Here is a 72,089-nt window from a genome sequence, read left to right on the forward strand (position 1 = left end):
TTGATGACTTTTCAAGGTTTACTAAAGTATATCTTTTGAAAACTAAGGATGAGGCCGAAAGTGCATTTTTAAAGTATAAAGCCGAGGTTGAAAATCAACTTGACCTTAAAATCAAAAGAGTTAGAACCGATAGAGGTGGTGAATATGGAAAATGGTCTTTAAAAGAATTTTGTGAAACCAATAGAATTATCCATGAGCTAAGTTCTCCTTACACCCCACAACTAAATGGTATTGCCGAAAGGAAAAACAAATCTTTAAAAGAGACTATGAATGCCATGCTTCTAAGTTCTGGATTATCCAACAACATGTGGGGGGAGGCGGTTTTATCCGCTTGTTATGTACTCAATAGAGTGCCCCATAAGAAGTTGGATAAGACACCCTATGAGCTTTGGAAGGGTTATAGTCCTAACATGAGTATTTTGAAAGTGTGGGGGTGCTTAGCCAAGGTTGCTTTTCCAGATTTTAAGAAAACCACCATTGGGTCTAAAACTTTTGATTGTGTGTTCATTGGTTATGCTCATAATAGTGCCGCATATAGATTCATGCTTTTGAGTGATCATTCTATTTGTGAATCTAGGGATGCAGTTTTCTTTGAGCATATTTTCCCGTTGAAATCCTCTTTGTCTTCTCATGTGCATGAGTCAAGTGTTGATGTGCCTTTGGATGTTTCTTTGCCTAGTCCTAGTGTTCCTCCTCCTCCCACTATAGTGGAAGAAGTCCAACCTAGGAAGAGTAAAAGGCTTAGAGTAGAGACTACCTTTGGACCAGATTTCTTGACCGTTTTTCTTGTAGAAGACTTTGATGTGGATTATTTGAGTGAAATTGTTGTTTCTTTGTTTCTCTTAGAAGAAGACCCAAAGACTTATAGTGAAGCTATGAAATCCATAGATGTTAGTTTTTGGAAAGAGGCCATTAAAAGTGAATTAGATTCAATCATGTCTAATCATACTTGGGACTTATGTGATTTGCCTAAGGGGTCTAAACCCATAAGTAATAAATGGATCTTTACTAAGAAGAAGAAACCCGATGGCTCTATTGATAAGTTTAAGGCTAGACTTGTTATTAGAGATTTCACTCAAAAAGAGGGAATTGACTTTTTTGATACCTACTCACATGTGACTAAGATTTCCACCATTAGGACTTTGGTTGCTTTAGAGGCAATTCATGATTTAGTGGTCCATCAAATGGATGTTAAAACGGCCTTTCTTAATGGTGATCTTGATGAGGAAATTTACATGACTCACCCGGAAGGCTTTGTAGTTAAGGGTCAAGAGCATAAGGTGTGTAGACTTAAAAAGTCTTTGTATGGTTTGAAACAAGCTCCTAAGCAATGGTATGAAAAGTTTGATTGTACTCTTAGGAGTGATGGCTTTGTGACTAATTCTTTGGACTCTTGTGTGTATTCTAAAGTGTTTGATTCCTCTTGTGTTATTATTTGTCTCTATGTTGATGACATGCTTATTATGGGCACTAACCTTGAGGTTGTGAATTACACTAAAGATTTTTTGTCTACTAAGTTTGAAATGAAGGACTTAGGTGAAGCCGATGTGATCCTTGGTATTCGTTTGACCAAATCCAAGGATGGGTTCTCAATGAGTCAATCTCACTATGTGGAGAAAATCTTGATGAAGTTCGATTGCTATGATGTGGAGCCATGTAAGACTCCTTATGATGCAAGTGTAAAGCTTACAAAGAATAAGGGTTCAAGCGTATCTCAAGAGCAATATGCCAAGGTAATAGGAGGTGTAATGTTTTTGATGAATTGCACACGTCCCGGCATTGCCTATGCGGTAAGTAGATTAAGTCGATATACTCACAATCCTAGTAGTGAACATTGGAAAGCACTTCATCGATTACTTGGGTACCTAAGGGGTACCATGGAGGTATGTTTGCATTTTAATCGCTTTCCTAATGTTTTGGAAGGTTATTGTGATGCTAATTGGGTGTCCGATAATGATGAAGTGGTTTCTACTAGTGGTTATGTGTTTATGTTGGGTGGAGGTGCTATTTCATGGAAGTCCTCAAAACAACCATGTTTAGCCCGCTCCACCATGGAATCTGAATTCATTGCTCTTGAGTTGGATGGTCAAGAAGCGGATTGGTTAAGGAGCCTCCTAGCCGATATCCCATTGTGGGGGGAGAGAACTTCCTCGGTATCCTTGCATTGTGATTCTCAAGCGGCAATTGGTGTGGCTAATAATAGCAACTATAATGGTAAGAAGAGGCACATACGCCTTAGACATAGTTCGGTGAGGCAACTACTCAAAAATGGAGTGATTGCATTGAACTATGTAAGGTCCGAAAGAAATTTGGCGGATCCTTTGACTAAGGGGTTGGCAAGGAACCAAGTTCTTGACTCGTCGAGGGGAATGGGGCTTAAGCCCATGAAGTGAATATGATAAGCATTACTAATATTCCATTCCTATGGCAGTTTGTGTTTGTAATGCTTAGTGTAGGTTGAATTCGTTGGAATTCTTAATGGATTTATACTTACGTGGTAGGTGCTCTAGCTAAGCATTTGAGAAATCCACCGTTGTAATTTATGTGGAGGTTGAGTTTGTTTAAACTCTTAATGAATCCTAAGAGATGTTTTGTGTTATTGAGAAGCACAAGGGATTCACCTACGTGGTTGTGAAGACTCGCCATCTTCCATGGAAACTTGGGCGGTTTCCTAGAGCTTCCATGAGAACTAAGGTAAAACGCATGGCTTAAAACGCGTTCACTTTGCGGAGTTTACTAGATCTTTGGGGTGATGTATGTGTTGTGGGGGGCTTGACTTAAATCTTAGAGTTTCAAGGTTAGTCCACTCTTTGATCAAAAGTTTAAGGGTTTCAAGGTTAGTCCACCCTTGGACTTGTAAGTCATTGTTCCACTTCACTAAACATTTGGTTTCAATTTACTTAAATGTAACACCGAATGCTATGTATTGATCTCCTCTTATGCCCAATATTTTCCTCTTCCATTTGATATCTTTTCTCATCTTTAGTGGGGGATTGTTGGAATTTAAAGATGGAAAAGCGCTCAAAACCTGCCTGACAGGTTTTGGAAAACCGGCAGGTTTTCCCAAAACCTGTCTGCCAGGTTTTCCAAAACCGGCAGGTTTCGAGCGTGAGTTGAAAAACGGACTTAAAAGGCATTTTTTGAAGTGCACCGAAAACCGGCCGGTTTTGAGAAACCGGCAGGTTTCGAGATCGGCTCTTAGTGTTGTCCGTTTTTTATCTTCTCTTTGGATTCCTCTTTTATGATAACCTTTTAAGTATGATTTATGGACAATTATCATTCTGATTATGATGATTAAGTTGGTCCATTATTTCTCTTGATTATGGGGGTTATAAACCCTTCATTATCATGGATTTAATTGGTGATTCAATACCATTGGATTCTTTTGAGTCCTTTGGTTTCTTTGGGTTGTTTTGTATTCTCCTCTAATCCTATAAATACATGCTTCATTTCTTGATTTGTTTACAGAAAATCATTCCCTTATCATCTCCCTTTCTTCCTCTCTTTTGGGCATAAGTTCTGGTAACTCCATCTCACACCCAAGAGTGCCATTGTGTGTTGAGAGTTGTGTAAACCTTAGGGAACGAATCGGTGAATACAATTGTGCACCCCGGTTGCACCGAATCTCGTTTTCAAGGCAGTGGTTTGGTTACCACGGCACAACAAGTTCCGTAAGTCTTACTTTCTTGTTCTTCATTTTAGCCTTGAAAACTCTTAATCTACAACAACTTTGACGTTGTCAACCGTCGCACCGTAAAAGGAGGCTATAAAGGCAACGCTCAGGTAATCACCTATCAAACGAAGTCTAATCTCAAGATCGCAAGATTGAGATTGTCCTCCCATAAATCGGGATGAGATGCTAAAAGTTGTACAAGGCCACTCGGAGAGCTAGAAACTGTAAAATGCATGGCCGTAGATGAATCTTAGGCTATGATTATCTGTTTATTTGATCAGTTGAACTTTGAAACCGAGAAACACCTCTGAACATAATAAGGATGACAACTCTTACCTTATGTTCAAGAGCAAGCATCGAGTGACAAAGGAATTAGGAAATGCACACTTGTCCCTAAGGAAAAGTGGGAGACTGAAGGAAATAATGCCCTTGGTCCAAGTATGCATTTAATGATAAGTCTAATAAATGCGGTTCAGTATTAATTATACAAGTTAATAATTCAGTGAGATCAAGTAAACTGAATGCCTAGCTAGAGGCAGCTTCAGTTCAAGTGGATTGCTGATATTAATCTACAGCTTACTCTTGACTGAACCCGTAGGGTCACACAAATAGTACGTAAACGGATCAAGTATTTAATGGCATTAAATACTCTATCTAATACATATTCGGAATCGACGGATCTTGGTTTCAGTGGGAGCTAAGATCGTCAAAGGCAAGTAAATGAATACTCCGGAAACGATGATATTGCCGGAAACGGAAATATAGATCGTATCGGAAATATAAATATTATCCAAGTCGTAGTTGTTGCCGGAAACGGAAACATGGTACGAATCGGAAAATATTATCGGAAATGGAAATATTACCGGAATTGGAAATATTGCCGGAAACGGAAATATTGTCAGAATTGGAAATATTAACGGAATCTGAAAAAAATTCCGGAAATGGAAATATTAAATATTTGTTCGAGACGGAAATTAATTCCGGAATCGGAAATTTTAAATATTGTATGTACCGGAAATAAATTCCGGGATCGGGAAATTAATCGGAAGCGCGTCGTACGAATTAGCATCGGACGAGCTTGCTAGACGAAGGCCCAGCACGAAGCCAGGCCCACGTCCAGCAAGGGAAACGCGCGCCACAACACGCCAGCCCAAGGCTGCGCCAGGCCCATCGCAAGGCAGGCCCAGCGCGCGCCCAAGGCTGCGGCAGCTTGTGGGCTTCGTGGCGAGTGGGATGCGTTGGTCGGGCTGTGCGCGCGCGCGCATGGCGCCCCTCATGGGCTGCTGTGCGTGCGTGTGTGTTTGTGTTCACATACGAAACCTAAAGCGTATAGGATTCGTTTAATGATTAAATTCCTAATCCTAAAAGATAAATTAATTATATAAGAGTTCTACTAGGATTCTAATTTAATTAATTCGTATCCTAGTAGGATTCGATTACTTATTCCATGGCCTATAAATATGAGATCAAGGCTCATAATTTATAATGAGTTTTCAAGTATTCAAAGGTAAGAATTTAAGCAAAATTCAGCCAAACACTTGCCTTAAATAGCCGAGTATTATTAGTACCTTAAGGGCGATTCTAGTTGGTCAATCTTAAGGCGGATCCGGATGTGCTGTGGACTTTCTACAGAGGGGCGACACTTGGAGTCCTAAAGAATTGTTCTTGTTCGGTTCGGGCGCAGCAAGGGAGGGCACGCTACAAAGTGTATGCATCTAAATTATGCTAATTATTATGTGGCAATTAATTTGGAATCCTGGCATTTATGGTTATTTCCGCATGATTTATATTCGTTTATATGTATCATAACGTAACAGGGGATAGGCTAGGGAATTCGGGGAAACGATCTAAACAATCAAGCAATCATGATGATATAACGACTTAATGCATAGGGGAATAGAATCGAATGACGTGCTCGCCACCTCTCGGATGGAGCACGCGAAGCATCTAATCTATGGAAGAGCTTTCGCCTAATCCTAAACTACATAACTTGCATATAGGAACCACTATTCACTTGCATAAAATAGGCTCACAATGTCTTGACAAACCTAGCCTATGTAATCCAATCAACTCCAATCAAATAGTATTTGCAACTACCACTCAATTAGTCATGGATATCCTATCACCAAATCAAATTTAATTACATCAATCAATCAACATTCAACCATCAATTTCCCCTAATTAAGCCCCTAGATTCTTCCATAGACCTAACCTATGTCTACTCACTACACATGCTTGAAATTAGGAAATTCGTGAATTCCAAGCAAGTAATCATGTAATTGAAAGAGTAGAAGGAAGGAATCAAGAAGTTGAGCATTCAATTGCAAAATCAATTAAAGAATTGAGAATCAATGAAACTAAAATCAAAGCAAAGAGGAATTCAAGAATCAAAGAAGAATTAAAGAACAATAGCAAAATAGCAAGAACTAAGAACTAAGGAATTGAATTAAAATTGCAAGAAATTGAAAGAGAGTTGAAGAAATTACAACTTGAAGCTTCAAAGCAATGGATTTTCTCTCTCTAGAAATGCTGAAAATGTAATTGGGAATTCTAAAAATGTAAAAGTAAAAGTGAATGTGAATGTTCTAAAATTAAAATGAAAAATCTATTTATAAGTTTCCCCAAATAGAAGCTTTAATTCAAAAATCTGCAGCCCGCGTCAGTGTTCGGTCGCACATACCCTTTGTGCGGTCGAACAGAGAAAACTAATTCGAGCAAACTCTTAATCCTGTGCGAGCAAACGAAGCGAAGACAAACTCCTTCGTCATGTGCGACCGAACAGGAAATCTTGTTCGGTCGAATGAGCTTTTCTTGGCCCATGTCTTCTTCGAATTCTAATTTGGTCGAACATCTAACCATGTGTGGGCACACAAATCTTGTGCGGTCGAACGAAATCATGTGCGGTCGTTTACCAAAATTGGGGCATTCTGTCTCCAAAATCCAATTTGTGCGACCGTTTAACAGAGCTCGATCGCACAAAGGGGCTTTTGTGCGATCGAACAAAAAGGGCTGTTCGGTCGCACAAAGATCCATCTTCCATGAGTCCACCAGTTCAGCACTGTTCGGGGGCACGAACTTCTGTTCGGTCGCACATCCCCTGTTTTGGCTCAATTCTACTTGTTTTCCATCATATTTCACCATAATCACCTATAAAGCACAAGATGGAAAGAAACTTATAAAAATTATACGAAAAACTATAAAAACTATGAAAAAGCATAATAAACTAACATGAAATCCTAACCTAAGAGCGATATAAATGTCGCTCATCACCTAACTAAATAATAACTTGAATCAAGTTAATATTATTTTTTATAATTACCTAATCTAGAACAAGTGAAAAGCTATAACACCCCGACCTCTAACTCAATAATTAGAGCATAGTTAGCAGCGGAATTAACCTAATTGGTCGGGACATTACCTGCCGTAACTTCCTCTTGGGAATTACAAGGCAAACATCAATCATAAGCCATTAAATACTCCAAAATATATATAATAATCCTTTATATTATCAAAATAAAAGTACATAACTTACTAAAAGTCTTTAATTAAAACTATTAAAACTTTAAGCATAAACTAGGTGAATATTATTAACGTGACATTCCTCACCACTACTCGTGTCCATCGTCCCCATCAGTACCTAAAACAGAAAACAAAAACGGTGAGCCGAAGACTCAATAACGAACTATTCTAACAGCGTAAATTCATTTCAATTCATTTTATTTAATAACACAGGGAGAATAGAATGGGTAAAACATTTAATAAAACAAAATATTTAATTCATTCATAAACTTTGCAATTTAACATGCTAGCTGTCGGCAAGTACGAACCGTGAAGGAATTCTCCACTGGGCCTGGGCCCATAAGAGTCTGGGCTCATCGTAACATGGGGCCTGGGCCCTGAGCCTGGGCTCATAAACCATGGGAGCCTGGGCTCGTAATCCATGGGTGGCAGGTGTCCGTGGTGCATGCATAACCGATAGATAGGAATATGGTAGTTTATATACCGCCAGACAAACCAGGTCTTTCACTTTCATTTATCATGTTGTATGTAATTTTACCAAGCCTTGGCTTGTATTTCAGTTGAAACAACATAACTCTTTTTAGATCATAAAACATCATTTAGATCCTGGGATCCATAAAACATCAATTCTTTCATAGCATTGCATAAACATCATTTTATGAGAAAACTCAATTAAATCATATTATAGGAAACAATTCAATCAAATCATATTTCATCCCACAATCCATAAAAACACATCAAAACATTTAATTCATAAATTCAATCATAACGTCATAATTTCATAAATCATATTTATAAGGGGATTGCGGGTACTAGCAATAGCCGTTACCTCACTTCCACGACTTTGCTAAGGATTTTCGTTGGTTCGTTCGTCCTGAGCTCCGAGTCCAATTTCTTTCAAAATAATAAATTACTGAATTAGTACTAGATCGATAAATAACTATAAAATCAATATTTTATAAATCATAAATTTTATAAGTAATGAAATTATAAATAACGAATTTAATTATAATTTCGACATTATGGCCCGATTTATATGTGGGTTTTGAGGACAATAAAACAAAAAAAAAACTTAAAAACCAGAATTGGTTTCGGTTTCAAGGAAAGGGAACGACAGGGGAGGGGGAACCGAAACAGGGGAAGCAACGAAGGGGAGGAAGAGCTGCGAGGAGAAGGAGCGGCAGATGGCTGGGCGGCGCAACAAGGTCGCGCCGGTGCGGGTGGGTGGTCTGGGTGGCCGGATGACGAGACAGGGGAGAAAGGGGAACGAAATGGCCGAACAAAACGGGGAGTTTGGGTGGGCTTTTCGATTGGTTTGTGGGGAGGGGAAGGGCGGTTCGCCGGAGTTATTTGGTGCGGTGGTTGATTGGCAGGGTGATGGAGGTGACTGGAGGTGGTGGTGTTTGTCGGAGGTGGTGCGACAAGAGAAAGAGAGAAAGAGGCAGGGGAAGGGAGCTACGGTGGAGGTGGTGGTGTTTGGTGGTTCTGGGTGGCCGGGAGATGCGGGATGGTTGAGTGGTGGTGAGAATGGTGGTGGTCAGTGGTGGATGCGGTGGTGGCAGACGGTGGTTGATGGTGGTTGGTTGGATTGAATCACAGAAAATCAAAGAGTGAGATTGAAATTGAAATTGTATTTGGTTTGTTGTTGAAATTCCATCTTAATTTCTGAATTTGTATATGTGAAGTGTGATGAACAAGGGAGTGTGCTTGGGGTCCAAGCATCTGCATTTGGACTGAATTGTGGGAAGGAAGGAAGTATTGACTTCCTGGACTGAATTTGGACTGAATTGTGGGAAGGAAGGAAGTATTGACTTCCTGGAAGGAAGCATTTGGACTGAATTGTGGGAAGGAAGGAAGTATTGACTTCCTGGTTTATACGTGGAGAGCAAGGAAATAAAGCAAGAAAAAATGGATTTTTCTTTTTTTTTTTTTATTATTTTCACAATATTTGGCAAAAATTCAGAAATTGTTTGTAATTTTCAGAAATTGCTAAAAATAGAAACGTTTAAAATAATTTCTTATAAAAAAAATTTATCGTTAACGAAAAATAAATAAATTTTCGTTTATAAATTTATCTTTTAAAATAACGAAATTCGATTATTCGTAATTTAATTAAAACGAAATCAAGTTAATAAATATTTTTAATTTTAATAAATCGAATTTAAAATTTCGGGGTATTACATTCTTACCCCCTTAGAAAAAGTTTCGTCCTCGAAACTGGAGCTCAGTAGAACTAGCCATTCGTAGAAATCATACAATTCATACTTATTCGTTCTATTAGTTATACAAACATGGCAGAATAACATTATAACATAATCATTCAAATAACATATTAAAATTCATACATCTTATCGTTTCTAAACGAATAACTGGGGATATTTCGCTCTCATTTGCGCTTCGACTTCCCATGTAGCTTCAGATGTCAAGTGATTGGCCCACAAGACTTTAACCATTGGAATTACTTTGCTTCTAAGTCGTTTCTCTCTTCGTTCTAGAATTTCAATTGGTTTCTCCTCGTAAGTCAAATCGTTTCGCAACATCAAGGGTCATGCGTAATCACATGGCTAGGATCAGGAACATATTTTCTTAACATCGACACGTGGAACACATTATGCACCTTTTCCAAGTCGGTTGGTAAAGCTAGTCGATATGCTACTGCACCTACTCTTTCTAATATCTCATATGGCCCGATGTATCTTGGGCTCAACTTCCCTGTTTGACCAAATCTCATTATTCCTTTCGTTGGCGAAATTTTCAAGAACACGTGATCTCCAACCTCAAACTCTAGTGGTCTTCTGCGTTGGTCGGCATAATTCTTTTGCCTACTTTGTGCTGCCATCATTCTTGATTGGATTAAACGAATCTTGTCAGTAGTTTCTTGAATCAATTCTGGTCCTATAACACGCGCCTCATCAATATCACTCCAACATAATGGTGTTCGACATTTCCTTCCATAAAGTGCTTCGTACGGTGCCATACCAATAGTGGCCTGATAACTGTTGTTGTACGAAAATTCAACCATAGGTGTGAGGGGGGTCGAAAAAGCACGAGGCTAATGCGTGACCTCGTCCCTCGTGGGTGTGACGATTCTTTTTATTCAATCAAGTGTAATTGGATTTCCTGTGAGTTTACACCCAATTGACTAGTAATATAGGAGTCGCCATTCAGTTTTTAACGACAATGAGAAAAACTGACAAAACCAGGTTATCGTGACATAAAGGGAGTGCAATTATGTTTGACCACGACGGCCGTAGGTTCCCTTGTGATCCCTGGTGTGGGGATCTCTCAACATACACCCGCAAGGTAGAGATTGAGGGTTCGGGGGACTGTAACTACCGAGAGGAGTACTTCGCTCGTCGATAACTCCAGAGGCAGGATATCCTTACTAGCTCAGCATAAATAATTGAAGGGACATGCGTTAACTATTAAACTAATCTGAGTTGATTTTAACAATATGCAACATATAATACTAGATCGATCGCGATTATCTGATTTAAGTAGCATTAAGGGACCTAGCATGATAATCCAATTTCCCGAAAATATTATATTTGTTAGGCGTGATAGAACAATCAGATTTAGTTAGTTTAACAGTTCATAAAAAGGGTGAGGAAAGCAATTAAATCATCGAGAAGGGGCACATTACGACGCACCCTTGAGAGGTGCGTCACGGTTCTCAGAAAACTAACCACTTTGACTTTGCTATTTCTCCTTTTTATTTAACGAATCTCAATTATGGGACAGGATACGTTCTGTTCGATTTATGGATCGATTGCGACAGAACGCGTGAACAATTTCGCAGCGTGAGGCTTAGGCTAAGGGTTGGAGTCAATACTCAAAATATAATTGTGTGTTGTGTGTGTTCTTTTCACGTCGAATTTGGGGCTGTATTTATAGGGAAGATTTCGTGGAAAGATAGAATTGCAGAGTTCTAATCCACAAAGAATTAGGAAAAAACACGTACCCAGGTATTTTCAGCGCCCAGAGCCAAGCGTTGAAAATAGGGTCTGGGCTGTTTTCTTAGTCAGATTCGGATTCCTGAAATCCGTAGTGTTTGAGACTTAATCGAGTCTTTTAGTGCGTATCAATTTCATGACGGAATGCGTCTGGTCCCGTTACGAACTCTAGGCTCGTTAGGATTTTAATTAATACGTAACTCTTATTTCCGAATCATATTAGGAATAAGATTCTCGTAGTTTTCTATCTCATTTAGGATTTATGTTGGAGTGCAACACCTAATTCTGACAGGTTTCTATCTTTTATGACTTGCCACTTTTAGAAGCTACCCTTTACGGCAGTTACTATTTTTAGCAGGTTTCTATAAATAGCAGGTTTCGGGTGAAATGAAAAGGGGAATTAAGATTCGTTTATTTTATAGGAGATGCGTTGTCAAGTGGAGATTTATGTTTTCATCATCGAACCTTTCCCTTTCGGGAATGGGGACAAAAGTAGGTGTCTACAATAGGCAGAAACTTTTCCCACGTTCCTTGAAAATCCAAAACACATGCTCTCAACATATCCTCAACAATTTGGTTAGTGCGTTCTGTTTGTCCATCAGTCGTTGGATGAAATGCAGTACGAAACTCCATACAAATAATGTCTCCAAATTTTGAGGGCAAAAACTGTTTGGTTATGATACATATGACAATTCATAAATCATGCGGAAAAACCATAAACCCAGGAAAACATATTATTTACACATAATCATTTAGCATAGATTAGATGCATACTCTTTGTTGCGTGCCTTCCCTAGCTGCGCCCGAACCGAACAAGAACAAGTCTTTAGGACTCCAAGTGTCGTCCCTCCGTAGATAGTCCACAGCACGTCCGGATCCGCCTTAAGATTGACCAACTAGAATCACCCTTAAGGTACTAGAATTTTCGGCACTTTTGAGCAAGATGTGTGGCTGAATTTTTCTCTCAAAAACTCACTTTGAATACTTTGAAACTTGTGTTATAAATTGTGAGCCCTAGCCTCATATTTATAGCGGTATGGAAAGGGAATCGAAATCCTATTCAGATACAAATTAATTAAACCTAGAATCCTACAAGAACTCTAATTTAATTAATTTATCAAATAGAATTAGGAATTTAATCATTAACCGAACTCTGCATGTTTTAGGAAACGTGCACGAACACAAACACTTGCACACACACGCACGGCAGCCACGATGGGCCCCATGCGTGCGCGCGAGCAGCAGCCCACTCAGCGCCCGCGCGCGCTGCGCGCTGCGCGTGCTGTGTGCGCTGTGCGCGCTGCGCGCTGCGCGCAGCCTGCTGGGCCTGGCCTTGCGCTGGGCCTGGCGTGGCTGTTTGTGCGGCGCGCTTGGCTTGCTGGGCGATGGCCTGGCTTCGTGCTGGGCCTCGTCCGGCAGGCCTCGTCCGATGCTTATTCGTACGATGCGCTTCCGATTAAATTTTCCGATTCCGGAATTCATTTCCGATACGAACAATATTTAATATTTCCGATTCCGGAATTAATTTCCGTTTCGAACAAATATTTAATATTTCCGTTTCCGGAATTATTTTCCGATTCCGGTAATATTTCCGATTCTGACAATATTTCCGTTTCCGGCAATATTTCCGATTCTGGCAATATTTCCATTTCCGGTAATATTTTCCGACACGTACCATGTTTCCGTTTCCGGCAACATCTACGACTTGGATAATATTTATATTTCCGATACGATCCATATTTCCGTTTCCGGCAATATCATCGTTTCCGGAGTATTCATTCCTTGCCTGTGACGATCTTAGCTCCCACTGAAACCAAGATCCGTCGGTTCCGAATATTCATAAATGGAGTATTTAATGCTATTAAATACTTGATCCGTTTACGTACTATTTGTGTGACCCTACGGGTTCAGTCAAGAGTAAGCTGTGGATTAATATCATTAATTCCACTTGAACTGAAGCGGCCTCTAGCTAGGCATTCAGCTCACTTGATCTCACTGAATTATTAACTTGTTAATTAATACTGAACCGCATTTATTAGACTTAACATAGAATGCATACTTGGACCAAGGGCATTATTTCCTTCAGTCTCCCACTTGTCCTTAGGGAAAAGTGTGCATTTCCTAATTCCTTTGTCGCTCGATGCTTGCTCTTGAACATAAGGTAAGAGTTGTCATCCTTATTATGTCCAGAGGTGTTCCTCGGTTTCAGAGTTCAACTGATCAAATAAACAGATAATCATAGCCTATGATTCATCCGAGCACGGCCATGCATTTCACAGTTTCTAGCTCTCCGAGTGGCCTTGTACAACTTTTAAGCATCTCATCCCGATTTATGGGAGGACAATCCCAATCTTGCGATCTTGAGATTAGACTTCGTTTGATAGGTGATTACCTGAGCGTTGCCTTTATAGCCTCCTTTTACGGTGCGACGGTTGGTCAACGTCAAAGCAACCAGTTCTCAAACAAGTAATCTCAAATCACTCAGGTATTGAGGATTTAGTGTCTAATAATTTAATGAAATTTACTTATGACAGACTTTCTTACAGTAAAGTTTCATAGGTCTTGTCCGATACTAGTCTTCCCAAAGTAAGTATCTATGCAAATGATTATGACATTGCCATGTCCACATAGTTCAAGAAACAGAACTACTAGTCATCTTGCATTCTAATCGTCTAACGTTTTCTATGCGTCCAATTTTATAGAACACTCCGATTAGGGACCATTTTCAACCTTTGACATTCAAGTTCACTTGATAGACATTTCTTAGTCACAGGACTGGTCCTGACAGTCTATCTTGAATATATCGTCAAATTGAAGGGACTCATCATTTAATAAACCACAAATTAAATGGAAAAATGAATTCTTTTCATTTATTGTGAATGATTAACCAATAATGTTTTACAAAGATTTAAACTCTAAAACTTTAAAACATTAAACAGAGACATCAAAGCCATTCTCCAATATGCTTGATTCCCATAGCTGCAGTGTGCGAGTTGTGCTTCGCCTGCGGCAGAGGTTTAGTTAATGGATCTGATATGTTGTCATCAGTTCCAATTTTGCTTATCTCGACTTCTTTTCTTTCAACGAACTCTCGTAGAAGGTGAAATCTACGAAGTACATGCTTGACTCTCTGGTGGTGTCTAGGCTCTTTTGCCTGTGCAATAGCTCCGTTATTATCACAATACAGGGCTATTGGTCCTTTAATGGAGGGGACTACACCAAGTTCACCTATGAACTTCCTTAGCCATATAGCTTCCTTTGCTGCTTCATGTGCAGCAATGTACTCCGCTTCAGTTGTAGAATCCGCAATGGTGCTTTGCTTAGCACTTTTCCAGCTTACTGCTCCTCCGTTGAGGCAGAAGACAAACCCAGACTGTGATCTGAAATCATCTTTGTCGGTTTGGAAACTTGCGTCCGTATAGCCTTTAACAATTAATTCATCATCTCCACCATAGACCAGGAAGTCATCTTTGTGCCTTTTCAGGTACTTCAGAATGTTCTTGGCAGCAGTCCAATGCGCCTCTCCTGGGTCTGACTGGTATCTGCTCGTAGCACTGAGTGCGTACGCAACATCCGGGCGTGTACATATCATAGCATACATTATTGAACCAATCAATGATGCATATGGAATCCCATTCATTCGTCTACGCTCATCAAGTGTTTTTGGGCACTGAGTCTTGCTTAGAGTCATTCCATGAGACATGGGTAGGTAGCCTCGCTTGGAGTCCGCCATCTTGAACCTATCAAGCACCTTATTGATATAAGTGCTTTGACTAAGTCCAATCATCTTTTTAGATCTATCTCTGTAAATCTTGATGCCCAATATGTACTGTGCTTCTCCTAGATCCTTCATCGAAAAACATTTCCCAAGCCAAATCTTGACAGAGTTCAACATAGGAATGTCATTTCCGATAAGCAATATGTCGTCGACATATAATACTAGGAAAGCAATTTTGCTCCCACTGACCTTCTTGTATACACAAGATTCGTCCGCGTTCTTGATGAAACCAAAGTCACTGACTGCTTCATCAAAACGTATATTCCAGCTCCTGGATGCCTGCTTCAATCCGTAGATTGACTTCTTTAGCTTGCATACCTTTTTAGCATTCTTTGGATCCTCAAAACCTTCAGGCTGTGTCATAAACACAGTTTCTGTTAAAACGTCGTTTAAGAAAGCAGTTTTGACATCCATCTGCCATATTTCGTAATCGTAATATGCAGCGATTGCTAACATTATTCGAATAGACTTTAGCATTGCAACTGGTGAAAAGGTTTCATCGTAATCCACACCGTGGACTTGCCTGTAACCTTTTGCAACCAATCTAGCTTTGAAAACTTCAAGTTTCCCATCCTTGTCCTTTTTCAGTTTGAAAACCCATTTGCTTCCAATGGCTTGGTAGCCATCTGGCAAATCGACCAAATCCCATACTTGGTTTTCAGACATGGAGTCTAATTCAGATTGCATGGCTTCTTGCCATTGCTTGGAGCTAGGGCTCGTCATAGCTTGCTTGTAAGTCGCAGGTTCATCACTTTCAAGTAATAGAACGTCATAGCTCTCGTTCGTCAAAATACCTAAGTACCTTTCCGGTTGAGATCTATATCTTTGCGATCTACGCGGGGTAACATTTCTAGATTGACCATGATTCTCACCAGATTCTTCTAAAGATCTCTGAGTTTCATCCTGAATGTCATCTTGAGCATTCTCTAGAGTTTGTTGTTCGACTCGAATTTCTTCGAGGTCTACTTTTCTCCCACTTGTCATTTTGGAAATGTGATCTTTCTCCAAAAAGACACCATCTCGAGCAACAAACACTTTGTTCTCAGATGTATTGTAGAAGTAATACCCCTTTGTTTCCTTTGGATAGCCCACAAGGATACATTTGTCAGATTTTGGATGAAGTTTGTCTGAAATTAATCGTTTGACGTATACTTCACATCCCCAAATCTTAAGAAAAGACACATTTGGAGGCTTTCCAAACCATAATTCGTATGGAGTCTTTTCGACAGCTTTAGACGGAGCTCTATTTATAGTGAGTGCAGCTGTATTTAGTGCATGTCCCCAAAATTCTAATGGAAGTTCGGCCTGACCCATCATTGACCTGACCATGTCTAGCAAGGTTCTGTTCCTCCGTTCCGACACACCGTTCCATTGTGGTGTTCCAGGAGGAGTCAATTCTGATAGAATTCCACATTCTTTCAGATGGTCATCAAATTCATAGCTCAGATATTCACCGCCTCTATCAGACCGCAGTGCTTTAATCTTCTTGCCTAATTGATTCTCTACTTCACTCTGAAATTCCTTGAATTTGTCAAAGGATTCAGACTTATGCTTCATTAGGTAGACATAACCATACCTACTGAAGTCATCAGTGAAAGTGATAAAGTAGCTGAAACCACCTCTAGCATTTGTACTCATTGGTCCACATACATCTGTATGGATTAAACCCAATAGTTCATTTGCTCTTTCTCCAACTTTAGAGAAAGGTTGCTTTGTCATTTTGCCAAGTAAACATGATTCGCATTTACCATAATCCTCTAAGTCAAATGGTTCTAGAATTCCTTCCCTTTGAAGTCTTTCTAAGCGTTTCAAGTTTATATGGCCTAATCGACAATGCCACAGATAGGTGAGATCTGAATCATTCTTTTTGGCCTTTTTGGTATTTATGTTATATACTTGTTTGTCGTGATCTAATAAATAAAGTCCATTGACTAATCTAGCAGATCCATAAAACATCTCTTTAAAATAAAACGAACAACTATTGTCTTTTATTAAAAAAGAAAATCCCTTTGCATCTAAGCAAGAAACTGAAATGATGTTTTTAGTAAGACTTGGAACATGGAAACATTCTTCCAGTTCCAAAACTAGCCCGGAGGGCAACGACAAATAGTAAGTTCCTACAGCTAATGCAGCAATCCGTGCTCCATTTCCCACTCGTAGGTCGACTTCACCCTTGCTTAACTTTCTACTTCTTCTTAGTCCCTGTGGATTGGAACATAAGTGTGAGCCACATCCTGTATCTAATACCCAAGAAGTTGAATTAGCAAGTATACAGTCTATAACGAAAATACCTGAAGATGGAACGACTGTTCCGTTCTTCTGATCTTCCTTTAGCTTTGGACATTCTCTTTTGTAATGGCCTATTCCATCACAATAAAGACAGCTTGATGTGGACTTGTCCTGCTTTGATTTAGCATTGCCCTTGGACTTTCCACCTTTCTTGAATGGTCTCTTTCTAGCCTTGAGTAACTCTTTGGCTTCACAGTCCAGTACTATTTCAGCCTTTCTGACAAGGTGAATAAATTCTGCAACTGTTTCTTCTCTTGGTTCACTTAGGTATAGTTGCTTGAAGCGACCAAACCCACTGTGTAGTGAATTGAGCAAGACAGAGACTGCCATCCTTTCGCTTATTGGTGTTCCTAGTAGACTTAGGCGATCAAAATATGAACACATAAGATCCACATGGAACCTCAGTGGGACGCCTACCCTTTGTTTAGTGCGAAGGAGCTGAACATGTGTTTCTTGGACCTCCATCCTATAACACCTGTTGGGAGAACTAACCTTTAGACCAGACATTGATTCAATCAACTCATGGACGTTCAGGTCCCTGTCCTCCGTACTTCCACGACAGATATCCCTCAGATTCTTGATGAGCGTAAAAGGTTCATAGGCTACAAACCTTCTAGCCCAATCATCAGGGATATTGTTCAGCATGAGACTCATAACCTTTTTGAGATCCGCATCCCAGGCGTAAAATCTCTCAGGGGTCATGTCTCTGGCATAGTAGCTTGGCATGGGATGTGACAGTACATACTCAAGTCCATTGAGTTTGACTATTTCAACTAGCTTAGCTTCCCATTCAAGAAAATTTGTCAGGTTCAGCTTGACCATAAGCTCAGAACCCATGATGATGTTTTGATTGTTGTTTGCCATATTAAAAACTACAATTGAAAAGAATAAACAAATAAATAACCATTCACAGTTCCTCTTAATAAACTTAAATTCTAGCATACATGCATAATTCAATGTTTATTAAGCATTTTATTCAAATTATGTGTTCCGGCAGGTGTGAATAAAATGATTCCAAGATCCTAAAATCATTGAAGAACTAAGCACAGTTTGTCGACTTAATCCTAGAACATCTTAGGTAAGCAAAAGCCTTTTGCTAATAGTCTAGAAACTATTCTTGGTTGATAGGTACGTCTAAGAACTTATTAGGTAAACCTATCGAATTTGCCACGACATAAAAGGACTCCTTACTTATATCGTTGAGTTTCACCAAAACTAACATGTACTCACAATTATTTGTGTACCTTGCCCCTTTAGGACCAATAAGTAACACCTCGCTGAGCGAAAACTATTACTAGATTGATGTAAAGGATATCCAAGCAAGTGTATATTTTGGCATGGCACCTTTTAACTCAATTTTTAAGTTTGGAACTTAAGGCTCTTACTATGTTGGTTAGATTTTAAGTGAACTAAAATCCTTAATCATGCAACATAATCAAGCTTTTGATCTCATGCATTTTAAGACATATTTAAAACAATAAATAACTTAAAACATGCATAAGATATTTGTGATCTAGTATGGCCCGACTTCATCTTGAAGCTTTGACTTCAAAGTCCGTCTTGAAAATCTCCGTGGGAGGCACCATTTTCTTCAAATAGGATAAGCTATAACTAATTACAACTATTTGATGGTTCGCAGACCATATTTGAATTGAAAAATAACTTTGGTACTTTAGACCAATTACATTCAAATTAATGGTACGCAGACCATATTTTCTATCCTATTTGGGCCATACTAGTCACTTCATAACCTGCAAAACAGTACATATACAATATATACCATTCACCCATTCATTATCATGAATGGCCCACATAGCTGGTTAGTAAAACACATTATGCATCACGTAAACATTTGCAGCAATTAATCAAGGGCACCAATAATCTACCAATAATCAAGGGCACCAATAACTGAAATTTTCAAATTAAACATTCAAAACGATCTAATCGTAACGCAAACACCCTACGCGTTGCACGCCCATGGGCCGCACGCACACAGCCATTGCTGGCCATGTGCGCGCAGCCCATGCGCTCGTCGCATAGCTGCTGCATCCCTATCGCAAGCCTCCGCACGCATTGGTGCTCGCTGCGCGCGCCAGCGCTCATCGCACGCGGGCTATCGCTCGCAGTGCGCGCGCGACATCGCTCGCTGGGCGCGCGACATCGCTCGCTGGGCGCGCGAGCCATCGCTCGCTGGGCGCGCGAGCCATCGCTCGCTGGGCGCGCGAGCCATCGCTCGCTGGGCGCGCGACATCGCTCGCTGGGCGGGCGACATCGCTCGCTGTGCGCGCGAGCAATGCTAGGCGCAGCGCTCGTGGCACGCGAGCTTGCGCTCGCTGCGCGCGAGGCTGCGCGCTCTTGTGCGAGGCAGCGCGCGTTGTGGCGCAGCTCGCTTGCTGCCCACACGCGACTGCCTTGGCTCGCCCTACGCCCATGCCCATACGTCCATTGGTCGTGGCACACGACACAAGGCAGGGCTGCTGCCTTGTGCTCGTGCACTACGCCCTTGCTCATTGCATTCGTGCCGCACGGGCGACGAGCTCCCTTGCTCGTCGTCGCATGCCCGCATTATACAACACCCCTTAAGGGTAACACGAAGCGTCCATTGCTTCGTGCGTGCAAGTTATATGAACGAATCGCATAAAAATTTAAAATTTATATTTAAAATTAATGACAAATTAATAAATAATATTAATTTCATAATTTTAGGGCGAAAAATCGAAAATTTATTATCCAATTGATTTCCGATTGTTATGGATTCAAGTCTAGGTCATAAAAATTTAAAATTTATCGTAAATTTACAATTTTTATGGTGGTTTTTAATCATAGGTTTCTAATTAAATTACAATTAATTATGAAAATCAAATTAATTCTAAATTATTCTAATTTTCAACAAATTAATCATAATTACAAATTAGATTGCATAATTAACAAGACTAGGCATTCAAACTTGTTAAACATATGCAGTAGGTCAATCAAAAATTCAAGATTTATCAACAAGAATCGCAAATATTTAATTTAACATCTTAAATTTACGAAATTTTGCATTCGAAAAACTAAAACCTTCGAAAAGTCATAGTTAGGCTTCGAATTTGAGAATTCTGGGTTCGGCAGAAAAACACTATTTTTGTCAAAATTTTAGAATGCTTTTTACATGCGGAATTGACACAAAAATCACTCAATTCGGATGAGTAACGAAGAAACTGCCGAAAAACTGCGTACGTATAATTAAATAAACGCAATTTGCAATTAATTAACAATTACGAAAATTAATCACCCCTTTTAATTCTTGCAAATTTGTAATATTTAACCATGTTCATGCAATTTAGATTATGAAAATAATAAGGGGCTCGTGATACCACTGTTTGGTTATGATACATATGACAATTCATAAATCATGCGGAAAAACCATAAACCCAGGAAAACATATTATTTACACATAATCATTTAGCATAGATTAGATGCATACTCTTTGTTGCGTGCCTTCCCTAGCTGCGCCCGAACCGAACAAGAACAAGTCTTTAGGACTCCAAGTGTCGTCCCTCCGTAGATAGTCCACAGCACGTCCGGATCCGCCTTAAGATTGACCAACTAGAATCACCCTTAAGGTACTAGAATTTTCGGCACTTTTGAGCAAGATGTGTGGCTGAATTTTTCTCTCAAAAACTCACTTTGAATACTTTGAAACTTGTGTTATAAATTGTGAGCCCTAGCCTCATATTTATAGCGGTATGGAAAGGGAATCGAAATCCTATTCAGATACAAATTAATTAAACCTAGAATCCTACAAGAACTCTAATTTAATTAATTTATCAAATAGAATTAGGAATTTAATCATTAACCGAACTCTGCATGTTTTAGGAAACGTGCACGAACACAAACACTTGCACACACACGCACGGCAGCCACGATGGGCCCCATGCGTGCGCGCGAGCAGCAGCCCACTCAGCGCCCGCGCGCGCTGCGCGCTGCGCGTGCTGTGCGCGCTGTGCGCGCTGCGCGCTGCGCGCAGCCTGCTGGGCCTGGCCTTGCGCTGGGCCTGGCGTGGCTGTTTGTGCGGCGCGCTTGGCTTGCTGGGCGATGGCCTGGCTTCGTGCTGGGCCTCGTCCGGCAGGCCTCGTCCGATGCTTATTCGTACGATGCGCTTCCGATTAAATTTTCCGATTCCGGAATTCATTTCCGATACGAACAATATTTAATATTTCCGATTCCGGAATTAATTTCCGTTTCGAACAAATATTTAATATTTCCGTTTCCGGAATTATTTTCCGATTCCGGTAATATTTCCGATTCTGACAATATTTCCGTTTCCGGCAATATTTCCGATTCTGGCAATATTTCCATTTCCGATAATATTTTCCGACACGTACCATGTTTCCGTTTCCGGCAACATCTACGACTTGGATAATATTTATATTTCCGATACGATCCATATTTCCGTTTCCGGCAATATCATCGTTTCCGGAGTATTCATTCCTTGCCTGTGACGATCTTAGCTCCCACTGAAACCAAGATCCGTCGGTTCCGAATATTCATAGATGGAGTATTTAATGCTATTAAATACTTGATCCGTTTACGTACTATTTGTGTGACCCTACGGGTTCAGTCAAGAGTAAGCTGTGGATTAATATCATTAATTCCACTTGAACTGAAGCGGCCTCTAGCTAGGCATTCAGCTCACTTGATCTCACTGAATTATTAACTTGTTAATTAATACTGAACCGCATTTATTAGACTTAACATAGAATGCATACTTGGACCAAGGGCATTATTTCCTTCAAAAACAACAGCTGCAAGTTCGAGGTCATGGGTAGGGTAAATTTGTTCATGAATTTTGAGTTGGCGTGAAGCATAAGCTATAACTTTTCCGTTTTGCATCAAGACACATCCTAACCCATTCTTGGAAGCATCACTATAGATTACAAATCCGTCAGTTCCAGATGGAAGGGTAAGAATAGGGGCAGTGGTGAGACGTTTCTTAAGTTCTTGAAATGCACATTCACAATCATCATTCCACACAAATTTGGTATTCTTTCTAACTAATCGGGTTATGGGTAAGGCAACCTTAGAAAAATCTTGAATGAATCTTCGATAGTATCCAGCTAAACCCATAAAACTCCGTACTTCTGGTACATTAGTTGGTCTAGACAATTCCACAATTGCTTTTATTTTCTCAGGATCAACAGATACACCTTTCTCAGAGATAATATGACCTAAAAATGATATTTCCTTAAGCCAGAATTCACATTTCGACAACTTAGCATATAACTGGTTTTCAATCAACATATCTAACACTTTTCTCAAATGCTCCTCGTGTTCCTCATTACTCTTAGAATATACCAAAATATCATCAATGAAAACAACTACAAACTTATCAAGGTATGGTTTAAAAATAAGGTTCATTAAATCCATAAATACGGCTGGTGCATTGGTTAACCCAAAAGGCATCACAACAAACTCATAGTGACCATATCTAGTTCTAAAGGCTGTCTTTGGAATATCCTCAAGTTTAATTCGAAGTTGATGGTAACCTGGCCTCAAATCAATCTTAGAAAACACTTTTGCACCTCGAAGTTGGTTAAACAAATCATCAATACGGGGTAAAGGATACTTATTCTTAATGGTAATCTTGTTTAACTCTCGATAATCTATGCATAACCTCATAGTTCCGTCCTTTTTCTTCACAAACAAGACAGGCGCTCCCCAAGGTGAAACACTAGGTCGAATATATCCTTTTTCAAGTAACTCATCTAATTGTTTCTTTAATTCTTGTAACTCAGCTGGTGCCATTCTATATGGTGCCTTAGAAATAGGGGTGGATCCCGAAATTAATTCAATGCTGAAATCTAATTCTCTTGGTGGGGGCATACTAGGTATTTCTTCTGGAAAAACATGTGGGTACTCACAAACAACAGGTATGTCGGTAATGGAAGGTCCGGAGGTATTTAGGTCAATAACACTACGCAAATAACCAGATAAACCACTCTCGATCAATTTACGTGCTCTTAAAGCATGGACAATTTGAATCGTTGGTTTTCTTACTAACTTATGGAATGAAACTCTATCTCCATTTGGAGTTTTAAGGGTCACACTTTGCCTCGAACAATTAAGGTTAGCTTCATACTTAGTCAACCAATTCATTTCCAAGATTACATCAAATTCAGATAGGTCAAAAGCTATTAAGTCTGCTCGAAACTCAACTTTCTCTATTTCAATAGGGCAATCCTTTAGATGGTTCTACATTTCACAATTTCTCCGCTAGGAAGGGAAACACTCATAGCATGAAAGTCACAACATGGTTTCAAATTTAAACATTTTGCAAACAATGGAGAAATAAAGGAATGTGAAGCTCCAGAATCAAAAAGAACATGGGCTGCTAAAGAATGGATAGAGAAGGTACCGGTGATAACATTATCATTCTCATCTGCCTTATCCTGTCTCATCACAAAAACTCTTCCAGCTGGCGGTGGTCGGGGTGGGTTGCGGCTTGAACCTCCTGTGTTGTTGTTGTTCCGACCACGATCGTTGTTAGTTGAAACTGGTCCTCTCGTGGTTGGGGTTACCTGCTTCGGACAATCTCTGATGTAATGATCATGGCTCCCACATCTAAAATAAGTGTTCGATCCTACACGACATTCACTCTCGATGTGGCCTCTTCTCCCACACTTGGCACATTCTTGTGCCCTATTATTCTGGTTTCCACGATAACCTTGTCCTTTGTTTCCAACATCGTTCTTCCATTGATTTCCCTGATAGCTTGGTTAGACTTCTTTGCTCCTCCTTGACTTTGGTTTTCATTTCTCCTTTTATACCCAACATTCTTCGCTTCTCGAAGTAGTACCACTCTCTCTACATTAGCTGCAATATCAACCATATCCTGGTATGAAGTAAACCTTTGAGTGGACAACCTATCCTGGTACTTAAGGTGCAGACCTCGCTCGAAACGGTTCATCCTGGACTGCTCCGTCGACACCAAGTCTGGTGCAAACCTTGACAACTCCATAAACTTATTTGCGTATTCCAACACGCTCATTGTTCCTTGTTGCAAGTGTAGAAATTCATCTTCTTTTTGTTTCCTCAAGGATGGTGGATAAAACTTGTCTCTCATTAACTTTTGTAGCTCGTTCCAACCAAATCCAGGCCCATTCTTTCGTTCCTTGTTAACTTTCCACCATAATCCTGCTTGACTCGTCAAGTAAAACACTGCGAAATCAACTCTCCATTTCTCAGGGCACTACAGGGTTTCAAACAACTGATCAATGCGACTTATCCAATCCTCGAACTCAACTGGATCAGGCTTGCCATCATAGGATGGTGGGTTGAGTGACGAAAAGTTCTTGAACATCGTTGCGCTCTCGTTCCCACTAACATCTTTCTTTTTCCGAGAATCATGGACTAATTCGGCCAACATTGCACTCACATTTTCCAATCGTTCCATCCTTTCCTCATGGCCATTAACATGGACATACTCCTCGTGAGTAATGTCGTTATCATCGTGAACATGATGCTCGTTGCGAGCCCCGTTGGTAACATCGTTGATAGCATCAATGGTCGACATTCTGCATAACATATCTTATCAGATTGAAGCGAAATAATAATATAAAATAAACCCTTTGATCCTGTTCCTACACTCACACTCATATTCATTTTAACTTAGCAGGATTTTAGAAAATTCTTTTTAACTCATTCCTTAAAATTCTTTACTTAAAGCCTAATTAATTCTATTCGTGCGAAAACCCGTAAGGTTTAGCACTTATGGTCCAGAACCTTTGCTCTTGATACCAAACTGTAACACCCCGACCTCTAACTCAATAATTAGAGCATAGTTAGCAGCGGAATTAACCTAATTGGTCGGGACATTACCTGCCGTAACTTCCTCTTGGGAATTACAAGGCAAACATCAATCATAAGCCATTAAATACTCCAAAATATATATAATAATCCTTTATATTATCAAAATAAAAGTACATAACTTACTAAAAGTCTTTAATTAAAACTATTAAAACTTTAAGCATAAACTAGATGAATATTATTAACGTGAAATTCCTCGCCACTACTCGTGTCCATCGTCCCCATCAGTACCTAAAACAGAAAACAAAAACGGTGAGCCGAAGACTCAGTAACGAACTATTCTAGCAGCGTAAATTCATTTCAATTCATTTTATTTAATAACACAGGGAGAATAGAATGGGTAAAACATTTAATAAAACATCATATTTAATTCATTCATAAACTTTGCAATTTAACATGCTAGCTGTCGGCAAGTACGAACCGTGAAGGAATTCTCCACTGGGCCTGGGCCCATAAGAGCCTGGGCTCATCGTAACATGGGGCCTGGGCCCTGAGCCTGGGCTCATAAACCATGGGAGCCTGGGCTCGTAATCCATGGGTGGTAGGTGTCCGTGGTGCATGCATGACCGATAGATAGGAAGATGGTAGTTTATATACCGCCAGACAAACCAGGTCTTTCACTTTCATTTGTCATGTTGTATGTAATTTTACCAAGCCTTGGCTTGTATTTCAGTTGAAACAACATAACTCTTTTTAGATCATAAAACATCATTTAGATCCTGGGATCCATAAAACATCAATTTTTTCATAGCATTGCATAAACATCATTTTATGAGAAAACTCAATTAAATCATATTATAGGAAACAATTCAATCAAATCATATTTCATCCCACAATCCATAAAAACACATCAAAACATTTAATTCATAAATTCAATCATAACGTCATAATTTCATAAATCATATTTATAAGGGGATTGCGGGTACTAGCAATAGCCGTTACCTCACTTCCACGACTTTGCTAAGGATTTTCGTTGGTTCGTTCGTCCTGAGCTCCGGGTCCAATTTCTTTCAAAATAATAAATTACTGAATTAGTACTAGATCGATAAATAATTATAAAATCAATATTTTATAAATCATAAATTTTATAAGTAATGAAATTATAAATAACGAATTTTAATATAATACATTTAAAGAAAATATTATTATTAATCGAATTTTTAATCGAAATACATATATATTTTATAAATAAATTTTCATGTAAATAATATTTAAATTCCATCTTTATTAATCCAAGCTATTGACTTTATTTTAGTAAAACCAAAAATTATATATATATATATATATATATATATATATATATATATATATATATATATATATATATATATATATATATATATATATATATATATATATATATATATATATATATAATTTTTCCTACTTGAAAAGTAATAAACAATTTGATTGGAAAAATAAATAAATTATCAAAATTTATTAAGGCAAGAAGATTAGAAATTAGAAATTCTGAACATGCAATTCAGTTTGCATCTCACCCAAAAGCCCAAAGGAATTATGGCCCGATTTATATGTGGGTTTTGAGGAGAATAAAACAAAAAAAAACTTAAAAACCAGAATTGGTTTCGGTTTCAAGGAAAGGGAACGACAAGGGAGGGGGAACCGAAACAGGGGAAGCAACGAAGGGGAGGAAGAGCTGCGAGGAGAAGGAGCGGCGGATGGATGGGCGGCGCAACAAGGTCGCGCCGGTGCGGGTGGGTGGTCTGGGTGGCCGGATGACGAGACAGGGGAGAAAGGGGCACGAAATAGCCGAACAAAACGGGGAGTTTGGGTGGGCTTTTCGATCGGTTTGTGGGAAGGGGAAGGGCGGTTCGCCGGAGTTATTTGGTGCGGTGGTTGATTGGCAGGGTGATGGAGGTGACTGGAGGTGGTGGTGTTTGTCGGAGGTGGTGCGACGAGAGAAAGAGAGAAAGAGGCAGGGGAGGCGAGAAGAGAGGAGGGAGCAGGGGAAGGGAGCTACGGTGGAGGTGGTGGTGTTTGGTGGTTCTGGGTGGTCGGGAGATGCGGGGTGGTTGAGTGGTGGTGAGAATGGTGGTGGTCAGTGGTGGATGCGGTGGTGGCAGACGATGGTTGATGGTGGTTGGTTGGATTGAATCACAGAAAATCAAAGAGTGAGATTGAAATTGAAATTGTATTTGGTTTGTTGTTGAAATTCCATCTTAATTTCTGAATTTATATATGAGAAGTGTGATGAACAAGGGAGTGTGCTTGGGGTCCAAGCATCTGCATTTGGACTGAATTGTGGGAAGGAAGGAAGTATTGACTTCCTGGTTTATACGTGGAGAGCAAGGAAATAAAGCAAGAAAAAATGGATTCTCTCTTTTTCTTTTTTTTCTTTTTTATTATTTTCACAATATTTGGCAAAAATTCAGAAATTGTTTGTAATTTTCAGAAATTGCTAAAAATTCGGGGTATTACAAAAGCGTTAGACCAAATTTAACCAAATTTATAAAAGTTAATTATTAGTTTTAAACTTGACTAGATCTAATAGTTATCACCCGATTTTAACCCGTGCCCGATATTAAACCCGACCCGATAATTATCCGATCTGAACTTAACCCCAACCCGAAATTCACTGCTACAAGTCTACCTCAAACCCGAACCCGAAATTGTACCCGACTAGAAAAGATCCGACTTGAACCCGACCCGAAACCGACATATACCGAAATAAATAAAAAAATCCGAGATGACTCGACAAATAATCAACTTGACCGACCCCGACCTGAATCCGACCTGTATCCGGAAATAAAATGACCTGACATGACCCGACCAGATCATGACCCGAGACCCAAAATAACCTGACCCCGATCCAACTCGAGTAACCAACTCTAACGTACCCACGCATCGTCGCATGACTCGCATCTTGTAAGTTGTAAGTTTGTAACATGTTGGAGTAAATGACTACAGGTCTACAGGAATACTAAGTTATCACAGAACGACGACGTATGAAGTAATACAATCAGCTGATGCAATCGATTTGCTTACCATTGGATGATGATAGAAGTACACAAGGTGTGCAAGAGCATCTTGCACACCACCACTTATAATATGCCACCTCAATTTTAAAAGATTCCTCTATTTTGAAAATTTCAAACTGAAATTTGAAATGTGTTTTGAAATTTTAATTTTGAATTTCAAATTTGTTTTAAGTTCTCAACAATCAGCAATTAATTATCTTTAATTCCCCATAAATGCAATGAGTGCATTCCCCATAAAGGAAACGAGTAACCAAAAATTCATCTAATATTTTGATCTTTTCATGACTAAAATGATCCCGTAAAATAGTTTTGATCCGCAATTAAAAAAAATTGGTTATTTATCCTCTTGAGAAGAATCGAACACGGGTTTGCGCAGATAGAGTAGATGTTGTAACAGCTTAGTAGTGACCATTGTAGCAAGGGGTATCAGCACGTAAGTCATTGCAAACATAAATCTTTTAATCTAATTTTACCGAGTTTGAGAATTCTACATATGATTTATGTAAAGGTGAAATGATCCTTTATAATCGTAGATAATATTATAGCACATTTTATAATCGTAGATAATATTATAAGACATCTAATTTTACCGAGTTTGAGAATTCTACATATGATTTATGTAAAGGTGAAATGATCATTTATAATCGTAGATAATATTATAACACATTCATTTGTTCTATCTATCTTTTCTAATCTTGGTGGTGGGTCATAATTTTGTATTATAACAAGAAGTAAACAACTTACTGGGTAGATGTTTATGAAAATGTTAGGAGTTACACATCTATTTTACTTGAGTTTTTAGCGGCGGGTGAACCGTGACTTTTAGCGGCGGCTTTAGGGTTCATTAACTAAATTCCATCCCCAGAATTTCATCGCGCCGATGCCCAAAAACAAATTTCTCTCTTCGATGATCGCCACCTTCATTTTCCTCCTCCACAGACAATAGAAAATTGTGGTGGTGCTATTTTTTGGGCGGATTCATGGTGGTTACTTGCAATTGATAAATCCCAAATTAACGAATTTGCAATTGGAATTGGAATGTCCCAAATTTATGAATTTGCAACAAATCCCTGATTAAATAAAATCAGATTTAATAAATTAACAATTTATACTGCAACATAAAATCTATAATTGCAATTGAAGTTCAGATTAATCTTGGAAACGCAGAATCAGATTTCCTTTGTTTATGCTCAATAAAATATATAATGTATTTAGAGGATCATTTTATTGCCATCTAACACAGTAGGATGTAATTGAAATCTTATCATAAAATCTATAATCATTCTTGTTGTATGCTTTGTATTGTAAATATTCAGGTGCTGATACCCCTTGCCAAGATGGTCACCAAGACGCACCTTGATTATGTACCCTGCACCCGTGTTCGAATCCTTGCAACTGCGTAACACAATATTTTTTTTAATCTGAATAGATAATTATACAGGATCATTTTATCTTAGAGAAAATCAAAAGAGAAACTGAAATAACTTATTAAAATAAATACAATAAATATATTTATGATATTGTTGTAGATGTGCTGATACCCCCTTGCCATATTGGTCACCGCAATACATTATCTTATAGAGGCCCTGTGTTCGAATCCTTGTAAATGCATAACACAACATTTTATTTAATCTGAATAGATAGTTATACGGGATCATTTTATCTTAGAGAAAATCAAAGAACTATTCATTGGACTACACGCCGAGTATGATAAACAAAAATTATGTACAAGGAACTATTTATTGAACTTCCGATCCTAAGAGTAAAGTTTTTAAAATAATTTTCTAGAGTAAATATAAATCCAATGTTATATTTCCAATATACCTCTTTGATAATAGAGACATTAAATATTCGCGTACTCCCGATAAAAGTAACAAGTTACCAAAAAATTGTACGGAGTAGAACAAAATTAGCTCAGTTCTCTGATTTCTTTATCACTAAAATGATCTCGTAAATGATCTGTGACAAATTCAAATAATATGTTATTTCCTTGTAAATAATCATGGTCGCAAGCAACGAGTCTTTATCACTCACTAAAATGATCCCTAAACCCTATTATAATCTGATGACATTTTAATTTTTATCTATATAGATTCAGATGATTTCACAACAATTATTGATTTTTCATTCAATTATAACATTTGTGTACCGTTATACAATCAGGTTAGCATAAATAAAATATATATATCGCTTAAAACAAATCGAGGTGATTTCTAAACAATTATTTAAATATGTGTGTACCGTTATAAAATTAGGTTAACATAAATAAAATATATATAACTTGATACAAATTATTGTCATACGAACATTTTCGCGTATTATTAAATATTATTTTTTACTATCAATTTGGGTTTTCTTAAGATCATGACTTATATATATTTTTTTTAAATTTATTATTTATATTAATTGTTTGTTATAACCAATGTTGATAAACAATATGGATAATAAATGTTGTGTTAGTCCCCATAAAAAAACTTTACGGCTGCACATAACATGAAATATAGGCGTGAAAAAATAACTCATACTATATATAGTTAAATGATACTTATAATTATATGTTGACGATTTTTACACTAAATTTAATAATTTCCATAAAAGTAATGAGTTACCCAAATAACATTCCAATTCTGTAAATATGATTTTTTTTTATTAAAATGATCCCATAATTGATTTGTTAATATTTGCAACATAATTTTTATTTTTTTATTTTTTTTTATATATAGGACTTAGAATGAAATTATTTCTAAACAATTATTTATTTTTCATTCAAATTATAATATTTGTGTAACGTTATACAATTAGGTTAATGTAAATAAAATATACGGAGTATATAACTTAAAAAAAATAGAGATGATTTCTAAATAATTATTTATTTGTTTGTGTACCATTATAAAATTAGGTTATCATAAATAAAATATATATATATATAACTTGACACAAATTATTGTCGTATGGATATTTTTCGCGTATTATTCAATATTATTCTTTACTATCATTTTGGGTTTTCTTAAGATCATGACTTATATTTTTTTTAAATGTAATATTCATATTAATTAATTGTTACAACCAATGTTGATAAACAATGGGGATAATAAATTTTGTGTTAGTCCCCATAAACAAACTTTACGGCTACACATATCACGAAGTATAGGCGGTTAAAAATAACTCATATTATTCATAATGATACTATATATAGTTCAATGATACTTATAATTATACATTGACGATTTTTACACTAAATCTAATCATTTCCATAAAAGTAACGAGTTACCCAAAATATATTCTTAATTCTATAACTATGATTTATAGTTTATTAAAATGATCCCATAAATGATTTGTTAACATTTGTAACATAATTTTTATTATTTTTTATTTTTTTATATAGGATTTAGATTGAGATGATTTCTAAACAATTATTTATTTTGATCAAAGTTTTCCGAATTTTTGGGAGTGGTATATTTTACGTAAATCTATTTTTTTTAATAGGACCACAAAATATTTAGTTTTGAACACAACAAATACAATTAACATGGTGTTAATTTTAGGAGGGGTTTGTTTTACATATAATCTCTTTTGTGTAAATGATCAAAACAATCAACTTTTTACATATAACATGATTTAGTTTCAGAGAAGGGTTTATAGTACATAGAATATGTTTTGTTTTTAAAGGATCAACTATAATTACTTTTGAACACAACAAATAAAATTCATAATGATTTTGGTTTATCAATTGAAAGAAACGTGGGATTTTTAAAAAATAAAATCCTAACCTATTGTTAAGATTCGAACACGGGTGAATGTTAGGCAAAAGCGTTGAAGTTACCACCACTATGACAAGGGGTATCAGCACGTCTACAATTGCAATACCAATTTATACGACTTATAAAAATCAATGATCCCATAAAAAGATGTCATCTTTTAAAAACATTGTTTTTGCTAGAGCCAGGATTGGAAGGCATGTTGATCGCAAATATATTGAAGTTCAAGCGGTAAAGCAATGACCATAAGTCCATGATGACAAAGGGGTATCAGCACATTAACATTTGCAATACAAAACATTTTTATCTATATGGAGGGAGTATGATTTTAGTTCTTTTAATCATATATATATATATTTTTTAAATTCTGATGGTATCAATTAACAAATCACCTCTTCGTATAATACAATAAAATAAGAAAATAACTTCATCACGAATGAATTAAGTCGTGAAAGCTTTCACTTGACAAATGAATTAATTTCATCACGAGAGTCTTCACCACGTCGAATTATGAACCCAAGTTGATTCCTGATGCACAAAGGGTAATTCAGATAAATTTGTTTTATTTTTATTTTTATTTTTTGATGAATAAGTTCAACAAACACGAGTTTATTTTTTGACGGAGTGTTTTAATTGTGAAATATCTTGTTAATAAATGTTGCATTTGAAGAGATCGTGTTTTAATTTGTGGGATCGTTACATGTATACTGAAATCGGAATACATACTGTTTATGAACTTCATTAGCTATCGTATCTTGTATAAAATTTTAGGTAGCCCACTATGATGTGCTGATACCCCCCGTTAAATTGGTTACTTGATTACCCTTACACTAGCTAAACCCGTGTTTGAACCTATGTGGTTGTTGAAAAATAATATATTTTTTCCCTATTCATTTTTTATTTATTTTAATGAGTATTTTTTATACAAATTCTACAACCAAAACATATTTAGGAGTATCGTCTATACAATTTCTAGAATCAAAATCATAACTTAATCAAACAGGTTTATTGCTATACAAAAGGTTCAACATTGTCACTTCCAATTCATCATCTCCAGATTTGTAGAAGACGAATAATAGTTACATCCATTGCAATATTAACTATTTTTTCCAGCCATTGCAATAGGTCCAGCTTTTGTCACTTTCAATTCATCATTTCCAGTACATCTCAACTGAAACACTATAATAAATATGATTGAAAATCTCTTAGTAATTTCATCAAACAGGTTATATGCACCTCACTAAATCCATGGAAGTTCTTTTAATGGCAGACTTTTATATGCCTCGAAAAAAATTATAACTCATTTAGATAGTTAATGCATTTGAAAATGGCAGAAAATAGAATGAGAAATAGAAATTCAGAGGGTGGGAAAAATGAATCACATACTTTGCAGTTGCTTTAGCAATATAAACCAGAAAAATGGCTCTTTGCAGTTCTCTTATTATTAGTGGGAAAGATGAAAATTTGAGGTGAAGAGGTGTTTGGCGCAAATATGAAAAATGGGTATTTTGGCGCAATTAAATCCCGCTCAAAGAACAGAATGACGCAAATGGCTGAAAATATTTGCCGCCCAAAAAATATTTTTCAGAAAGCTTTTCCCTCTCTTTTTTTAGTGGGATTTGTGAGATGGCATTGTGTAATTGGTGGTGTGCAAGATACCTTTGCACACCAAGTGTATCCCTAGCCTTTTCCCTTACCATTCATCCGATTGACCGATTTGTTGAAACCCAGAAAATCGAAACCCTAATCTCATCGAATATCGTCATTTCCTCTCTTTCGTCGAGGTAATCTTCAATTTCCTAGTAAATTATACATGATTATTTCCTTAATTTGATGTTCATTGTTATTTGTTACTATTAAAACTGAATAGTTTTATTCGATTATTTTGCGAATCAGAAGGTTTTTTGGCAAGATTTTGTTTGTAGTTTGATGGGGTTTCATTAATTTGGGATGTGTAGAACTCTGATGAATAGTTAGAATTATCTATAGATTTTTTCCTTTGAGATAATTTAAAGCTTTGCGGTTTCTGTTTAGAATTTGGATGAGTTGAAACTACAGAAGTTGGAAATTTGAAGTTTTTAGAGGAGAGAGAATAAGCTGAGTGTCAATTTTGATAATTTGTTTAAGAAAAAACGTGAGAGATGATATTAGTTTTTGTTGTGGAACAATTAGATGTGTAGGATGGCTGGTGAGTGTAGAAGGAGAATAGTGTGTCTGAAACGAACTGAATGTGAAAACGTTGGATGTTCGTGCTGTGCTTACTGAGGGAATGTCAGGCATTCGCGATTTGCTAATTCAGGGTTGTCTAACTTTCTGTGTTATTTGAGGGATGTCTGGTTTTTGTGTTGTGGTATGTATATGAGGGTTGTCGTGTTTTCGTGCTATGTTAATTGAAGGTTTGGTTGAATGAGGATTGTGCTAATAACTGGGAATGTAGAGTGATTGAATCATTGAGTGAAACCTTGTAAAGTTGCCAAAAGGACTTCATTTTTCTTTGGTTTTATGTTCTTCTGCTTTCCCATCCAACTAGTTGAGTAGTTGCTGAGTTTTTTTTAATGTTGAATGAAATGAAGTGTTGATTTGTATGGTTATGTTCTAATTATTGCTTTTTATTGATTCTCTTGGTTCAGACTTCAGAATATCACAACCATGAAGAGACCGTGGAATGACAAAGAAGATGATTCATCGGATGATGACTCATCATCAAGTGATACTGAATCAGAAGCTGAAGATGGACCCGAAAAGTCAAAGTCATCACGAAAACCATCCGAAGGTATTTTAGTTTTGTTTTCAATTTTATTTTGTCTACCTCTGTGAATTTGTTTTGCTTTAAAATGTCAGAAAGATGTTTCTTCTTATATGGATAGCTTCTTCGACAAAACATAGTCACACTATAAAGTCGACGAATCCCTGTGGTTTAGGATAAAAAACACACTGAATCTGTTGAACTATTCAGGAGAAAATAATAAATTCCTTGAGTTCGTTAAGTTCGTTGCCAAACTTTGAAGTCTGAAATTCAAACTCATTACATTAGATGGTTTTTGCTGAAATCTGGAATACATACTCGAATACCATGGTACTAGATGGAGATTTTGCCTAGAAAACTTTAGAATGTAATGGCATTAGGGTCAGGCGGAAATTGAGGGATTGTGCTAATCCTGTACAACTCATATGATGTAGAATAGTTGACAGCCCTGTTTCTGAAGTTGATAAGCAATTCTCCCGGTTTTGCAAAATCATTTATTTCAGTTTTGCTCTATATATGCAGTAAAATCTGCTAAACGAAAAAGTGGTGGAATTGATTTTGAAGCTTTGAGACGCCATGGGTATAAAGGAGGCCTATCAGTCCTGAAAGTGCCACCACCGAAGGAGGATCCAAATCGAGACTGGTCGTGGTCTACCGGCAGGGATAGGAACAAAGATCAGGAGGAGAGCGAGGAATCATACAAAGAGCGACAGAAAACAAGAGCTGCTTTAGCAGATGGTGAAGAACTCGCAACTGCTATAACTTCAAAAGAGAAGAAGTCCTTTGCTCAGAAGGAAAAAAGAAAGAGAGACCTCGGACAGACTAGTAGAGGAAAGAACTATGTTGAAGAAGAAAAGAGGACGTTAAGGGACAGCGGTGTATATTCTGGTTTCGATTGCTGAAACATTGCAATCAATACCTGCTTTAAATTCAGAAAACCCTTAATTCCATGATATTTTCTGGCTAACTAGGAGTGTTTGTAGGGTTGAAGATGCATTTATGATGAAAATACAAATTTGATTGTTATGAAGCTATACTAACTAGTTATATGCAGGTGACTAAACAAACAGTTTCTATTACATTACACTAGTATCAACTATACCCTGCTATATCGAAATCTATTGCCCTTTTGAGAGTTGAAGTTCCCCATCCTTTTGAACTAAAACTTTCGAAGGTGGAGAATGTGTATAAACTTGCTCCTGTTGCTCATCAGATTCTTTAACCTGCTCCAAAGGCTTATAGGTGTATAATGATGCACACATGACGTAATAAATGAGATTTAATACTTGTATACCAGAAACCAGCAAATAGTAATACTCCAGCCTTCCTTGGTTAATGTTCCTATCAGGAAGCCAATTATGTTGTTTACCTGTATAATTATGAACCAATGTAACCACCAAAGTCCCTAAATAATTCCCAATTGACGTTGTTAAACAATAGAGTGCAATAGCAGTACTCCTCATACTTTCAGGCGCTTGATCATATAAAAACTCAAGATGTCCAACACTCGTGAAAACTTCAGCCAAACCATGAATGCAAAATTGTGGGACTAACCAAAACACACTAATAGGGATAGTAGCTGTAGGGCTATCCAAAAGGTGATATTGAGTAGCAACTGATTTCCTCTTCTTCTCAACTAGAGAAGCTACAATAGTTGCGAGTATGTTGATCACGTATCCAATTCCCATTCGTTGTAAACATGTTAACCCTAATGGATTCCCAGTGAATTTGCGTATATAGGGGACGAAAACACGGTCGTAGATGACGAGTCCAATGAGCATGGTTACAATGCCGAAGATTGCAAGAGTGGCTGGAGGTATTTGAAATGTAGAGGAAAGATGACGGTCCATTGTTCGAGCTTGTGTGAGTACAAAGCTTCCTTGATGAGATGATGCAGTTACAAGTAGAATTCCTGCTGCCCATATTGGTAATACCCGAATTATAGATTTAAGTTCCTCTACTCGGTGGACTGTTGATAAACTCCATAAGCTTGGTGGTTTTGAATCTTTTGCTTCTCCTTCTGTTAGTATTGCTGCTTTGTCAAACCACCTACAGATACAATATCATGACCAAGCTATTAGTTTTTTTTTTTTTGTTTTTTTTATTATCAGGGACGTACAACTGCCATAGCTGATGCTATCTTTGGGGTAAAACTAGACCGGTCAAAAACCGACCCGACCCAACCCGAAAATTATGGGTCAAAACCCGCCAGAACTCGTTTTTTACCCGTCTGATTAAAAATCGTTGTATTTATAGTAATAAATGAGATAACGAGGAACTTTAAGCATAATAGGCTCGTTGTTGTTACTATTGTTGGGTTCAATATGATTTTTGATTAGAATTATATGTCACTTAATGCTTGAATTTGACTAAATAAAAAATTGTTAATTTGTGCGCATATTTTGTATATTTATTACCCAAAATAATGCGGTTGGGTAAACCCGGACCGAAAAGTCCTGGGCTTTGAACAACGATTTGTAAATAATATTTTTTATAACTCGACGGACCCGTTTGACAGGTTTAGGTAATGTAATGGTACTTAATTTTGATGTATATAATCAATGTTGAAAACTTACTTGAATTGTTCAGTATGCAGAAGTCTTCCATCAGTAGAGATAGGAGCATCAAGCTCCTTGTTTTGGTACAATGTACAAAGGTCGGAAGGCAAAGGAGAATTCCTCTTCTTCCAAGCAGCAACAACAACTTGAACCATTCTAACCAAAGGACTCCCTGCTGGCTTAAGTTTGATATAAAGCGGATAACCAATCACAAAGGCTATTACTGAAATAGTCATAGCCCCAGTTGGTATTCCAAGGCCCCAACCCCAACCCACATTGTCTTGAATATAGACTATTACAGTAAATGCAGTTAGTGTTGCAACTCCCATACAGAAGTAATAACAGTTGAAATAGTTCCATTTGCGTCCTGCAACACCTGATTTAGTCATGTCAAATTGGTTGGCCGCGAATGTCACTACGCAAGGCCGAATACCACCTGTCCCGATTGATGTTAGGAGGAGAGATAAGTATAAGACCCAAAGTTGTTGTGATGATGCTTCTTGGCAGTTTATTTGTGTTGGGCATGGTTGTGGGCGGAGTTTTGGAAGTATGGCTGACATTGTAATGCTCAGCATCCCCTGCAATAATTAAATACAGAGTTCAGATGATTGCGTAATATGAAAATGGAAACCAACTTTATGGAACGGAGAATATACCAATTGATAGAAGATAGAACCGATTGTAATAGTCCAGAATTGGCCAGCAAAAGAATCGGCTATTAAAGCACCAATAAGAGGTGTGAAACTAGCAGTGCCACCGAAATTGGTGAGTGTGTTGGAGGCTTGTACAAGCGGCATGTTTAGCTGTTGAGTCAGGTATGTTATCATATTTGCATGAAATCCAACTCCAGCAAATCTGTCGCATACTTCATTTGCTGCATAAATAATTCAACCCATCTTATTAATTATTAAATCTTGCCATTTCTTCATAAATGTTACTACTAGTACCACTTCCTAATAAAATATTGGGATGACAAAACTAATTGAAATCTTCTGTACAAATTTTAATGTCATAATGTTGATGAAATTAGCCCAGGACATTGTTGTCGCATTAACTAGCTAGTCAAAATTGTCAAGATATATCCCAAGTTTGAGTATGTGATTGCATTATTAGATGTGTTTGGTGAGAATAATTTCGCGATAATGTGAAATTAAGGATTAAAATTTGGGTAGAATAATAAGTTAACTTAAATTAAGATAAAAACACATCAAATCTAAGCATAAAACTAAGAACCAAATAAAGAATTATACTGATAACTACTAAGGTGACAACAAAATCCGGTCAGATATGTGCATACTTGCCATGAAATCCAAATATGATGTCATATCTGGCCGGATTTTGTTAGAGAGAGTTCACTTAACAAGATCAAATAAGGTTTCACCCTTAAAATCATATGGCTTATTAAGTGATCAACTCTCTCATATTTTAACAATTAGGACCCTCACATGTGTTATTTGGAAATGTTTCGCTTAGTTAGCAAAATATTCATTGGCTAATCATTTTCTCCTCGGAATTAATAAAATAGTCACTGCTAACGTGACAATAAAATCCGGGACTAGAAAAGAGCTGAGCAAATGTAACTCACCGAGAATGAAAGGCAATGTTCTAATCCCACCACGCTGCTTCTTCTTAGGACTTTCTTCCATGGTTTGTTCCACATAATGTGAATCTGATATCTTCTCCAAATCCATTTTAATTATTTTTTGTGGATTTTAAATGGAGAATTGTGAGTGTTAGAATAAGTTGAATGAAATCTATTTATAAACAGCCCCTAAAGCTAGGATAGTAGGAATAGGATCACTGAACGTGCATGGTGTGAACTGTGAAGGAGATTGAGAATTAATGTGGTGAGACCCACCATTATTGTCATGGATAATTCTATTTTTTTGAGTATTAATAATTCAGTCTTAAATACTTCAGCCTTTACCGACTACCTACACGGCTACACCCCCTCTTAAATGTACTAATCGACTAATTGTCACATTGTCGTAAGTTGTAACCCTTGGATGTTTCACGTATTCTCAAATTCATTATCTTCGAGAACATAGCATATGTCTAGTATGATTTATCTAGTTTATGAGTTGATTTAGTTTGGGTTAATTGTTTATGTAAGTGGTTTTTTTGCTTTTACTGGTTTGATTTTGTATGATTTTTCTGGTCTGATATGATCTACTAAACAATAAGAATAAGGTGATGATAACAAATGCCTATGCTATATTCGAAAACATTCTCTCGATAAATTATCTTTGGAAACATAGGCTTGCAACATTTTACATTTGTACCGTACCTATGTCGTCCCTAAACATTAGGCCACATCTAACTTTTGCTGATTGAACGTTACTTTGTTAATAATACATTTGCGGAGACTAGGGAAAGTTATAAAGAAGTACTCTGTATTTGTAACTTCGTAAATATACGAGGAGCTATTGAATGAGATCGATCTAGCAAAGGAGGGTGAGTGCCATATAACACATAAGCTCGTTTAGAAGCACCTTTTAATAGATATTTTAATATAGACGAGACCTATCATTTAGCTCAATCATGGACATTGAGACTATCTTTACACAAACTGGCCAGTCAAACAATTTTTCTAGTATAATAATATATCCTACTTGTTTATCTTTCCAGCTTCTAAATTTGGTGCCAAAATTCAATTTTGGGAGCTTTTTTTACACCAAACTTAGCCTGAATAAGCTCAACAGTAATGTTTTCGGATGTATAATGCGGATAAAAAGCAGAAGATTCTTCAGAACATTGCAAAGGGAAAACGACGCCTTGATTTTTGGTGAGGCAGCAAATATGTACGTTAATGGTCCAGCTCTTTATATGTTAGTGGAGTATTAGTTTGTGATGCAAGGAGTGTTTGGTTTGGCAAAAATTATTTTTATGGAAAAGTGATTTTCTCATCATTTTATGTTGTTAATTATGGGGAATGTAAAAAGTTTAAGGCTTTGTTTTTGGTTTCGCGGAAAATGATTCTACTGAAAAATGATTTTCCATAGGAAATGTTATTATAAAGAAAAACACAATTTCAACTAATTTTACATCATTCCGTAATTAACAACGTGTATTGATTGAAAAGGGGAAATTACTTTCCTTAACATTCAAAATGCCGGAACTTTTATCTATTTGGTTCAACTCCTTTTAGAAAAGTAGTTAATCCCGAGGATCAACAAGACATTCAAACAGGCTAATCACATACTTCGTAGAATAACAAATCCAGAAATGATAGGTAGCGGAATATTAGCTTTTAATTAATGAAAAATTAAACAAAAACAAGTACTTTCAATAGAAATTAATGAAAATAGCTAAAGTTAAGGATTTTTTAATCTCAATTAGTATCGGTGATCCCACTTTACTGTACACTGGCGGATAACATTGGCTCCGCCACTAAATTCGTATAAAATCTGTCACTCATGTCGATCGGACTATTATTGTAAGAAAATAGGTAGACAATTTGAATAATTGGAGTTTGGCAAATTTGTGTTCTTTTTTATTAGGCAAATTTGTATTTTCACAAGCAACTAAAAGTGGGGATAACCGACTTAATTTGGGAGTATTCTCATCGCCCATTTTGCCTGAATAGTGCTCGTTACTATCTTTGAATCATTTTAAGCATGATTGTGCATCCAATTATAGAATGACAAGTGTCAAACGTTGTAAGAACTCAAATTCATCATGAACACCTCACTTCACCTCATTCCTTAAGTCGTTTGAGGATTCAATCTTCATCATCTAGCTAGTGTATGAAATACGTGGGGGTGTGAAATGCATTTAGAATTAGCTCATAAATATGATTGTCCCATTTAAAGATTTTAAGCGAAGGTGATTATTAATTTTAAGAGATTGAGTTAAACACGTATGTTTAAAGAACATATCGCCCTATTACTCGTAGAATTTTATAATACTTCCTCCATTTTTTATTAAATGACACAATTTTTTTGTCACGTTTGCCAATGCAATATTTCAACCATTAATACCTTTTATTATCAATGGTTAAAAATTACAAAAGTTTGATATTATAAAACTATAGGATGAAACGATTATAACAAGACCTCACATGACTATATTTTTTGTTAAGTATAAATCACAATTGATGGTCAAAGTATATTATATGAATAGTGCCAAAAGTACAATTGTGTCATTTAAAAAAGAATGGAGGAAGTAGTATTTATTGTCTCCTTTTTACAAGAATTGATTATGACTCTATATTGTTCTTATTCTTTTGAGTATATTATATCACATCCTCGTTTCACAGTTACAGATCCACCAATGTTGAAATTTGATATTCATTTGCATATGTAAGTTATGAATAATGTGATAAGATCGTATGAAAAATCTTTTATGATTGGGCGGACGAATAGTCAAAGAGAAGAAATTGTGAAGGGAGGATGAAAGCGGGAGAAAGTACGGGTATATATTTTTCACAAATTTTTATTTACAATGGGTGTACAATAAATATTATACACCGAAATAAAAGTTAAGTCATAATGCTTAAAAGTTAAACTTACATATGTAAAAGTTATCTATTTTTAAGTGATAAATTTTTTCATTTTAGTATAACTTATTTCTTCAAAATCAGTAATAATGTATAAAATTAATCATTTAACCCTTTAAAATATTTATCTATCAATTTTTTTTACTAATATAAAAGTTAATCAAAACTAGGTTAAAGTTATAAAAAAAAATGGTTAAAGTTATCTTGGTGTACAATAAATTTATTGTACACCTTGTGCGCGCAAGACCTTTTGTATATTTTTAACACCATTTGCACTATAATTGCCCAAGTTTGATGGAATATTCATTTACATCTATTTTTAACAAAGGTGGATTATGCAAAAACCTTGTGCTATATGGAGGGCTGTTAATGTTTAAGCATAAATGTTTGTTAATTTTAAATTGTCAATTGGATTTTATTGTCAGTACTCCTTTTAGACGAATTTAATGTTAGAATCAATTTAGGGACAAAACAAGAACTAGGTAGCAGGAATATATTGTCCAGACTCCAAACTTTCTTTCTGAAATTTGAGAATTAGCCACTTTATTATTACAACTTGACTTAAACTTTAATAGGCAATGTTCATTCATTTAATAGATTTTTATCCGAATTAGCCAAAAAAAAAAAACATAACAAATAAGGGAAGAAAAATTTGAACCTATAATCTATTGTATACAAGCCCTCATTCTTTGTCAACTGCGTACTCCATAATATTTACTACAGATAGAATTGAACTAATTGCCATAAATTACAAATAAGAGGGCGGGTTGCATACAATTCCTAAATAGATTGAATAGGTGGCGTCTTGTGTCTCACCTAGGGTTGTCAAACGTTAACCCGACCCGAGAAATCGACTTAAACCAATAGACATCCGAACTAAATATATCCGAAAAATCGGGGTAAAACCAATATAAATCGATGCGATGTCAAAACCAAGTCCGATTTAAACCATTAATTCAATATCCGAACCTGAACCGCTAGCAACCCGGGGTGACCCAAAACCCGGTTTGCATCCGATAAATTGACCCGATAACCTAAAATCACCCAAGATAAAACGGACTCGGCTTAACCTGAACCCTGCTCAATTTACTCGTTTTTAAGCTGACTCAAGTAAACCAAATTAAACTACAATTTAAATTCAATTCGATATACGAAAAGTTACTATGAAGTTATTTTTTAATTAAATAATTTGTAGACAAAGTAATAGAAGCCTAAAAAGCTTTATTTGGCAAGAAGCTTTTGAAATAGGAAAAATTGACATAAATAATCCCAACTTTCACACATCTTTTAAAAATCATCTCAACTTTGTATTATTTTAGAATAATCTAAACTTTAGGGGTTACCTTCTCAAAATAATCCGAAATCTTTTTTTCTTGTCATTACTATTCCATTTTGGGTCTATTCTACATAGACAAATTGATAGTTTGGATTATTTTCAGAAGGTAACCCCTAAAGTTTGGATTATTTTAAAATAATCCAAAGTTGGGATTATTTTGAGAAGATGAGTGAAAGGTGGGATTATTTATGTCAATTTTTCCTTTGAAATAATAAAGAGATATGTTTGATCCTCAACTCTAGAGTCACTTGATCCATAGAATACAAAAATACAAGTCTAATCCGAACTAAACTCGAACCACAAACTCAATCCGTAATTGATCCTAAATCCGAGGTATGTCTTATCTTAGGTTGACCCAAACCTAAACTTACCGATCTAAACTTGACCCAAAACCAAGACCTATCCGATTCGAACATTTCTCATGCTCGCAGTAAACCGACCACAATTGTACCTCAATCCGACATACACCCAAATCAAACTCAACCTGAACCATATCAAACTGATACAAAACCATTTTAAACCCGAACCAGCTCAAACTGAAACTGATATTTCCCCGAATAGAAATTATCCAAATTGTAACAGACTGGAATCCGAACCAATATATGACCTGACTTCATCTGAATCCAAATTTACTTGAACCGATCCAATTCAACCCAAATAAAACCATTGACTCAACATTATCTGATTTTGACATGAAACGACCATTTATAACCGATCGAAAACCGATCCGATAACCCGATTTAACCGCCCTAGTACTCTCATCTCTTCCTAAATTTGACATACTATCAACAGAGATAATGAGTCACGGAATTGGATAGAGGATGAAAAGTGAAATATTTGCGTGAAGGAAGAGATCCAACGCAATATCCAACAAACAGGAATATGTGGTGCATTTCTCAATCACACATGCCTACGACAGTACAGTTGAAGTAGAGCTGTCAAAAATTGACCCGACCTGAAAAATCGACCTGAACCGACCTGTATTTTTAAAGACCCGGACCTCACCCGAGACCCGAAATTTTGTTAAAATAGGAAACCCGTAACCCGACCGTATCCAACCCGTTAAAACCGACGACCGATTTCGACCCGTTAACGCATGACCCGGACCCGAACCTGACACCCGACCGAAATATAACCGATAACAAACCTGAGTAAGCTTACCCGACCGAATAATGACCCGAACCCGATTCAACACCCGACCCGATGTCAACCCGAAGGCGATTATAAGCCGATGAAACCTGTTATTGACTCAATTCGTGACAACCCGTTACCTGAATTTACGCGACCTGTTGACAACCCGATTTGTCATTGACCTAACTAAATAATAACTTAAATCAAGTTAATATTATTTTTTATAATTACCTAATCTAGAACAAGTGAAAAGCGTTAAACCAAATTTAACCAAAGTTATAAAAGTTAATTTTAAGGTTAAAACTTGACTAAACCTGATAGCTACCAGACCCGGTCTTAACTCGTGCACGATAGTGAACCCGACCTGACTTTTAACCGACCGGTACTTATCCGATTCGAACTTGATCCGACTCGTCAAGACCCGGACCCGTAATTGTACCTGATTAGAAAAAAACCCGACCCGAACCCGAACCGAACCCGACCTATACCGAAACGAAAAATAACCCGACATGACCCGACAAATTTTCAACCTGACCGAACCCGACCTGCACCTGACAATAAAATGACCCGACACGACCCGACTAGATCATGACCCGAGACCCGAGATGACCAGACCCGGACCCGACTCGAGTAACCATTTTGACACCTCTAAGTTGAACCATATGTCCGTATGTGGCCTATGATTATTCGAAATACACGCTTAATGCAATCAGACAAATCGCAGAACAATACAAACAAACCTCAAACTTAACCAAGCCATACAATTTCACAATATTCCCTTGTTCACATTCTGGTTTATCAATCTTGTCGACTTTAGTTTTTCGGTTTTTCGCAACATCTTCTCTGTTACCCTGTAAGTCTCGGCTTTATACCCGATAACATAAGGTTGTGCACATAGTAACTTTGCTCACATTGTGAATTGCTGAATAAAAATCAAGAAGTGTTCGTCCATTAGGTTCGGACTGTCAGAAAACATTAACCAAACTTATTAGACCAGCCAAGTATTCTATAAACCGGTTTGGACACGTGACCACACCCGATACAATATTGGTCTAAACCGGTTTGGAAAAAGTTCAATCAGTCCTAATACGGTCCACTCAAATGGTCCCAACGCGGTCCACAATCCGAGCAGTTAGTGGACACCCCTATCAATCAGTAGTTTCTGAATGTTTTTAACAATCTCAAGTGACAGTAAGTTTCAATTCACAAGACAACAGAGGAAAGATGCAGAAATATTTGACACAGTCACACCTCAAGAACATGGTTGCCTTAAAATGACGTAGCCACTTACGTAAATATTGAAATTAAAGACAAATGCAAATACTGATGTGTTTGGTGAATGTTGTGCCTTAGAGATCTTACTTTAATAAAGGAAAGGAGAGAGCTTGTCAGTGGTCCATGACTCAATTATATCTTAATTCAGGATTACCACCAATTCCAAACGATAACTCCTCCTTTCATTTTGGTCTGTCCACAGCATGATTTCATGTCGTCTCATCAGTTCAACCTGCATTCACACACGAAATAATGAAACACGTACGACATATGTTATTCCGATTCTTCATTTCAACTTGATACATTATGACATTAGTATTACCAAAATCACGAAGATTGTTCATAAAACGGCCAAGTCTGACACCTAAGAAATTTACTTGTGTCTAATAGTTGTATTTCCAATCTAACATAAGTTGAAGGATAAAATTTAACAGAAACTAATGTAACATCTGTAGTTCTGTCAATGGAATATCTTCTGTAATGTAGCGCAACCTGATAAGCAAAGCAAGTTATTTCCCAGCTTTCCTTCAGTCATCACACACACATCTCCTCTACGTGGTAACGAAAACATGGTCCGGGTCCCAGTCAATGCTCGGATCTGACCGATCCAGCTAGTAGGTGGGTAATGGCCCTAGTTTCTGAAAAATATCAGCATGGCACAAACCAACCCATTAGATTATTCCAAATGCACACTTAAGGCACACACCTATATCTTCTACCTGGTAATGGATACATGGGTCGGTTCCCAGTCAATGCTCAGAAGTCAGATCTGACCAATCCAGCTAGTAGGTGGGTAATGGGCCAAGTTTCTGGAAAATCAGCATGGCACAAACCAACTCACTAGAGGCCCAAACGCTAGCCCAGCCATTGAAGTGATTATTCCTGAAAAAATGACGATGCAAACGCCGCTGCTAAGGCCCAGGACGAGCCTGTGAACTGTACCAACCCTTTCTCCCAGCAGCCCTGCCTTGTGAACTAACTGAACCCACTTGGATTGGCCCGTTGAACATCTCTGCCACAAGCTCTCTAGGCAAGTAACCAAAAAACTGGATACCATTATATGACAGATTTCAACATCAAAAAGGCTATACAAAGACGCGGCGTTATCTGAGGAGGCACATACACCACAGTCTATTGCCATTACAGTTATGTCACGGTGTCAAAGAGGCCTTTTTATCTTAACTGGTACTATACAATATTGGAAGTAGTTATAATGCTACAGTTCTCTGTAACCATTATCACAACCATGGGCGCGACAGTAATCTAATTCTAGCATAAGATTGAAAGCATGAAAGCAGATGTGCTGTGGAAATGATGTTGTTATTTACTACCAAACTCTGAAAACCGAATGCAGAAACCAAAATTCCCAAAAACAAAATTGTACTGTATATTTGTATCCGTAAGAATTTCATGCCATACACGAAAATCCCAAAATAACTAAGAGTTCATAAGACTAAGAGTTCATAAGACTAAGAGTTCATAAATCACTATGATGGGTAAAGGGAGAGGAAGTCGTAGAAGACTAACTAGCTATCTGACTATATCTCGGTCTCCTGGGAAGTTCAAAGTACATCTTAATTTACAGGCAAATTCTAAGATAAAAGAAGGTGTGTGGGTGTGTGTCACAAACCGGCCCATGCATGACATATGTTGGTGTGCTGCAATTTATGTGTCATTAAAATTGAAGCTAATGAGGGCCTCCATAGTCCATACCATTACCCGCTTCATTACCAGTGAGGATGATCTTACAGTGACGCCACTACAAGATGAATATTGAAGTACTTTGTCAGAAAATTTCCAGTCAAGTGGAACCCTCGTAATCTCTTTATCATTCATATAAGCCACCTAATTCTGGGATTTCCAAATATAGCACAGGATAACAAAGCTGAGGACATTTCTGAATTCTGTACAAGTGTGCATTGCTAGATCTGAAACCATTTTAGGAAATTTGAACTTTAAGGTTTTGCACAGGACACTTGGGTTAGTACTGAACCACAAAAATGAGACTGACTTGAAGTTAAGGTCATAAAATAACAAGATTAGAATACTACACGTTTGATATGTAATATTGTGATTAAACTCCGCTTACTTCAGAATGAGTTCAGATAGGTTGTTCAGTTGTTGTCACTGCATGTTCAGACCACAAGGCAATAACTTAAACTTTATACTACACGATCAATTTCCAAAATACTATCATAAACACCATTATTGCTTTTGCAGGAGGAACCCGCAATTTGGATTATACACCCGGGTGCACAATGCTCATTGTGCACCCCGATGAACATTCATTTAATACCTAATGAACATGGAGAATGATTTCAATGTACGCGTACAACGTGGAACATTTTATTATATTTTTTTTAGATTTGAAGTATATGTTCATTTACTATATGTTCTTTGCGTATAAACGATATGTTGTTTAAATTTGAACTATATGTTCATTTAAAAACAAGGTGCACAATGAGCATAGTGCACCCGGGTGCATAAACCACATTTTGGGATGAACCAGGATATTTTTTTCTATTCTCTGTTATTCACTATATTTTCAAGCAGGCAAAAAGGTAGCAAAGCTAGATGTAAATTTCTATCAGACAGAAAAAACATGTATCTCACCTTTGGTTAAGTAGCTGGAACTAGCACCAATCAGTTGAAATAGATTGACACACATCCAGTAAGTGGGCTCCAAGACTCTTTTCAAAAGTCTGAAAGTATCAAAACAAAACAGGCGTAAGTTCATCAGATACTTCCCTTAACAAGCCACCAAATGGATCCCGAACCAATACATATTTACCATTAAAAAATAGCTCAGAACCTGCTAAAATGAGACACTGAAGAGTAGAGGAAGGTAAGAACGATCGCTGTAACCCTAGAGAACATTCACACGATACCAATGTGAGATAATATAACGCAAAATCAAGAACTCTGATGCAAAGAACAAGGAGAATACAAACGCATTGTTAAGCTTGCTGAGACATCACCTTTGTCACTCATAAAAACTCCATCTCGAAAGGGCAAGTTCAGGAAGTTGACCCAAATCCGACACTATGAGCACCTCATTGATTCTAGGAAATAAATCCTGACAGATATCATGGATTCATGTAGCACATATACAGAGAAATATCTAGCAAGCTTGTAAGCTAAACTTCACATCAACTTGCATAAGACTAGAATTGATTGATAACAAAGTCCTCAAATAAGAAGCTTCTCCAAATAATATTATTAACATGATATTCCCTTGCTGAGAAAAGTTCAAGTCAGGTTTGAGCTGAAGCAAGAGTTCAGAAACCTAAGGGTGAATCTTTTGAAACAAAAAATCGTTCGGTTTATCAACAAGTTCATGATATTACTAATTTGATTAGGGACAAGCAATGCAAGTTCTCAGAAAATTGCCCACTACAATAGGAATTCCATAAAACTGAGAAGCAGGCCAAACATCAGGTTCAGAAATATTCATGTGATCCTGCAGCATTGAGGTGATTGAATCATTGAACTAATGAACTTAATAGTGTACCAATAGAGATCTAATAATTCTGCGAACACAGATAATAGAACTTTACAAAAGTACAGCATTACAAGTACCATTGGTTGAATAAATCCTCAGTTAGCGCTAGCAACAAACAAAATTTGAACAATTTCAATAATTATGGAAATTATCCATTGAGTCATACGGTCGTAGCAGAAGTAAAAAAAAGATAACACTAAACCAAAGCCAATATAAGTTGCACAGCTTACTACCATATCCAGAAACCATTTTGCTTTTTTCTTTAAACAATACAAGCGAAAGCTCTACATAAGACCTAATATGTTTCTTATGTTTTAAAATTATGTACACATGGCCAAATTTTCCATGATATGCATGTGATCCAGACAAAAACATTTACTGGTGAGTTTCTTCAAACTCATCAAAAGGCACAAAGTGGCAAACTACTTAACATATTCATTTCCTTTTTTTTTCTTTTTTTGCTTTCTTCATTGTTGCCATAAAATCATTTGGCTCTACAGTCTGACTCAGTTGTCATTGTCATAGACTCATACATTAATAATAGGGGGAGATGAGTTCAGTGAACCTCTTATCCTTCACCATCCAAATTATGAGAAATCGGTCAATTAATTTGTTAATAGAAATGAAATTGAACAGAGAACATAGAGGATACCGCAGCGAAAAGGGTAATATATAACCGAGCTACATAAGGGGTAAATCTAGTTGCGTAACTAAAGAAAAATCACAAATTCTTTCTGGCTCACATAATAAGAGGCTGCCAGCTGCCAGCTGACCTAGCTGAAGTCCCGCATTCTTCTTTTCAAAATATCCATAGATTTTTTCCGAGCACTAGTTTTTGCATTCCGATTTGAAAGACTTCCAAACAGACTATCCGCGGAGTCCTTGAACTTGTCACAGATAACAGCAATCTTCTTAATTTCCAAGGTATGGTAATTCTTCTGCCGGATAACAGGGTTCATGAAGCTTTCTGCTGTATTGCTCCTTAGAAGGTTTATCAATTGGCGAACTTCTATCAGGTAATATCTAAAATGACCATCCTTGTAATCTTCACTCAAACCAGTGCTTTCAAACCGCTGATCAGCAAAGTGCTCTAAAATCTCCAGATCATTGTTAATGGCCTCAACCGCATTAGCATTGAACCTTTTGACACTATCACTAAGAAATGCACTTGTGATAGAATTGGAAATATGCTCAAGAGCGCCACTTCCAACCTTGTATAAGGCATCCGTTGGTAGAATTTGCTGGGCAGTTGACAAGAGAGTATCAAGATAAATCATCACCTCATTCATGTACTCATGTCCATTTTCAGGTACATCATCTGGTATCCAATTGATATTTTCAGGGAGTGACATAAACTCATCCAGCTGTGTGTTAACCAAACTCAGCAGAGCCATATATGCAGCATCTCTTGATGTTTTTAGAACCACCTTAGCTGTTAGAGTAGATTGAGGATGGTCAACTGAACGTGTGGGAACTCCACAAAGATGTGATGCAGTTTTCACGAAAAAATCACAGGCTTTTTCAAGGAAAGCCACATTTGCAGCAATCTGCATTGCTTTTGATACGCCAATGGAGGTGTCATTAATTTTATCAAGTATGACTTCATTAAGTACGTCGATCAATAAAGTATCAAGGCACTTCCTCACAGCATCATAAAGATTGGCATCCCCACCAGAAGATAAGTAATCTACAAAGTCCTTTATGAATGATCTGACAACACGGCAAGCTTCTGGTACCATGGAAGAGAAAGGTGCAACATATGGGAAGGCGGGCATAATGTCTGATGTCTGCAGTTGAAAAGAGAGTACATTTGCCTGGTAGTCAGATTCTTTTTTCAACAACATTTGATCAAAGCTATCATTAGCAACTATATCAGAAAGCTGTTTGCGGCACTCTTCCATAAGAAGCTTGCTATACTTATCTTTGGTGCCATTAATAGTCTCAAGGAGGGAATTCACTTCATATCCATGATGTCTCAATGTCGTACCAAAAAGTGTCATATAATCTTTGATAAGAAGGAAATGTGCTGCATTATTCATCTGGGAAAATTGCCCCCCAACCACAGAAATGATCTTAGAAACAGCAGTTTCCCACATTGTCTCAACCTGACTTTCTTCCAGTAAACCTCCCGCAGTCCTGAGAACACGGTCTTCCACTATAAAATAGCCAGCAACCTGGCCCAAAAAGGTTTGATGAGATTCAAGAAATGGCTGCGATGAAAAGATCTGCAAGTCTGAATTGAGTTGCGCCAACCGATTATTATAGTAGTATTCCCGAAACCGTTCCCCGACAGCAAGGCATTTGTGGATATGATATGCCCTGTAAATAGGAGTAAGATCAATTTTCAAACTCAAATCCTCATCTACCTCTTCAACATCTAAACTGTATGCAAACTCAGGTAGCTGCGAACGATTATTTTCTTCAATTTCTCTCTGCCGAGCCTTTGTTTCTTCATCTTTCTGACGCACTGATGAAGTGTGAGCTATTGCTGTCTGTCCAATATCCTTGGCCAAGGTCCTGATATGAACTAGCCATTCATTAACTTCACTGCAAACTTTTTTCTCAATATGCAACTTTATGGCTGGAATTTTGTGTTCCACTACCACTCCCAGCTTTCTGACAGGAATATTTTTCAGGTAATCCTTCTCAATCAAATCGATAGTCTTCAGTGCAGGATAAAATTTTCCCTCAGACACATGGGAATTACACTTTGAACAAAGCTCCAATAATTGAAAGCACATCTTAGACATCTTAATTGCTTCACTTATATTCTTCTTTATTGAATATGAATCCAGAAGCTCATCAAGTTTAGACAAGAGAGAAGTCCCAACCTCTTGCAATTTAAAGTTATCAGTTTGGAGCTCAGCTTTCAGCTCCTCGGCATCAACAAGCACTCCACGAAGCTCATCTACAGCAATAATGAATTCCTCATAGTGAAGTCTGCATAACTCTTCAATCTCCGCTTCCTTTTTCTTCGACACATGCCTCAGCTGCTGAAGAAGTGGCTCAGGACGCCCCGTTTCAAAGGCATGCCGGACAAGAGGACTCAAATCCTCCCCATTCCCTATCAATGTAGCAAGGACCAAGTCCTCACCAGTCCCGGTATCACCATTTTCTACTACAGTTCTCCTTTTTGTTTTAGCATTCATGGTTTTAAAACATGGAACCTGTTTCATCATTAAAAACGGCACGTTCAGAGATATAGGGGTAATTTTTCAAAGGTTTTAATCTATCAACTTCACATTTCGACCAATTTAGGTATTCACCCTAATACAATACAATATAATACCTACCTAATCTATTTAATCATGTGGCATGAAAAAACATTCTTCGATTCAATTATATTTTTATAGAAAATTATTCAACAACTTCGAATCTACTCAATGCAAACTTCAATAAATCAAAGTTACAATAATGGTACAGAACTAAGTCCTGCTTGTGAGATCAAATTAAATTATTCCGCACCAATTACAAAATACACATCCCAAATAATAAAGAAATACTAGGAACTTTTCTTGATGATGCAGATTAATGCGTAGCGAATAGAAAATACGTATATAATAAGATTGATAAAAGGGGGTAATTTGGCACACAGCAATCTTCTTTCTTCTTCCTCAGAAGCACCCAAAATTTACTACATTTACATTAATTAATTGAAAATTTCACTCAATCAAAAACCCTAAATTTTCAAATTGATATGACCTAAAACTCTCGATGATTAAAGGGAAAAAGTTACAAATAATTGAAGAGGGAATAAGAAAAGAAATGGAAAAGAATAAGCACCTCTAACGGCAGGATCACGACGGAGCTAACGGCGGGAGAAGAAACGCCGTGCAGCGGAGGATGGTTGGAGGAAGAGGCTGAGCAGGGGGCGGGGAGAGAGGTGGTTGTTGTCAGTGGAAGTGGAGGAGGAGCTTTGTGGGGACAGGGAAAGTGGAAATTGGGAATTTGCTAAAATTAGTGGAAAATAAATTAATTTGCCCCTTGTTTTTTCCCCATTTTATGGAATTATTATTATTTTCATTTTAAAAGATTGTTGTTGTTAATTGTTATCAATAAAAAGTAAAAAATAATTAAAATTCTCCGTCAAAAGAAAGAAATTTAAAAAATAGTGATACTCCTAATTTAGCATTGTTGGAGATTAACATCATTTCGAATGTTAATCTTTTCAGATAACCATCTTTACCTTAATATTATACACGTAGGAAAATAAAAATATTATTTATCGGTTGTGTTCTTAGGTGACATGTATTATTTGACATGGTGATACTATAAAGAGGAGGGAACATCAAGGGAATCAAGTTGTAGGCACCTGAAAAGAGTCTCCTTTAAGTGTCTTATGATCTAATTTGACCGGTTTGTTTAAATGGTCCGAACTCGAAATATGTTGGTCGGCAATCGCTAACTGCTGTATCCGGGTACAGTCAGCTCTGGCTGTACCCCCCAAAAACGACACGCTCATATTATTTGTTCATTCTTGTCGACTGTTTGTTCTTTTTTATTGTATTGTTTGTTCTTTCTTGTTGTACTGTTTGTTCTTTCATGTTGTTTTTTAAATTCATCATCAAATTTTCATAATTGTCGTATTTTTTGTTCTTTCTTCTGGAATTTTATGTTCTTTTTTATATTGTTTGTTCTTTCTTGTTTATTTGTTTGTTTATAATAATCATATGGTTAATGTTCATAATTAAACTCTTCATTAATCTTTTATTCTTTCTTTTTGTATTGTTTGTTCTTTGAATTTTATGTTCTTTTTTATATTGTTTGTTCTTTCTTGTTTATTTGTTTGTTTATAATAATCATATGGTACGTTAATGTTCATAATTAAACTCTTCATTAATCTTTTACTCTTTCTTCTTGTATTGTTTGTTCTTTCTTGTTGTACTGTTTGTTCTTTCTTGTTGTTTTTTAAATTCATTCATCAAACTTATTGTTGTATTGTTTGTTCTTTCATGTTGGCTTTAAAATTCATCATAAAATTGTTCATAATTGTTGTATTGTTTGTTCTTTTTTCTGGAATTTTATGTTCTTTTTTATATTGTTTGTTCTTTTTTGTTGAATTATTTGTTTTTTCTTGTTTATTTGTTTGTTCACAATAAATATATGGTTAATGTTCATAATGAAATTTTTCACTTCATTGGTCTTTTATGTTTTTACAAGCGCCTATATTGTTTATTTCCAAATAAATAAATAAATGTTCATTTTCAAAATAGTAAATGTTCATTCCAAATAAATAAATAAATGTTCAATTCCGAAATAGTAAATGTTCATTTCCGAAATAGTAAATGTTCATTTTTGTAGTTTATTTCCAAATAAATAAATAAATGTTCATTTCCAAAATAGTAAATGTTCATTCCAAATAAATAAATAAATGTTCATTTCCGAAATAGTAAATGTTCATTTTTGTACCAGTGTTTTTTCTTTCTTGTTGTATTGTTTGTTCTTTCATGTTGACTTTAAAATTCATCATAAAATTGTTCATAATTTTAGTATTGGCTGTTCTTTTTTTCTGGAATTTTATGTTCTTTTTTATATTGTTTGTTCTTTTTTGTTGAATTATTTGTCCTTTCTTGTTTATTTGTTTGTTCATAATAAATATATGGTTAATGTTCACAATGAAATTGTTCACTTCATTGGTCTTTTATGTTTTTACAAGCGTCTATATTGTTTATTTCCCAATAAATAAATAAATAAATGTTCATTTCCAAAATAGTAAATGTTCATTCCAAATAAATAAATAAATGTTCATTTCCGAAATAGTAAATGTTCATTTTTGTAGTTTATTTCCAAATAAATAAATAAATGTTCATTTCCAAAATAGTAAATGTTCATTCCAAATAAATAAATAAATGTTCATTTTCGAAATATTAAATGTTCATTTTTGTACCAGTATATTAATGTTCATTTTAAACAACACAAAACGACATCGTTTTGGATGGGGGTACAGCCAGCTTTGGCTGTACCCGGGTATAGCCAAAAATTTGCGGTTGGTCGGCACTCGCTACTGAACATACAAATTATTTTATTATCTCACACATTCTTTTGGGCCTAGACCAACTAACCCTAAAATTGTCTCACTTAAACTTCGGATATGAAAGATATAACCAAAATCGAGGTCATTAGCTCTGAATTAGCCATTGAATCTTTCATGGTTGAATAGCCCTTCAAAAAAAGATTTTCATCCATATATAATAAGCTCAATTCTATTAGGAGTAGTTTTTAGTATAGCATAGTTGGAGTACGTAGTGTTCTGGGCTTCGAGTATGATTAGTATTCCTAAATTTTCATAATTTTAAACAATCGGCTAATTGTCCTTTTTGTAGTTTATTTACCAGGATTTCTTGGCATTGGGTTAGGGTGAGGTTAGAGTATGTGTTCTATTGTATTCTATAATCTTGGTATGGTTGTCTAGGAGACTTTGTATACATACATCCGAAAGGATGGTTCAAGTAGCCCGTCTGGGTTTTCTTTCCTAATAAAAAAAAACTCAATTCCAATTTGTAATGATAAAGATATGATTCGTTTTATAAAACTGTACATCCTTCACCATTTGGGCCATATCTTGATTTCTACAAATGATTATCCAATGATTCTAATTGGGTTAGAAAAGGGAAATTCATGACTTCCAACAAGCTATATCATAGGCCAAAAAATGAGTTCGGATACGCAAGATATGACCTAATCACCGCTTTCAAAAGTTCCAGATCTGAAACAGGCAGGCCACACATGAAACAAGCGTAACACTTTTGGTCCAGGCGAAGCACGCCAGCTCCAAGCGGGGCACGCCAGATTCAATGAATATTTCCTAACCAGCACAATATTCCGCTTCCTTCTTTGAAAAATATTATGGTGTACCACGCCATAGCAAGCGCAACACACCTGCACCAAGCGCACCACACTTGATCCTGGCGTTCCTCTCATGACCCAGTGTGGTACGCTTGCTTGACCGCATTTCTGCCATAATTTTGCCATTTTTCTATAAATAAGGGCACTTTCAACGAGTCATACACACCGAATTCTCATCCAGAATTAGCAGAATTCTTACACGTTCATTCCCTATCTAAAAGTCATTTCATTTCATGAAAAATTTCATCAAAGTATCACACAAAATTCGTTCATCAAAATGTGTCCCTTACGTGAGTGCGCCCCACAAATTAAGGCTTGTACTTCCCTAAGAACCACAACAAACTCGGTAAAAATTACGAGGACCTTATCAAACCAATATATTCAATTGGTTATTGTTTAGCATCATTTAATTGTTTGTTCGAGATGTGGGCATAAAATAGTGAATTTATTATTACTATATGTCTAACATTATTTTTGTATAAGTTTTCAAAGAGGAATTCATGCATAATTTTTGTATTAATATATTTTTTATGTACTAACTTTATTTATTTTATAGGTGCAATTTAATACAGGACTTGGTATAAGATAGTCTCCAATTCATCACGACGTTGGTATTTATACTCTTGCCTAAAATTAATAAAATAAACTTCATTGAACTAGGATCCGGAAAAACGAGTTGGTTGCGCCCAAGTGGACCCGAGTGCAGCACGAGTCTTCTCCGGATGGCATTCAGAGAAACATCCTCGCCTGATGACTATTTGGTGGCCTCATCTGGTCAAGCGCGGTGCAAATTTGATTTTTTGTAGTAATTCGCCCGATTGGGCGGAACTGCCCGACGACAATTAGGTTCGAGTACACAACTATAAAGTGGATTGGTTCTCTTCCTCTATGGCCCAAGTTAGTCCTTTGGACCTTGGATTTGCTTCCGATCGGTCCTTAGTATTGACTTGAATGTCATTCTCGTGCTTATCTTCGTGAAGTGATTCGTAAAATGGAGATTCAGGCCTAGAAAGACTCATTTTGGCCATAAAGCCCTGAAAATTTTGGATACACTACAAAGCACATATTAGTACTAAAAATGGCTCCGCAAACTTGATTAAAATCAATAATCGACGAGGGATCGTAGTAAAAACTCTATATAAAAGAGACACATCAATAGGTACAATTTAATATTATATTTATGTATGATTCGTGCAGAATTAATTATTCTTTTATCTCATTTGATTTTATCTTGTAGGTACAAATTAATTAAAGTGCACAAATCGTGCATATTTTATTTATTTATTTTTGTAAATATTTATTATGTACTAACCATATTTTTTTGGAGGATGTCATTATTTATCATTCTTATCATTTCTCATGTTTTGTATTATTCCCTCCGTCCTTTTTATTCTTTACATTTAATATCATGCACACGATTTAACAATTAATTAATATGGATTAAGATTACTTCTTTTTTTATTTAAACAATGCAAATTACGTTTATTTATAATATTTTCACTTTTATCAAAATTCTGACATTGGAAAAATGTGAGAAATTTAATGTCTCAATGGGACCGGATATGGGAATTAATGATTTGATGCCCCAATGAATTTAATATACTACTAAAATAACATGTTGAAATATATTGTGCATGCATCAAGATCATTGACTAAAGTATTTATTCTACGAATCTATTTCAATATCACAATATGACAATAATCTTTTAAAATAAAAATAAAAATATTCTAACAAGGTTATCTAAAAAATATTTTTATTTAAAATATTTTAACTTACATCTCTTTGCATGCATTAAAATATTTAACTTAGATCTACTGATTACTAATTGTATGTATTGCCAATTTTTATTTAACATATGTGTCTTATATTGATGCGGATATGTATAACGAATATTTATCTTTGCTTTAATATTCGAAGTAGTATTTATCAAGGTTGTGTAAAACATATACTAAAAGAGAGGAAATCAATGTGGAGCTGACAAATGTCACTTTCTGATTTGTCTCTCTTTTAATATAATAATTAAACTTAAAATAAAATTATTAATATACTTTATATATTTTTTACATAAAAATTCTAGTTACTTATGGTAATAAATCAATTACACTACGAAATACTTATTTACTTATGGCAATAAATTTCTTAATTTAAATATACTACTAAAATAGCATGTTGAAATATATTGTATATACATCAAGATCATTGATTAAAAAAATTATTCTAAGAATCTATTCCAATATCACAATATTTACAATATGACAATAATCTTTTAACATAATAATAAACATATTTTAACAAGGTTGTCTAAACATCTTTTTATTTAAAATATTTTAACGTACATCTCTTAACATGTATTAAAATATTTAACTTAATTTATTTATTTTTGAAAGAAAATTAATTCATTAATAAAGAGTCATACGACATCTACAAGAGAAATATAGATCTAACAAATACATGACAAATTGAATCAAATAAAGGTTCCTTTATCAAAAATACGGTCGTTGAATAGATCTTGCACTGTAGAACGTCTCCCGTATATAACGCTGGAACATGCAGCCTTTTTAGAGAGAGGGTCTAACGATTTTTTGTAGCCGCGAGGATGATTTCCATTTGATTCATCTGGATGTACTCGAAAAATTGATACTTTTCGCGATTCCGCATAAAACTTTACCAATGAACTAATTCTACATAAATCCACCACGAGTGAACGACAAACCAAAGATACTAAAACTAACTCCACCATAAGGAGACTAACGAACAAGGACGAGCTCCGCCCATATGGTGAAAATTTATTGAAATTTAGAGATAATAACTGAATTAAATGAAGAGAAAGGGTTGGAAATAGTCTAAATTGGACTATTTTCGACCTATAATGGCCAAGAAAATAAACCCTAAAAAGGAGAGAGGGAGAGAAGAATTTAACTTAAATTTACTGATGATTAATTGTATGTATTGTCAATTTTCATTTAAATATGCGTCTTATATTGATGTGGATAAGTAAAACGAACATTTATCTTTGCTTTAATATTCGAAGTAGTATTTATCAAGGTTGTGTAGAACATGCTTATTGAAAAAAAAAATGTTTAATAACTTTGTATCTTTTCTTTCTCGAATTTATAATATCTACTTATCCTTTTATTTAATAGTTCCTTAATCTTTTAAATGAAAATCAAGTTTAAGAGTTTTTAAATTTCATTTTATATTGTTAGTTTCTTTGTCTTTGATCATTTGATGGTAATATATTTGCCTTTTATTTTACATTGTAATCTAATGAAAAATCTTTGTGCACAATTTTGGATAACGAGAATTTATGTGAATCTATGCCGCTCTATGATTTTTCTCTCTTGTAATTGATTCTATAAAAACAAATTCCCACTATCTCCCACCGTACCTATTTTTCTATTAAATTATAATACTTCAATCTTATAATAACTTATCGCTTAAAACTTGATGAAAATACTATTACAATGATTAAATTCGGATGAAGAGAGTAGATATTGTAATGTCTTGTTCATAGGCAATTATTCTAATAAGACACTGGAATTGTAGAAGCTTTATAGTAGATTTTGAAATTCAAAACTCTCTTACCAAAAAAAAAAATGTTGAGTAAAGGGGTGGGTTTGAGGCGTGTGTGAAACTGTGGATACACGAGTGGGTAATAGATTGAGGATGTGTTTTATTTTTTACCCTTTAAGAATAACATTTGAGGGGTGAGTACCTTAATTTTAGGGATGTGAACGAGCCATTATTTGGTTGTTCGAGCTAGGCTTGATAAGAAATTTCCGAGTTCGAGCTCGAGCCGAGCTCGAGCCGAGCTTAACCGAGCTTTCATTTTTCCTGTTCGAGCTTGGCTCATTTAAGTTTTTCGTTGTTCGAGCTTAGCTCACAAGTAGCTTGTTTAAGTTCATGCTCGAGTCGAGCCGAGCTATTAGCAGACGAGCCTTAATGAACGAACCTTTAATAAATGAGCCTTAATAAACAAACAATATCAAATTTAAACCATCATATTAATAAGAGAAATATTATTTACAAAAATTATAAAACATAAAAACATAAACTTAAGGGGTTTAACCTTTAAGAATATTAATATATCCTCGATTGAAGAAATAAGAATAGTAAACATATATGGTTTTGGTAGTTTTGGCAGCATACTAGTATTTATTTAATTTCTTACCCTTAATTTTAGCATAATTATATGAATGATATCATAATATATTAGTTGTTAATATTTTATTATATTTACTAAAGAAACATTTTTTTAGAAATTTAATATAAACGAGCTTTTAAATGAGCTTATAAACGAACACGAACGAGCTTGGGAACGAACATGAACGAGTTGTTCGCGAGCCTAAGCGAGCCAAACAGTAGGTTGTTCGAGCTAGTATCATCTATTAAACGAACTTAAATTTTTTGTTCAAGCTCGTTTATGTACTAATGAACGATCTTTGACCGAGCTTTGACCGAGCTTGTTCACGAGCTGTTCGCGAGTGTATCGGCTCATTGACATCCCTACTTAATTTCCTATCGTGTGTGACGAGGATAGGGATGCGAATTTTGGACAAGTACGAGTGTGGATACCCCGACCGCCCTCAAAGTCATGACTAATTGAATAAAGTAAATAGTGGAGTAGGTGTTAAGTGATCGAGTAATGATGTACATATAAAATTTAATTAAGTAGGTATGACTATCTAAGTGAATGATAGATGAGAATAACATTGTAATTGACACATGTGATGAATGGAGATGAAAATAATGTTGTTTTTGTACCCTTATTTGTTTTTATTTTTTTAAATAAATAAGACACCGAATGTGGAAAAAAACGATCCATCATTAATTTTAATGAGGAGAATATCTATAAGTTATATGTGTCCAAAGTATTGTGCAATCAGACAACCAATTTGTGAATAGAGTTTTAAAATTCTAAACTCTCTTACCAAAAAATAATGTCGGGTCCAACCGTCTAGGGCTAGATTTGACACATGTGAGGAGTGGGGATGAAATTAATTTTGCCTAGCTATGTACCGTTATTTCTTTGTTTTTTTAATAACTAAGAGACAAAATGGGGCAATAAAAATTTATCATAATTAGTTTAATTAGAAGAATGTCTATAAGCTATATGTGTCTAAAGTATAATGTAATTAGACAACCAAATTGTAAAATGCTCTAGAATAGAGTTTTAAAATTCAAAACTCTCTTACCAAAAAATAATGTATGGTGCAGCCGCCTAGGTCTAGGTTTGACACATGTGATGAGTGGGGATGAAAATAGTTTTGTCTATGTACCCTTAGGCCCTATTTAGTTCACCTTAATTCAGGACCTTATTACTTATTTCAGATTTAATCTGATCAGATTATATTACTCCCTCCGTATTTATTTAAGAGATACACTTGGTCGGGCACGGGTATTAAGAAAAAAAATTGAATGAAATAAAATAATAAAGCAAGTGGAGTTTGGTAGATATTTTAATAAGAAAATAAGTGGGGACCATGTCATTTTGGGGGGTGGGAGGTGGGGTGAGTTGCTTAAATTATTTGTTTAATATGACGGTGGGTCATAAGGTAAATTAGTAGTATTTCATTATATGGTGGGGTTGGTAAGTTACTAAAAATGGCAAGTGTATCTCTTAAATAAATACGGCCGGAAAAGGCAAGTGTACCCCTTAAATAAATACGGAGGGAGTACAAAAAATAAGTTCAAATCAAATTAGATCCGAGAAAATAAGTTCAAATCAGATCAGATTAGAAAAAATAAGTTCAGATCAAATCAGGTCATGTCAGATCATATTGGTATGTATTTATATTATTGTTATTATTACTATTATTGCTTTTGATGTGGGCTTGATGTATCACCACAATGGGCCCTAAGATGTGTGAGATCTGACTCTAAGCCTACCCCAAATTTATATGGGCCCATGGCTCATATGCTAGCCCAAACCTCGCCGCTTAAACCATGAAGGACCACTCCCTTGATAAAGGCCCGAGTTATCCAGGACCAGGCCCAAGTCTAAAGAGTCCATCAGGTTCTAAATCACAACTCCCACTTATGAACACGTGTTCCAATCCCCGAGAAACATCCAATCTTGCAGCTGGGGTTGTGGGATCAATTCCCAAAAACCCTAGCCCTATAAATAGTTCAGATCCCAAGGTAAAGGGGGCATTGAATTCATTCTCACCTACCTTAAACTATCTTTTCTCTGCCTTCTCTCTACAAATTACTTCTCTCTCTATCCAATACTTACTTAGGCATCGGAGAGAATATCCCTACGAGAATATTCTTGTTTTGCACGTTGTAGGAAGATCGTGCCAGCGCATACTTGATACCTCCGAGGAACGCGTGACACGTCATCACCACAAAAGATCCCACAATATTTGGCGCCGTCTGTGGGGAGGTATAGTATCATGGCCTAGCCGCAATCTGAGAAAGACGCAGGAGGAAAGCGGCATGTTAGAAACATAGGGCGACCCTCTATAAGAAGCATAGTGGAAGAGCCTTTTGATGTCAAGGCAAGGCAGCCAGCCTCTGTGAGATCCTTGCAGCACATGGTCCAGGGTCTCCACCAGGACATCACAGAAGGATGGCAAGAGAAGCTTTAGCATGTCCTCCAAGAAGAAATCAAAAGATCCTTCAGTGAAACCGTCCCAGCGCAAGAATGCAGCGAGGCGGCAAGGAAAAAAGGGAAGTCGGCTGCAGACAGACGCAGTTTGCCCAAGGAGATCCGATCATCGAAGGAAGAAATCTATCATGTGAGAGAAGAACGTCCGGGGCGGCGAGTGAACTCGGCGCAACGAAGGCAGACCTATAAACCCCGGAGTCATTACTTCACGAACAACTCCACCACCATGACTTCGAGAAGGTCGCGAATAGAGCTCACTCGATAAGAAACTGGCCGAGGCCTCGAAACCAGGATGAAACGGAGAAGGTCGTCAGCACGAAGCTTGTACGTCTACAATACTAGTCTCGAGGACATTCTCCTAATGGAAGGCCTAAATTTGGGGATAGAGCAGCTGCCTCCCAAAGGATCGCCCCCAATAAAACAGGGTACGCCGTTTTGCATATTTCATAAAGAAGCCGGACATGATACTCAAAACCGCCGGATGCTGAAGAGGATATTGGATGGCTACGCGGCCAAGGGATACCTACAGCAGTATCTTTGCTTGGCAGATGTGAATGAAGCCAGTGCCATAGAGGGGCAAAAATCATGCACACCTATCTCTGGCAACGACGGTAGTCTCTCGGACGAAGGATTCATAGCAGTAATATCAGGCGGGATGGCGACAGGTGCACCAACTAGTGGGGGACGGCAGTTTGGTTCGTCTCGGTCCCGCACCGAACGAGTAGACCTACCCCATGTAGAAATTTCGGAAGCTGATTATCGCAGGCAACACCATACGATGATGATCCCTTGGTCTTGGAGATTAAAGTGGCCAACCTCAGGGTGAAAAGAGTGTTAGTAGATACAAGGAGCTCGTCCGACATAATCAGTTTGCAATGCCTACAGAAGTTGCAACACGACCCTAAGACGATTGAAAGAGTACCTAAGCCCCTTGTAGGTTTCGGGGGAAGTGTCATCCGTCCAATCGGCTTCATCTTACTTCTCGTCTCAATCGGCACACCCCCAGTAACTAAAGAAGGTGCCGTCAGGTTCATAATTGTGGCAAGTCGCACCTCCTTTAACATCATAATAGGCCGCCCAGCCCTCAATGATCTGAAAGCAGTGATTGTCCCTCATTTACTGTTGATAAAATTTGTGGGAAGCAATGGAGACATTGGAGCCATATACGGAAACCAACAACTGGCCAGGGACTGCTACTTATCTACATTAGATTCGGCAGCCTGGGGGACGTCTCCAAAAAAGAGTGAGAAGATCAATCACCAGATGAAGAGCCAAGGAGATGCCCACGGCCAATAGTGTAGACAGGCGACCCGAGCCGGTGGGAGCACATTATGACATAGTCCTAGATCCAGAGGAGCCGTCTCGGACTGTTCCAATTGGAATCCCCCCTGATGACCCCATGGCGGACGAATTATTATAGCTGTTGAGAGAATACAAAGAAATATTCGCTTTCACAATAGAATAAATGCCAGGCATTGATCCAGCAGTAGCAGTACACAAGTTAAATGTAGATAGTACTATGAAACCGGTACGGTAGAAGAAAAGGAACCACGGCGAAGCAAGAAACTTAGCTGCCGCATCCAAAGTACAAAAACTGATGGATGCCGGCTTCATACGCCCATGCCAATACCATGACTGGGTAGCCAATGTAGTGCTAGTGCCCAAGCCGAATGGGACGTGAAGGATGTGCGTCGATTACACTGACTTAAACAAGGCCTGCCCAAAAGACAGTTTTCCACCGCCAAAGATAGATCGGCTTGTCGACTCCATGGCCGGGCACGCAATGATGAGCTTCATGGACACCTACTCTGGATTCTATCAAATCCCCTTGTGGCCTGAAGATCAAGAAAAGACATCGTTTGTTACAGAACAAGGATCATACTGTTACAAAGTAATGTCGTTCGGCTTAAAGAACGCACCAGCCACTTTTCAACGCTTGGTGAACACAGTCTTTGCAAAACAACTCGGAAGGAATATAGAAGCTTATATTGATGACATGGTAGTAAAAAGAAAAGTGCGAACGGCTCATCTCGATGACTTAAGGGAGACCTTTGTGACTCTCCGAGCATATCAAATGAGACTCAATCCCAAGAAATGCATCTTCGGAGTCCTTCTGGCAAGTTCCTTGGTTTTCTCATTGATGTAAGAGGCATAGAGGAAAATCCTGACAAAGTGCAAGCAGTAATCACTATGACGTCCCCGAAAACAGTTAAAGACGTGCAACGTTTGACTATTTGTTTAGCCGCCTTGGGACGTTTTCTATCCAGAGCTGGGGATCAATGTCACTACTTCTTCAGCACCATAAAAAAGGGCACTCAGTTTAAATGGACTCCGCTAGCAGAAGCAGCGTTTCTCCGTCTGAAGGAACACTTGCACACCCTTCCGCGTCTAGTTAGTCCTCTCCAAGGGGAAGTCTTATGCATCTATCTCGCCATCTCGGATCACGCTCTGAGTGTCGTCCTGCCCACTGAAAGAGAAGGGGTACAATTACCCGTCTACTTCATCAGCCATGTGCTACATAATGCTGAGCTTAAGTACCCCACTGTTGAGAAATTCAGCTTAGCATTGTTCTTGGCCAACAAGAAGCTCCGTCCCTACTTTTTGGCCCATCGACTGATAGTCTTCACAGATCGACCGTCGAAACGGCCGTTCACCAATCTAGAAGCATCCAGAAGAATGCTCAATTGGGCAATCGACCTCAACGCATTCGACATCTCATATGAACCCAGAAAGGAAATAAAAGGGCAAGCACTTGCTGACTTTATCGTAGAAATGACCAGGCCTGTCTAGATGAAAAATGGCAAGAAACAATGTGTTATTCATGTAGATGGGTCCGCCACCCAAAATGGGTGTGGAGCCGGCATCATCTGCGAATCACCAGAGGGGGATATATATGAGTATGCCATGCGTTTCAATTTTCAGGCGTCAAATAATGAGGCTGAATACGAAGCTCTGATATGTGGAATCCAAATGAGCAAGGCAGCAGGAGCAGAAGAAATCTTGGTCTTATCCGACTCTCAGCTAATTGTCAGCTAGGTGAATGGAGAATATGAAGCAAAAGACGACGCCATGAAAAAATACTTGGAAATCGTCCGTCAAGAGGTACAACCGCTGATAAGTTTTGAGGTACGACGTATACCCAAAGCTGAAAACAACAAAGCAGACGCCTTGTCCAAATTAGCCAGTTCCGCGTCCTGTGACACCCCACGGCACGTATTCTGGGAGGTAAAGCAAACTAAAAGCATCGATGTCATGAAAACGGCTGTCTTAGACCTGACGACCACCTGGATGGACGACATAGTCAACTTCAAAATGAATGTAGTACTTCCTGAAGATCCTAAGCAGGTAGAAAGGCTGCAAAAGAAATGCACTTGGTTCGAAAGAATGGGACCCTGTACAAGAAAGCCTTCTCCCGGCCCCTGCTCCGTTGTGGAACCCGAGAGAAGGGGCATGAAGTTCTGGAAGATCTGCATCAAGGATTATGTAGCTCTCACATAGGGGGAAGAGCTTTGGCAGAAAAGGCTCTAAGGACTGGATACTACTGGCCCACCCTCAAGGAAGACGCACTCGACTTGGTTAAGCGATGCGATAAATGCCAGCGGTTTGCTCATTTAATTCGGTGGCCGGCTCAGAAGCTAACACCCATTACAAGTCCCATACCATTTGCTAAGTGGGGGATGGATTTACTAGGCCCTTACACAACGGCCCCAGGATGGTTGCGCTATGTGATAGTAGTTGTTGATTACTTCACCAAATGGGTGGAAGCTGAAGCCCTAATAAACACCAAGGCGCAGGATGTGAGAGCCTTCATTTGGAAAAACATCATCACTCGATTCGGCGTCCCTCAGTCTATTGTCTTTGATAATGGGCCACAATTCAAAACACCCATGTTAGAAAATTGGTTAGCCGATCATGGAATCACGGCTTGTTTCGCGTCCGTGGGCCGTCCCCAAGCCAATGGACAGGTGGAGGCATTCAACAAAATCATTTCTGAAAGAAGGAAAAAGAAGTTTGACGAGGCTAAAGGATTATGGGCCGACGAGTTACCCAATGTCCTATGGTCCATACGGACCACGGCAAAAAACTCCACAGGAGAAACACCTTTTTTGTTAGCATACAGAGCTGAAACCATCCTGCCAATAGAAATGTGTGAACCAACTTTGCGTGTCATGATTGATGAAAATGCCAATTGGGAGATGATGAAGAGGGCATTGGATTTCCTACCAGAAACCAGAGGGAACGCGGCTCTAAGACAGCAACTTTACAAACTCCGAATGACTAGAGAGTACAACAAAAAGGTCTCTAGAAGAATCCTGAAAGTTGGAGATTTTGTACTAAGGAAGATGGAAGACGTTGGACGTGCTAATTAGCAAGGGAAACTCACTCCCACCTGGGAAGGTCCATACGAAATCTACGAGGAAGTTCGTGATGGAACTTACCGGATCCAAGACATGCAGGGGCGTCCTATTCTACGTACATGGAATGTAGACAATTTAAAGAAATACTTTTTCTAAGTTTGAAGTCTATGTTTTCTTATTAATTTACCATTATCTTGTAAGAATGAAGACGTCCATGAAAAAGACGCATCATGTAGCACGGCTTGATAAGTTTTAATGAAAAAACTCCCTGCAGGTCGGACTTGTAGGAGAATCTTTATTTGTGTTACATACATAAATCAGATGACCCAAAAGCGGCCCAAACAATAACATTCTCCTAAGAATAAATCAAAGACTAGTCATTTAAAGGCCTAAGAAGTGGCCCAGATTAGCACCCTCACTACGCTGATCACCTAGAACACAGGGGATACACATTCCAAAAAGCTATATAAAATAGCTTAAGACCTTAGCAAAAAGCACCAAGGCAAAGTATTGCCGTCCCTGTTCAAGGGGGAAGGCTATATCAAGTTGTACTAACCAACACAATAAAAAGTAAACAGGAACAACAACTAGAAAAGGCAAAAAACAAAGCGTCCATTGAATGACGCCTGCATATTACAATAAGTTAGTTATAATTACAAATTATATACAAAAAAGGCCTTAAGGAAGGCGTCACAAAAACAAAATCACAAAAAACAAAAAAAATGCCCTAAATGCTTCATTCATCATCATCTTCAGGAACAAAAACAGGAGGAGGACGTCCTTCCTTCAACACCTTCTCCGCCTCCACGTGATGATCGATAATCCTCGCAAACCAGCTGAAGGAGCGCATGTCTGCAAATTCCGAATTCCAGGAAAGTTCCATGCCTCCCCTAATTGACTTTTCACCCAGCACGGCGGACTGGCTACGCACCTCCTTGGACTTGGCCACTTCCTTACGAGCCTCCTCCAGCTGTGACTCCAGTTGAGTAAACTTGGTTTCAAGCCGTGACAGCTCGTCCTCCTTCTGCTTACACTTCTCAGAGAAATCCTTCATCTCTTAGAAGTTCTTGTCAATCTATTGGAGGCGTTTCTTGTTCTCAGCACGAAGGGAAGCCAAAGATGTGGCCAACGGGTCCACTATCTCCTTCCTAGTGAGACGAAGCTTTTCCAACTCAGCAAAATGCTGATCACCACATTGACTAGCAAGTGTGCGAGCTCTGGTCTCTTCTAGCACCAGAGAAGTGCGCCATTTTTTCAGCGAATCCAGCTGTATAAACATCTGCAAAGCGGCAAAAGTGAACTTCTAAAACACGAAGAAGATAAAAATCATTTCACTAAAGAATCAAAACTTACATCTAATACAGTGGATTGCATAGGGCAAGTTGGGTTTCAGCCGCCTCGGGAAGAGTCTCAGCATACTCTGAAGGAATAGCACTGCGCATAAGGTTCATTACCTTGACCCAGTCCCGGGAAGAAAAGCGGCCTGAGGCAGGGATCTGATCCAACTCAGCATTTATGGATTTCTGAGGATCAGGTATCTCTCTTGGAAAAACAACAGCCTTAGAATCCCTGGGAGAGACTATAGAACTGCCTGACGAAGAACGGCGATGTTGGAATAAAACTTACCACCCGAGTTCCTAGCCCGCTCTGCCGTCTTCGGAGGAATATTCCGACGAACGTCTTCAGGAATTCCCCCAAGGGGATCAGCCCTTTGGGGACCAGAAGAGCCGAACTCCGTAGCCGCCGGAGTGTCCTTTTGAAACACTCTTTGGCGCTTCGGAGACGCCTTCACCGTCAAAGACGTCCCCCCAGAACCCCGGACAGACTTGAAGCAGGGCTTACCTGTCCCTTCGGCTTTGCCTTTAGAAGACGGCGCCCTGGTGGTGGCAGTATTCCTCGATCCCTGGCAAGACAGGACCGCTCCAATCAGATACACTGAGGGAACTATATTAAAGGGTAGCCTTAAACAAATTACCTTTTTATCCTCCGCTGGAGGATCAAGCGGCGGGTCGACCTGCTCAGCGCCCTTGCGTTGCATAGCTTTGAGGGTGCTTGCCTCAAGCACCTTAGCAAGCCAAGTCGGCATATCCACTTGGCCTTTGGAATCATCGTCCAGCTTCTCCATAGCCTCGTCTGAAAAAGAATAAAGACATCAAAAAAAGCATAAGAAGAATAAAGCATTAGACACCCAAGTTACGAGATATTACCTCTCGGCATACACGGAAACAAGCCCACAACCGAGAGGAAGGTAGCGTAATCAAATTGATCCAGATGGGGCAACCACCCCTCTGGTATCCAAGTCGTCTTCGTCCCCACAATAATCGGCTTTGCCTTAAAAAGAGAAGATATTTGTTTCCACAAATTAGCAGAAACAGGGGGAAAGGAACCGCTTCTCCCAACGAAATTAGGTTGAAGCGTCCACCGTCTCATCCGTTTCCACATCACCTCGTCAGTGGTACTAATAACTACCCACTTTTCCGCCAATGGTGCCACTTAGACGCCTTACCAACAACCGTCCTATGGCCCTTTGTAACTCAGAGCCAGCCAGCCAGCCCTCGGCGGCCTGAGGAACTTTAAACAGCGATGCTATTCGCAGAAACGCTGGAAAAGAGGGAGTGATGCCTTCAAGCTCACACCTGGCAATGTATCCAAACACGTCGGCCCAGGAGTTAGGGGACACCTGGTTCAGCCCTATGTTGAAGCCGTCCAACAACTCCACCACAAACGGGTGTGGGGGAAACCTCATACCCAACTTCAAGACGGTCATATACACGGCAAACTCCCCTTTCACCAGGCCAAAGCTAGTGCAGTCCATGCCCCCAGGAATTTTTAACACTTGTATTCGGGGCCCAGATTCAGAGACTCGGCATAATCATCCCCTTGCTCATTCAGATAATTCAGCCACGTCTGAAGAGGGAAGATCTCACAAGGGTGAAGGTTTCCTTCTTCGCTTCTAGACGGGCCCGCCGTCGCACCCTCTGCACGTCCTGGTTCGGAGACGTCCTCCTCCATGGGAGAAGAGGACTCCCCCTCGAAACCCATATCTTCATTTATCTGCACCATGTTGTCCTACACAAGCCGAAGAATTGGCTCAGGACGGGGGGCATAAACCATTGTCGAGAAGACGTCAAGAAACAGGTCGCCGTCCTCAATTCGACTGGGCCGTTGTACCATTAACAGGGAAGAAAAATAAAAATAAGCAAATCAAAAAATAAGTTTCCGAAGAAGAAGAGTTACCTGTTAGATCAAAGAAGAAAGTCCAAAGAAAATTGAATTCCCCAGGATGAAGAACTCCAAGAACAAAGAGTTGAAGGCGACGGTGGTCCTAAATCACTTGCTGGTGGCTGAATGACGTCAGAAATCTCCCTCCTTCTGCTGCTCTCAAGAGGTTTTTAGAAATGAGGGGGAAATCCACTTGAAAAGGCCACTTATTTATAGAGGGGTAAGAAATGATGACCACTGCCACATGTCACTATCGCACAGGAGAAACCAAGAGCATAAAAACTAACGTCAGTTTTCACTCCTCTTGAGGGGAAAATGATGTGGGCTTGATGTATCACCACAATGGGCCCTAAGATGTGTGAGATCTGACTCTAAGCCTACCCCAAATTTATATGGGCCCAGGGCTCATATGCTAGCCCAAACCTCGTCGCTTAAGCCATGAAGGACCACTCCCTTGATAAAGGCCCGAGTTATCAAGGACCAGGCCCAAGTCTAAAGAGTCCATCAGGTTCTAAATCACAACTCCCACTTACGAACACGTGTTCCAGTCCCCGAGAAACATACAATCTTGCAGCTAGGGTTGTGGGGTCAATTCCTAAGAAACCCTAGCCCTATAAATAGTTCAGATCCCAAGGTAAAGGGGGTATTGAATTCATTCTCACCTACCTTAAACTATCTTTGCTCTACCTTCTCTCTAGAAATTACTTCTCTCTCTAGCCAATACTTACTTAGGCATTGGAGGGAATATTCCTACGGGAATATTCTTGTTTTGCAGGTTGTAGGAAGATCGTGCCAGCGATACTTGATACCTCCGAGGACGCGTGACACGTCATCACCACAAAAGATCCCACAACAGCTTTAATAAGAAAAATGTTGTTGTTTAGATCTGAATTGATATGTCCAGATCAAAACCGGTATGATCAGATCATGTCCATATCATAACTGATCTGTACATATTGTGTCCATATCACAACTGATTTTTGACAGATTATGTGCAGAACATAACCAATATGTCCAGATCAGAATTGATTTGTACAAATTATGTCCAGATCAAAACCAATCTATATAGATCATGTCCAGAGTATCGATATGTCTAGATTAGAACCGATATGATCAGATCATGTCCAACCAATAACAAATTTGTATAGATCATGTCTAGATCAGACTCAATATGTGCAGATCAGAGCTGATATTGAAGGAAATAATGCCCTTGGTCCAAGTTTGCATTAATGCATTTAATGCTAAGTCTAATAGATGCGGTTCAGTATTAATTAGCAAGTTAATTATTTAGTGAGATCAAGTGATCTGAATGCCTAGCTAGAGGTCGCTTCAGTTCAAGTAGAATTAATGTTGTTAATGCCACAACTTACTCTTGACTGAACCCGTAGGGTCACACAAATAGTACGTGAAAGGATCAAGTATTTAGGTGAATTTATATTCAGTAAATACTCTAATTATGGATATTCGAAAATGACGGATGTTGGTTTCAGTGGGATCTAAACAAACTGTCAAAAGGAAAAGAAATAATATTTGCTGAAAATGAAGATATTACCGGAAACGGAAATATGGTTCATAACGGAAATATGGTTCGTATCGAAAATAAAAATATTGCCGGAATCAGAAATATTATCGGAAATAGAAATATTACCGGAATCGGATATATTTTCGAAATCGGATATATTGTCGGAATCGGAAATATTACCGGAAACATAAATATTGTTCGAATCAAAAATATTTTTCCGTATCGGAAAACGAATCGGAAGCACGAAACGAGCGACGGACCATCGCACGAAGTAATGACCCATCGCTCGATGGGCCGTAGCCAGCCCCTAGCTCAATGGTCCAGCGCGCATTGGCTAGCGTTGTTGCGCCTTGCACACGGGCCGGCGTTATTGTGCCTGTCGCATGGCCAGCGCAGCTGGGCCTTTGCGTGTTGGCCAAGGCTGGCCGGTTTGCTTGCTATGCAAGCAAAGCAGCCGACCAGCCCTAGGGTGTTTAAGGTTTTTGTTTTTGGAATATTTTCCTAAACTTTCCTAAATTACTCTAAGGTTTTTGCTTCTATGGTTTTCCTATTTTCCTATAAATACATGGCCTATGGTCATGAATTTAATACACAGTTCAATACATGGCCAGCCCTAGGGTGTTTAGGGTTTTTGCTAAATTATCATGTGCATTTAATTTGGATTCTC

At 37.7% G+C, this 72,089-nt stretch overlaps 3 protein-coding genes and 1 long non-coding RNA gene across 4 annotated transcripts; 1 reads left to right on the forward strand and 3 right to left on the reverse strand.

Moving 5' to 3' along the window:
- Positions 1-28,011: 28,011 nt before the first annotated feature.
- LOC110776952 (uncharacterized) lies at positions 28,012-35,642 on the forward strand. Its single transcript, XM_021981522.2, has 4 exons — positions 28,012-28,061; positions 33,510-33,601; positions 34,448-34,590; positions 35,086-35,642. The coding sequence occupies exons 3-4, from the start codon at positions 34,467-34,469 to the stop codon at positions 35,463-35,465; spliced, it is 504 nt and encodes a 167-aa protein (XP_021837214.1). The 5' UTR covers positions 28,012-28,061; positions 33,510-33,601; positions 34,448-34,466; the 3' UTR covers positions 35,466-35,642.
- LOC110776951 (protein NRT1/ PTR FAMILY 3.1) lies at positions 35,443-38,873 on the reverse strand. The gene is made up of 4 exons (XM_021981521.2): positions 38,707-38,873; positions 37,778-37,995; positions 37,140-37,699; positions 35,443-36,612 (listed from the first exon to the last, which is right to left on the reverse strand). Exons 1-4 carry the CDS (start codon positions 38,810-38,812, stop codon positions 35,682-35,684), a joined length of 1,815 nt encoding a protein of 604 aa, XP_021837213.1. The 5' UTR covers positions 38,813-38,873; the 3' UTR covers positions 35,443-35,681.
- A 6,465-nt stretch (positions 38,874-45,338) lies between these two features.
- LOC130466323 (uncharacterized) lies at positions 45,339-48,138 on the reverse strand. The gene is made up of 2 exons (XR_008926441.1): positions 47,975-48,138; positions 45,339-45,593 (listed from the first exon to the last, which is right to left on the reverse strand). It is a non-coding gene; the product is annotated as an uncharacterized lncRNA (long non-coding RNA).
- A 1,312-nt stretch (positions 48,139-49,450) lies between these two features.
- On the reverse strand, positions 49,451-52,858 carry LOC110776950 (exocyst complex component SEC15A). The gene is made up of 2 exons (XM_021981520.2): positions 52,647-52,858; positions 49,451-52,030 (listed from the first exon to the last, which is right to left on the reverse strand). Exon 2 carries the CDS (start codon positions 52,010-52,012, stop codon positions 49,637-49,639), a length of 2,376 nt encoding a protein of 791 aa, XP_021837212.2. The 5' UTR covers positions 52,013-52,030; positions 52,647-52,858; the 3' UTR covers positions 49,451-49,636.
- Positions 52,859-72,089: the final 19,231 nt, after the last annotated feature.

The sequence above is a fragment of the Spinacia oleracea genome, chromosome 1, assembly GCF_020520425.1.
Source record: "Spinacia oleracea cultivar Varoflay chromosome 1, BTI_SOV_V1, whole genome shotgun sequence".
Lineage (NCBI taxonomy): Eukaryota > Viridiplantae > Streptophyta > Magnoliopsida > Caryophyllales > Amaranthaceae > Spinacia > Spinacia oleracea.

Coding starts and splice junctions, on each gene's coding strand:
- LOC110776950 (XM_021981520.2), bottom strand. CDS start 52,012: ATGAATGCTAAAACAAAAAGGAGAACTGTAGTAGAAAATGGTGATACC.
- LOC110776951 (XM_021981521.2), bottom strand. CDS start 38,812: ATGGATTTGGAGAAGATATCAGATTCACATTATGTGGAACAAACCATG. Junction 37,996..38,706: donor AACATTGCCTTTCATTCTCG/GTGAGTTACATT, acceptor TTATTTATGCAG/CAAATGAAGTATGCGACAGA. Junction 36,613..37,139: donor CTGCATACTGAACAATTCAA/GTAAGTTTTCAA, acceptor TTGTATCTGTAG/GTGGTTTGACAAAGCAGCAA.
- LOC110776952 (XM_021981522.2), top strand. CDS start 34,467: ATGAAGAGACCGTGGAATGACAAAGAAGATGATTCATCGGATGATGAC. Junction 34,591..35,085: donor ATCACGAAAACCATCCGAAG/GTATTTTAGTTT, acceptor CTATATATGCAG/TAAAATCTGCTAAACGAAAA.